Source organism: Lutjanus erythropterus, chromosome 15 (assembly GCF_056507025.1).
Source record: "Lutjanus erythropterus isolate fLutEry1 chromosome 15, fLutEry1.hap2, whole genome shotgun sequence".
Taxonomy (NCBI): domain Eukaryota; kingdom Metazoa; phylum Chordata; class Actinopteri; order Lutjaniformes; family Lutjanidae; genus Lutjanus; species Lutjanus erythropterus.
In genome coordinates this window covers 12,427,304-12,499,392 of record NC_139331.1, presented here as the reverse complement: position 1 = coordinate 12,499,392, position 72,089 = coordinate 12,427,304, and the positions used below count along the sequence as shown (strand labels likewise).

The following is a 72,089-nucleotide window of genomic DNA, read 5'->3' as shown; positions in this document are numbered from 1 at the left end:
TGTTGTAAAATAAGTTACAACAATCTTAACAAGTCTGCAGTAAAACTGTTCATAATAAATCATTAATAACTGGATTGATGTTGCTGGTGGAAGATGAGCACCAGCTGCATCTACAAAGCGTCAGTAACTGTTTTAATAGCCATCAATAAGTCATTAGTTCCATCTCATAAATTCTTCTAGAAGGCTGACTTAGATTAGACTTGATTAGAAAGTGGTACCAACTTTTTAAAGGGATATGTGTTGAGTATCGGTTTGCGGCTTGCTTTAACAATGATATGACTGTTCGGAGCATTATGGTTGGAGATGCACCTCAGTTTGTTATTCAGGAAAGAACAAATAATATGATGGAAACAGATATTTCTTCTATCCAAAGTTGTTCATTATTATTCAGAAAAAAGTCAGCTCCATGATTACTTTGATATAGGTAATATAGAGGCTACAGTTGACATTTGGACTACAAATGTGGATTACACAAGCAGTATGGAGACATTTTGTGTTTTTTTTGTGTGGTCTTTTTTTACATTTTAAAACCGGTCACCATTCACTACCGGAGCTCTTCACCCATCCTCTCATCAGCACAGGGGTGAGTAGATATTCAGTGAAATTTCATTTTTGGGTGAACTATCGCTTTAATCAATCACTGATTTCATGCACCAAAATTATTCCCTGCAACTGAGGGATGTTTTTATATACTTGTGTATATAAAAGTGAGTTTTTATTTCCAGTGCAAAAGAGAATCTTTCAATCCCCCCAGTTAAAGGGGATGTGGGCTTCAGACCATTAATAAAAGTTAGTTTAGTTAAACATGACAGGTGGATCAACGGCTGGAAAATGGATATGCTATAGGGTTGGTTTGAGCAGTTACTAAAGTAAAAAAAAAAACAAATCAGATTTCTCTAATTTCTATACAATGTGACACTCGTTTGAAATTCAGTATATACCTGTCTGTACAGGAAGTATCAAAGCACTTAATGCAGAAATAACAGTGAAATGAGAGAATCCAAACTGTACAGATACAAATATGTTTTGCCAGAATAATTAAAAAATTCTTATTTCCATTTCTTAGTATATTGTATCATCTTAAGTCATAGAAGACACTCCACTGCGTTTGGCTGCTTGCAGACAATGAGGTGGATCACATATTTAATGGACGAGCAAGCCTCTGGCTTGCTTACAGCACATTGTTTGGATGAATCATTGCTCGATCAGAGTCATATTTCTGGATGAAAAAAGATCCTGTCAAGATAAGCGACCGTCATGATCGGCTGCCAGCTGTTTTGACAGGCAGAACTCAGCACCTACACTTTAACAATGGAGGAGCCAATCCAAGACAGACATGCAGGGCCTCCACGTTCAAACATGACTGACTCAGTGATATACAGGACATTATTAAAGGAAAACTCCAAATATAGCTCCTTCCTTTGATGTTCTCTGGCACTTTCTCTTAAAGATTACTGTAGGATTTCTGATTTCTCTACAAAAGCCAATGCTCAATCCCTCTCAAACCTCTACGATTTCTGTGGGTGTTAAGAGTCACTGTGAAAATGCTGAGATGATAAAAAGCAAACATGCACATGTTTTTGCTGCCTGACGAACTTGCGGGCGAGGAGACAATCAATAACTAATGAAGTCTGTAACAGAAAACAGAGCCTCATGAGTCAGAGGTGTTAAGTTCAGCACACATGTTGCTCACACTGTGAAGACGACTGTAAAAATGCCAACTGTTGTTTTACCTGTGAAACTCCTTTTGGAGAGAAAAGCATACAGAAACTTTCATCACCCCACTCTTGAGTCCTAAACTGCTGCCTGGAGCTATCAACATACAACAGACTGACATGTATCATCTCCACTATGATTCTGTAGCTCTATCTGCTGGAGGATCGATGTAGTGCAGGTTGTTTTTAAATTCTCAAATACATACCTCTCGAGCTGTTCTGCACAACATTTAAAACATGTTATTCACTCTCAAAGAATTTACCAAACTGCCATATATGTTCCTTGTGAATCATGTTGATTTGTGTACAGTAGATGAACCGTCATTAGATCAGCAGCTGAGCAGGTTTGCTGGTGACTGAGGGAATGAGTTTACCTGACTGGACAACTGGTGAGATGCAAGCAGAAAGGTTAAAGGTTAGGTTTTAGCCATAAAACTAAATAATTTCTCAAAACATAACAACTGTAACTTTTGTGGTATTTTGTATTTGCTATCAGACGGTGTGAAGGGAAGGTGAATGACAAAAAGTTGTTCTTCAGAGATAAACTGATTTGGATTTAGGAGGAAAGTGGCTGAAACTAAAGTTGAACTACACAGTGAGTGCTCATATGATGTATACTAAAATACACAGCATTTTTATGCCGCATGGCCGCCTGAAAGTCTATGAAGGGTGCACAAGAGAAAAAGTTCAGAATCTACAGGAGGGTGAACTGAGAGCAACAAAGTCTCTGCACCTGGCTGTGTTGGTCTTTTGAGTTTTGCTACTGATTCATTAATACAAGCTACACTTAAACCCCTCAATCTTTGCTGGCTTCCATCGCTGCTCTAGTAAAAGCAGCTATGACATGCTAGTGACTGTCCTTGGCTCAACAAAAGAAAAAATCGGGGATGTTTGTCTCAGTAGTTAAAGCAATAAATTTTCTATCAAGCTCCTCAGAGTTTTCAAAGATGACACTGGATAAGACTTATGCCCATGAAGTTTTGGAGAAAATTTGTTTCATCACTGAAGGAATTTGAGTACAGTGAACTTACAGCTGAGTCACAGTATGCTAAATTGATTTTGTACTTTGGTTTAAAGCCACTATGTGTAGATTTTTTTGTCATGTGATTGGTTGTGTGTGTGACCAATGAGGCTGGAGCTTGTCTGCAGCTAATCAACTGGATCAGCCTGACATTTTTCATGCATGTTTTGACTGTAGACTCAAGGACTTCTTGTAGTTGTTTTTTTGAAAAAAACCCTAAAAACCCAACTGCTGATTAATGACTCGTCTTAACCTCCCGATAGGAACCATAAGTAATCAATAACTGCAGTGTTGGGAAGTAACAAGTCACATCTATTTAATAAATACATAAATGTAATTGTAATCTGCTACATTTACTGAGAAAAAATATGTACTTCAATTACTAATCAGAATGTCAGTGACTGTAAAGGGGTTACATCCACAATCTTTTCGTGTTGCCTGACAGAGATCTGAGTGCGTTCTTCTTGTTTTTAATGATTTTCATCACTTTTGGTGCCACAGTCAAACACCGTCATACTCTGAAAATACTGTGGCAAGAACAAACAACAAACAAACAAACAAAAAGTGCAGATTTTTTTAACAACAGTTAGCCCAGCCTGTTAAAATGTTCTTGACTAACACATTTTTGTAAAGATTTCCAAGTTGTACCTCGTGCTATTAATGGTTAATGAATAATTTAATAATAGATCAGTTATAAACCATTAGCAGCTTCTAGGTTGTCACATGGTCAAAAATACTTCTCATGATTTCCTTGTGCTCTAATAATCTGTAAAATCTGCAGTTATAAATGTTAATAACTAATTTATTGAGTGAAATAACAATTCTGCAGTTACTCTGCAACACAAACTCAAGACAGAATGAGAGAAACATTGCTGTCATTTCTGCAACCAGATGATACTGAACTTTGGTTCCTGTCCACCTGAACTTTGCTGGATGTACAGACTGTCTCTGGATCTGATCACCAGGAAGGTGAGTACAATAATACAATTCATCTTTTGCCTGACTGCCTAAGTCACTGCCTTATATTCTCATTGCTATAGAATAACCAGGTACTGTACTATAAAAACCTACAATAAGCAAACTATGGAAAGTGCAAGAGATCTAAAAAAAAAGAGCATGGCAAAGTTTTTTTTTCATTGATATTTTCAGGTTTTCATTCTACTTATATTTGTATTTTCTTAATTTTAAATGTAAACACAAACGTTGCCTCTTACTTTGAATATGTATGCATCAAAATATGTTCCTGCATAGTTTTAACGTTTTTTTAAACTACTGAGTGTTGTGTTTAGAGCAGGTATTGCTGCATGTTCTTGTACATGTGCAAGTGTGTATGAATGAATGTGTGTGTGAAATCTGTTTAAACAACAGAGAAAAACTGGATGAAGTGAAAGAGTAGTCTCTGGAAACAGGACCTGAGGCCATGTCTTGAATGCAAACACGGCACAGGTGATGGAGAAATTTAACTTGAGATGCTAATACTTAACCGGTCAAAGCAGCGGGTACATAAGCTGCTCTCCGCTGGTCCCTAGTGGATATTAAAAGAACTTCAGCTTGTAAAAGTTCAGGTTTCTGGCTCTGACACTTTGAAGTGGTTAAAGAAAATTCACTTTTATTTGTTTCTGGACAGTCCTTTCTTTCACTGGTTAAATACAACATCACAAGTAGCCACACTGAAGCCCTGGAGTGTCGGCCAGGGCAGCATTGTACAACAACTTAGTCACAATTTGAACAGCTTGGTTCACTGATCCAGGGGGGATTAAGACTGTTTTTCCTAGAAAGTGGCGAGTGAAGTTTAGGAGCACACTACAAAAAATGCCCAGAAAATAATCTCAGAAAATGTAAAAATGAATCTTAAATGAACTGATGTAATCTCCTGCCAGCTGGATGAGAATTTCACTTGTTTTATGGTTTTGTTCTGATATTTTCTGCCCGATGTTTGTTCTGTTGAATGGCACAATTTTTCCTCACCCAGCTAACATTATTCTTTTATTATATGAAATTCCTTGATGTATTTAGCATTGTTTGTAGTGTTTGCAGCCTGGGGTGGAGGTCATCACACCCAGGGCACATCCCCTCTCCAAACTATCCCAGAGAAAAGACCAGATCCAATCCGCCAGTAGAGCAGCAGAGATGACAACTGTTCAAAAACGTACGGTTAATTTTGTGTCTTTGCAGGGTTTGGAACTGACAAGAACGCAGCTGATTGGCATCATCCCCCGGTCTAAAAAGAAAAAAAAAACAAAACGAAAACAAAGAAATTCGGCCAACCAGAACACAATCCCATTTGTAGCTTAAAAAATAAAATAAAAATGAAGAAATAATATATGTATTTACACAGATATCCACACATACAGAGTATACACACATACATTAACAGACTTGTACACATGGATCTGCAGACAGTGCATGGACCCACCAGAAAAATCAGTCTCGGTGGTGAAATCTCAGTCACAGTTGTTCTCACGTCACTACAATCTCCAAAGTCACAGATGCAGGGCTTCATTACAAACATCTTCACTTAAACTACTGTTATGATGTGCTTATGACTGCATATAAGCTTTCCCCAGTTTCAGAGCAGAGGTGCTGCAAACTAAAATGAGCTACTTCACTGGGTATTTATGGCAGTAGAGTTTGATCTTACATTGTTTCTCCCAGTCCTGGTAGTACTACAAGGCTGTGGTCTAAATGTTCAGTGTTGCTCAATAACAGTTTATGTACAAAATGTTTCTACAAGTGGTAAAAATAATCCACAAACATCCAAGTATTTCATCCCCAGTGTAGCTAATGTTTTCTATGTACCTTTTAATCATTAAGTATCATCACACTTGTATTTCAGCAATCTACTGTATATGAGATGAATAATATTCATGTTCGTTCAGATGATTTGAACCCATTTGCACGTTTTGTTCACAAAGCAAGTACAAGGCTTTCCCAACAGTAATTCTGGTCCATTTTAACAACTGTCCCTCAGAACCATTGACACCCAGACATTGGACCAGTGGTTAAACTGACTGTCAGACATTAAAAGTTTAGCACACAAAGTTTGGTGGGGTTTTGCTAGTTTGGTTGAGAACTACAGCTAAAGGTGCAATATGTAAGAATTGTCCATCTGTTAGAGTCATACCCCAAACAAATAGGGGGCAGCATGTCACCAGAGTAACTGCTGCTACCTATAGCTGCTGTTAGCTAGTTAGCACAGTTAGTCATGCAGCTACCGGTTCTAGATGACTTGATTCTGCTTGGAGCTCGGAGCGCCAGTTTGCTTCCACCAGTTTCAAGCAAAACCGCTGTAGTTTGAAACCAATTTATTTTGTGCTCCACTTGGTGGATAAGAACTATGGTGAACACAAACGCAGAGACCGACAGAGGCCACTTTGATGCCAGGGAATGCAGTACCAAGGCGATTTACTGTGGCTCCAACCAGGACTCTGATTCCAGGGACGACAAAGACACGGCGAGTTCAGGGACAGGGAAGGCATCTTTGACCGATAATGCCAAAACTGTTCTGTTGAAAATTTCAGTTAACTTTATAACGTTTGAAACTGAAATTCTTACACATTGTACCTTTAAAATATTGGTGGAGAAGAATACAGACTTGTGGAACACTTCATTGCTTGGTCTTGGCTCCACATTTATCATTTAGGTTTCAATAAGCTTGAAAAAAGTAGCTCAGGGGTCCTTGCAGATCGACAAACCTAGTCACTTTTCAACAGCAAGGACAAAAAAAATCCCAAAAGGTCAAGTTATACACAAAAGAACATATTTCCTCCATACTACAACCAACCTGTCTTTGTTGTAACACGAGGAAAACAACAGATTTTTGCACTGAGAGGTGACACAGATGATAAGTAAGCCCTGTCAAATCTTGAAGTGAAAACCAGTTTGATGACCAAGTCCAGTCAGCAGCCACTACTGAATATCCGTCTTCACCATGGAAGCATTGTTTGAATCACACTGAAGAACAGTGTTTAACAGACTGAAAAAGACAGACGCAACAATACATAAATTATCTGACAGACAGACAGTATAAAACGAGATATGTGTGTGTGTGTGTGTGTGTGTGTGTGTGTGTGAGCAGGAGAGTGTGACGCCAGGCGGTGTTGTGGTGTTTGTGGCGTTCTGTGCGACGGCTTGTTCCCTCAGAGTGAGTCCGCTCCGTTGACGGTTTTTGAACGCACTCTTCATTCAAGCGCTGCGCAACTAAAACCACAAACCATTGCCATGGCAACAGACAAAAAAAAACAAAACAAAACCAAAAAAAAAACCAAGTTTGTGTATAAAAATTAAAAAAAGCGAACGAATCAGCATGAAGACACGACACCTCAAAGGGTAGGGAGGGAGAGCCGGGAGGCCAGTGCTCAGACAGAGGTCGAAGTGGAAGGTTAGTAGAGTTCAAAAGGTCAGAGGTCACCCTGGTCAATTCTTGCCCTGGTTAGTCAAAAAAATCCAACTCTGTTTACTCATGACAACTGCAGAGCAGAGTGTGGAGTTAATTAGAGGGAGATTTATACAATGTTTTACAGGAGTAATCATTCTTTAAAGTTTCATTTCAGTTTGAAAATAAAATGCCCCAAACCCCTTCACACATACATTTTACTATATATAGCTATTAACATTTATCACTGAGATTTCCAACTGAAAATCAATCTATGATAAAAAGGTGACTGAACCTTGACAGGTGCAGTTCACCACAAAATAAAAAAAAATTTCCTCTTACCCGTAGTAGTGCTATTTATTCATCTAGATAGTTTTGGTGTGAGTTGCTGAGATTGGAGATTGTTGTAGAGCTGTCTGCCTTCTGTCTAATATTACTGTACTTTCTTTCTCGTAGAAACAAAGAAGTTCCAGTAGATTCTACTGCAGAAAGAAAGTAGTTCCTACAAGAGAAGGCAGACATCTCTACAGGTGATATCTCCAAAACTCATCGAGTCACACCAAAACAGTCCAGATTGTTAAATATTGCTACAGGTACGAGGAAAAATATGTGTTTTTCATTTTTGGAGTGAACTGCCCCTTTAAAGTCTGGACCCAGCTGTGGATGTTTGAGCCACATCTGGCCAAAATTTAGAGGTTTGGTCAAGTTTGAAACAACACTACTTGAGGCATTCCTGTTAATATAATAAAACTGAAATGGCATTTCCCCAAGGCATATCATACATTCATAATACTATGTGAGTGCAAGTGTGTGTGTCTGTGTGTGTGTCTGTGTGTGTGTGTGTGTGGCTGTGTTTGTATCTGAAATACCTGCCACGAGATATAAATGATCTGCGCCAAAGCAGAATAATGTGTGTAGGTGTGCATGTGTGTTTGCGTGGCTCCTGTCCTCTTGACTGAAGCACATTTCCGTAGGAAACAATTGCACCTCATTGGCTCAACCACGTTAGCCAATCACCAATGACGGAAGCCAGAGCCCCTGGGCCCACCCCATCGCAGAGACCCGAGTTTGGTTGGTTAGGAATGTGTGTGCAAGCGTGTGTGTTTTGCGTGTGTGTGTGTGTGTTTGGGGGCAGTGGAAAAAAGGGCCACAGTCCATTCCACTTGCAGTGTCCTCATGGGTGGAGGGGAGGGGATGCGTTTCCGTGGTGATGAGAGTGAAGTGTCGATAAGCCGAGGAGGGGAGGAGCCTAAACCTCCTCAGCTTCTTTCAAGCCGATTCGTTCCTCCTCCTGTCAGTCACTGTTGGGCTTTTTAAGGGAGAAGGCAAGGATGTTGAAGTGTGCGCTGAGCTGTTGTACCTAGCAATGAAAAAAAACAAACATCAAATTCATGTGTGGATACAATAAAAAAAAGTGTGTCACTGTCAACATTTAGCAGCACAGGACCAAGAAGTAGTTCTGTCTTTAATCTTCAAGCCAAGACAAATAAAATTGTTAAAATATTCTCACTGTAAAAGAAAACAGACACCTCCCCTCCACCCCCCACCAACCATATAAAAGAGTTGTCTGTGCTGTTTTAGATTAAAGGGATAGTTTGGATTATTTGGAGTGGGACTGTATGAGGTACAGTACTTATTTATAGTCTGTGTATTAGCAACAGCAGATGACAGTCGGCATGCCCCTGGTTTGGAGAAGCAGAGAGGTGTGCAGCCTTTTCCAGAGGGAAACAGCTGGTATATAAGCCAAATATCGTTCTCTCCAAACCAATCAAACACCAAAGGAAAAATCCATAATTTTACCTTGCAGAATACAGGAATTGTTGGTCTATGGCTGCTTTGCCCATGTAGTTTGTTTGTGTGACTTTGGTGTTTTAAAAGGGTAGTTTGGATTCACCAACATCACAAATAACACAAAGAAGCCAACTGATCAAGGCAGCGGTAGACCAGTGTTTTGCGAGGTAAAATGATTGATTTTCTTAACGGAGTTTGGCTGGTTTGGAGAGAGAGATATTTGGCTAATATAACTGTGGTTATATGATATTGATTTTTTTGAGTGGCTAAAATACATTTCGTTGCTGCCTCTGTCCACAGCAGTATATCGCTTAGCTTCCATGCTGCTACTCCCAAGTGAGGATTTGTCAACTGGCATCTACTGCAGGTAATACCCAGATTATCAATAAGTACCTTATACAAGCCCACTCCAAATAATCCAAACTGTTCCTTTAACTCACGTTTAGTTTTTGTATTGTAAAGGTTTTGCTTGAATGAAGAGTTTAAATACACCTTCTGATGGAGATGTTAACTAACCGGCTGACACACCATTTTCATTTCTTTCATTCAACAGAGGTACCGTGTGTGTGTGCTCTTATGTTCTTACCACTGATACGCCGTAGTGTATGTGTGATAGGATGACAAAGGCTGTCCACAGATACAGCAGCAGCGTCTCGTTGCCGACCACCCCGCTCACCGCTATCAACACAACCGGCGTCATGGGCAGCAACAGCCAACTGAGCGGCTGGCAGCGTGTGTTACTCATCTGACACACAATCAGCTTACACTGCAAAATAAATACACACATGAATAAATGTGCATTAACACCTGAGAACAGACATTTGGGGAAAATGAAGAGTAAAATCAGCAGACGCTCACCGTGACGTTAGCGAAGGCTGTCCCCACCATGAGGTAGTAGATTCTGGGCTGCAGCTCGATGATGTTGGTTGGAGAGTACACTGCCCAGATTGTGGACAAGACAAAGAGGAGGACGGGAGAGAGGAAGGGCAGGAAGGCTTCATACAAGCTGCTGTGCTTCAGAGTGTTATTACGGTGAGCCCTGCAAAAACACAGACATGAAGACTTCAGAGTGCTGCATGATATAATAATATATAATGAAACACTTAAGTCACAAAAAGTTGACTTACTTCAGCACATTGTAGAGGCTCATGGGTAAGGTGACGGTGAAGGAACAGGCTGGGAATCAAAAGGCGTGAATTATTGTAGCTGCTTCATTTAGTGAGTGAATGCATGCATACAGTGTGATCAAAATCAGTGCTCACCGATGATCATGAATGTGAAAAGGTCTCTGTAGAGGAAGTGCCACAGGATTGGCTGGTACCATGTTTCCACGCCGACCACAGCAGTGACCAAGTAAACGACGGAGATGGTCTGGATAGAGACCAGACCCAAAATCATCATATAAAGAATTTGGATGCTGTTTTTTTAAACTGTATTCGCCTGCTCTTAGAATAAGACGCAAACATTAGCGTGTCCAGCTAACTAGCTTACTACCAACATTAGTAGAGAACAGTTATTTTCAACGCCACGTTATTCTGTGCGATAACAGGTTACATTAAAAAAGCCCTCAGGATGCTAATGCTAACTAGCTGCTAGCAACAAATGCCATTTCAGCAGACCACATTGACAGCTGTCTGTTAGAAATGCGATTCCTGTTTTTGTGTACCTGTCAATTCAAAGATGCATTTTGTTTGATTACCAATGAAGTCTGATGGTAAATCTAACCCTATTCATAATAAACTCCATATGTGCCAAATGAGAACAGAAAGCTTGACTGCTATAGCAACAGAGGTGAGGGCTGAGCAAATGGTGAGGTTCCTACACCTTTTCAATAGTCAAACTAAAGCACTTTTAAAGAATTTTCATACTTATTCAGCACCTTACAGATGTGGTAAATTACATCTTTTTGTACATCTACTCTAAATGCTTATTTCACTTTTTTAATACATTAAATCAAATTTATTGTGCTATAAAAAAAAAAATCACATGAACGTAAGTAGACTCCTGTATAGCCTAGCTGAGCCAAAATTTGAATCACTTTATTTCTTTATCTAAAGAGCAAACTATTTGGTCAGGCAGTGGAAATAATCATTATGAAAGTGATGCAATTACAGTTTCAAGCACATTATCCAGAATCCAATGACTATTTAAACCTTGATAGTAATTAAAATTCAAGTGTTTTCAAGGATTTCCAGCACCTGCAAGAACGCTGAAACAATCAGTGAAGTTAATATGTGTGTGTGTGTGTGTGTGCTTACCACTTGGCTGATGTCGTATCCCCAGGGCAGAAACAAGATGCCAGTGTTATATTTCTCCCAGTGAGACAGGATAAATGAGAACAGCACCACCCAGAGGATGTAGTACAGCGTGGTGACGCCTACGCCGCTTTCCTCACGCCCAAATATAGAGTAGACGGTGGCCACGAAGAAGATGCAGGCCCAGCTGTCCAGGCCATGGTCAAACAGTTCCCCTAGTGGCGTGGAGGAGTTGGTGCGACGAGCCTGTTTACCATCAACACCATCTACACACGACAAAAAAAAAAAAGACACAGATAAAGACATAGATCATTACATACTGTACACGTTTATGTGAACACTGAAATAGGAGCACGTAAACATACAAAGTGTTGAAGATTTTCCACTCGGCCGAAGTTGCTGCCCACTCACATAACTGTACACACAGTGTTTGAAAACAGCCACATTCCTGCTTCCCACCACTGAATTCACTGTCACAGTAACTGATCTGAACAACACTCAGTGCATACACACGTGGAAGTACTCTGCAAACACATCCTCACAAGAAGCATATGGAAAGTTGTTTTATTTTATTGGTTCACAAAATGGTGAGCAACACTTTTAACTGACTTCAGCCTGGTTCACGGAGTTCATGTCTACACATGAACAAACACGCAAACACAGAAGAACAGTAAAATAAATGTGGATTTATTGGACTTTAGAGTCACTGACTGCCCAGGGGAAATTTGAGGGAATCTATATAACTAAGTGACCTCGGCACACTTAGTGGGCAAGTTATAAACACGTACAAAAGATTCCCTCTGGCACTTCTATTCGACTTCCTATGAGCCTCAAAGATTCAGTTAATATTTGTGAAGTGATGCTACAAACACTGCCTGTGGACAGGGGGGAATTATTCAGGTGCACCGGTCCTGGTTTGATTATTTTTAGAACACATGTACAAACACCCATCATGCACCTTGTTGTATAGACACCACTCGGTTAAAGTGACTAAACCTGCTTAAAGGAATGGGGTGGATCCTGATTCTAAACAACAACAACCATCTCCACTTCACATACTATTAAAATGCATTGATTAAGTGTTTCGCCACTTGGGGGCAGCAGAACAAGCTGTCAACACAACTTTGACACATACTGTATCACCTTAGTCAGTTCTTATGATGAATGTGTCAGCAAGTAGGTGAGTATTTACACATCCAACAGACAAGGAGCCACACATCACAGTTTGTCCCGTGCACAACTGATGGGGCTGCATATAGATAGAGACTGGATGTCTTTTAAGTTCTTAACTCTGAAATCACATCCTGTGTTTGTCAGTCTTAATCGTGTTTTTTATATTTTGTTCAAAATAAATACGATACTGTAAATATAGAAAAATAATATTGTGTTATGTTGACTCAAATTGCAACATGATTAATGAGTGCTTATTTTTTCAATGGAATTTTCATTTTTCATCATTATTTTGTGCAGCCATACCTTCATTTCAGTTTCTTTGCTACGAAATCCCCTCACAAACCAGTATATTCAGGGTTCCTAAATATTTGCCGTTTAAAAAGTCTATGTTTTTAAAGACATTAAATTTTTCAGGCCATATTTGACATCTGACTACAAATGCTTATTATGTAAATAAAGAGTTTAAAATCCATCTATTAACAGGTATGAGACATTCTGACTATGTGTGCTATTACGTTCCCAAATAACTGCCAGAAGATTGTAGCTAGGTACACACACACACACCCACACCCACACACACACACACACACACACATATGTATGAAATTCACTGATGTTGCCGCATTTTCTTTCCAACTAATTTGGTTGCAGATGTCTGGTTTGGTACAGTTATAAGACTCAGGCTGTGACGTACAGGCGTAGAGGCAGCTCTGTCTAGAAGTGTGCGTTCAGTCTCACGCCACACTTCTTGCCTTGACACCAAGCTCACTCTGGCCTTTGCACTCTCACACTGCGGTAAACATTTTGGCTGCGCTGGGTGGCTGCTCTGGACACAATAAAAAACACTCTCGAATTTATTTTTGGTGGGGCACTATATTGTAAAGAGGAAAGCATGTGATTTTGACTAGTACACCCTCCCCCGTATACTGAGTCCCAGAGTGACTGTACAGAATACATTCCATAAGGAAGAGTTTCCCTGGAGCCTCTCATAGAGCCAGAGAAAAACAACACACAGGGTTCACAGAGGTCAGGACTCACCGAGTGTATAGGCCAAGAAGTTGAAGATCCCTGCAGCAACCCAGACCCAGCTAGGCACGTGTTCATGTCCTGCAGCTGAGACACAAATAATGTAAATATGCAGCATGCCACATAGACAGCCACAGATCAGCAGAGAGTATTTTCACTTTTACTCAGATTTCCCCAAGGTTTGGTTAGAAAGTATCTAATCTCAAACATAAGGGAACACATGAACAACGACATGGAATAAGAACGGCTAAGGAGCAGAACAATTAACATGTGTGCATAGTTAGTTTAGCTATGTGTGTAAGGCCTGACTGCTGACAGCAAATAGTCTTGTGGGGACATTTTGGCCCGTTTTTGCAGTGATTATAATGTCTGCCTGTGTATGCATTTTATTTGTGTATCTATGAGTGTAAAGTTCTATGAGAAAACAGGCATGATAGAGTACAGTATTTTTACAGAGTAGTGTGTCAGTCTGTTTATGTTCAGTAGTAGCTCAGTGTGTGTGTGTGTGTGTGTGTGTGTGTTTATGTTTGTAGGGTATAATGGGTTAGTGATTACCCTGAGTCACCCTGGACAGTCATGTTTCAGTGAGTGGTGGACTTTGCCTTTCATAAACCAACTCACCAGAATACACGCCTCTGGTGTTTCTCACCATTTTCTGACATAAAACATAAAATGACCAATACACCCTCACGCACTAGACAAACTGAGGTGAAAAGGAGTAGCGCTGAGGACCTACCAGAGGCATTGAAGTCAAAGTCGTAGAAGGCCAACATAAGGAAATTCAACACAAGGAACATAAAACCTGTAAACGTAATGAGGTTTGGAGCCAACCATGTCGGTAGAAACTGAGAAAGAGATGGACAGAGACAAAAAGATAGTAACAGTTAATTAACACGTCACTTGGATCTTAAATAGAGTCTTCTCATCATAATAGTGATTAAAATAACTCAACAGTAATTATTCTTGTCACATTTTTTGGACAGTTACATAACTGTTAGGCAGAGATGATTTCAGGGAGAAGGATGTGAGTTCTGTCAAATTAAAGGGAGAGTTTGGATTTTTTTAAGAGGGATTGTGTTGCCATCAAACCAAATATTGCTGTATCTTGCTCAACCAAACTCCATTTGCAAAAACAGTAATTTTGCCTTGCAGAACTCTGGAGTTGCTGGTCTACCGCTGGCTCGATTGGTTAGTTAGTTTGAACTGTTATGTGACTTTGGTGAATCAGGGCAAACCTTTTAAAACACCAAAGTCACACAATAACACAAACACACGAACTGATTGAGGCAGCAGTAGATCAGTAACTCCTGTGTTCTGCAAGGTAAAATTACTGATTTTGACAAAGGGGTTTGGTCAGTTTGGAGTGAGTGATATTTGGCTCATGTAATGGCAGTTTTCTGACAAAGAATTATGCTTATTAAAAGCATAAAGTGGTGAAAATGTTATGAATATAGGTGGCTAAAATATAGTGTGTTTCGCTGCTGACCCTGGCCACAGCAGTACATTGCTTAGGCTCCTACACTGGTACCTGCTGCTTCTATAAACTTGGGACGTGCTGACTGCCATCTACTGTAGCTGATATGCTGAATATGGCTAAGTACTTCATTGAACTCTACTTCAAATAATTCAAACTATCCCTTTAATATTAGGTTTTTCTCAGGCAGAAATGAACATAAAAGTAAAGGTTTTATGTAGATAAGTAAATTATCGTGGTAATGCCTTATCATTATTGTTTACAAGGAACTCATGTTCACGTCAATGAACAGTATCTGAGAAACAATACAGTATCTCCAAAGACCAGAACAAACTCTCACAACCAGAGACTGATGTGTTCTGACACGCAGGCATTCAGTCCTGTCACTGTATCAGAGCAGACGGTTGGAAACCTCATTAATGATGTACACACTCACACTCTCACACACACACACACACACACACACACACACACACACAGACACAGACACAGAAACAGACACAGAAACAGACACAGACACAGACACAGACACAGACACAGACACACACAGACCAAGTCTCTCTCACCTTTACCACAGAGTTCCAGAAAGGGTGCATGACGTAGACGGACAGGGGATTTGAGTCGACTGCGCTGTACTGCAAAGAGACAATTCAATCAGTCAGGATGTGATATTCAAAAACAAACAGCTGCATTAAAACATATCTGATTCATTTAATTTCACTGCACGGAAATTAAAGCATGTCAAAAAAAGGCCATATGGACTTGTGTGTAACTTGTTTACAGGGTAACATTGGCAGCGTGTCATCATGCAGATCAAAACAAACCCGATGCTGCTCTCTGTTACTTTATCCAGGCATGACAAACATGTCTGTGTGCTACAGTGTAATGTGCCCTCTCTGGTGTTCATACAGTTCAAAGGGATAGTTTAAATTATTTGCAGTGAGGTTGTATGAGGTACTTATTCATAGTGAGTGTATTAGCTACAGTAGATACCAGCTTTAAGGCCCCCAGTTCGGAGAAGCATGAAGGAGTACCCACAATGAAGCTGAGCAATGAACTGCTGTGGACAGGGCCAGCAATAAAAGGTATTCTAGCCACTTAAGAAAGCTCTACAGAAAAAAAAGAGAATATTTTCATCACTTTACCTTGCTGCCGATGGGAAATCACCATTAAATAAGGCAAATATCACTCACTTCAAACTAAACTCCACGGGCGAAATCAGTCATTTTACCTCACAGAGCAAACTTATAACAGATATTCTGTCAGATTTTATTAAGCAGTTGTCCACAGCAGTATATTTCTTAGACTCCATGCTGTTGCCCCTCTCTGCTTCTCCAAACTGGGGTTGTGCTGACCACCATCTACTGTGGGTAATACACTGACTACGGAGAAGTAAAGCATATAACCCCACTTTAAATAGTCCAAATTCTCCCCTTAATGAGTGTGCAAGGCAGCTTTCTATGTGTTTTATTATGCTAAGCCCTCCAATTCAGAGTAAATACTGCCTCTCTGATGTCAGTCTTCTATTGGGGCTGTTTTCTGTGATTTTGAGTTTTAGATTTTGATCTAATTCTCACTCCTGGATCACTTGAAAGAGGGCTGGTTCTATATTTTCAGGTGATTACAAATGGTTTCATTATTGATTTTTAGTAGCATTGTTCTCACAGGAGCAGCAGACTCTCTGCAGCTCAAATTAACCAGTACAACATGTGTTAGCACTAAACATGTTAAAATGACTATGGTGTGATTTTTTGCAGGGATTTGTTCCAAATAAAGATCTTTTTTTTTAAGTCTGTAGAATCTCATTTGTAGGACAGGACATTTCTGCCTCACAACATTCATTAATTTATGTTTTTTTACTCACATTTTGCCTTTAACAAATATTGCACCTCCTGTGATTTGAAAATTGCAGAAAGCCATATTGCAATTTCGATAAAATTTTGATGAATTGTGCTTCCCTCAAATTAAAGCTACCTCACTGCACTTCTCATATGTACACAAGCTTGCACTGCTTCTGCACAATTAAACATCTAATCCATTATAAAGAATCTAATGTCACAGATTATAGGCATACTGATACCAAAACACTTATCAGAATGTCCACTGTGGACAAAGTCATGATGTTGTGAAATGTCAAGACAATGTGTTCCTCAGCAACCGTGACTCATCATCAACACATGTGCAAAAGCAGACACTGCAACCCTGATACACGCTCTCATCTTGTACAAACACGACTCTACATGCATCCTCACAGAGACACCAGTTACGCAGCGAGGAAGGCGACGGAGGCAAAACGATGCAGCGTGAAAACCACGATTGGTGGAACAATCTTTTGCTCTCATGTGTTTTCCACGTGCATCCTTGTGTCTGTGCACCTTCCAAGAACACAAACACTGCGTGAAGAGAGCCACAGTCCTTTCATTCACTCACATTTGTCATCCCCTGCTCTCCTCCAGCCACAATGGATGCTCGAGGCTAATGCATGGAGTGAGCCACTTAAAAGGCAATTATAGGAAAAGGGTCTGTGATGATAAACAGCTCAGGGGAGCAGTTTCACACAGTAATCAACAGGGGAGGTATTAGAGAATGAGCCTGAATGACCTTCACTTGTGTCATTTAAGGATATGACCAGGAAAATGTTATAACTAAAGGAATCTTTTGACTAAGAACTGTTGCAACATACAGGTTTAAATAATGTGAATTAAGGGTATGCTGCTATTGGTAAGTCTAAGCTATAATCACTTGTGTTGCTTGTCTGTAAACTTCATGGATACACCATGTGCTATACTGATACTGCCACCTCTTCAAATGACATCCTCCTTATCAAAACTTAATCGTCTTGTCAGGGATCAAAGATAAGGATTGCCTGAATGCCACATGTGGCTAGTAAGTTACTAAGAACTGTTGCGATATGCAGTTAAAAAAGAATTCAACACATTATGTCTTCAGTATTGTTGCTCCAACCTGCTGATGGTGATTGAGCTCATTCTCGTGCTCCCACTCTCCACCATGACCTGTGAGCATGGCTTCCTTAGTGCCATGAAGCACATCAAAATGGACAGGAAGAGCAACCTTTCAGCAGAAATCCAGTGAAAACTGCTATAGCATTGAGGGGCCAGTAGTTTCCAACTGATAACAATTATAATTAAGATTTGCATTTGTATGGTTTCATTGGTTTTATATTTGTGAAGCATCTGCTATAGCCTGTTTTTTTTTTCATTCATTCACTGTTAACAGAGTCTATGTATATGAAGAAGGATGTGGGATTGTCATACAAAATGCAAGAATGTTGCTTTGCATCACTGTCCCCTTGTTCTGTTTCCTTTACTTACAGGACCCGTAGCATCTCACTCCAAGCTTGTAGATTTGCAAACACTCAACTCTCCTTCACTTTTCAAGCGTGTAGGAAAACCTTAGATGGACACAAAACTCACAAAAGAGCCCTCTCTAAAGCCAGTGTGTGGTTTGTCCATTCTAGACGACTATAGAGACATGGCAGTTCAATGTGGTGGCCTCCATATAAGAGGATCCACTCCCTATATAAGCAAGTCGTTCTAGGCTAACAAAACCACAATTCATATTTTCTGGTAATTATACACTTATGAAAACATACAGTATATTACTGGCAGGCTAATTAGCCCATCCATTGGTTATGCCTGTTGTTAAACAAAGGGACACTTCTTATCTTATTAAAACATTTCAAATCAGACTGTTTAAACCTAAGGGATTTAGGAGCCTCTAGGGCCAGTCCAGATCCATGGGACTTGGCACCAGTCTTACACAATGGACCTTTAAATAAAGATCACCTGACAATTACCTTTAGTCTTTGTTGCTATGTGTCAGTCACCAATAAATAACAACATTTATAGTGCCAAGTAAAAACTGAAGTAGCTTTTGGCCAACTGGGCAAGTTTAACAAAAGCATTAAAGTTGTGTTGTTACATCCTTGAATAAGTGCCACTCCTGTTTTCTACAGTCCTCCATGTCCAGTGACAAGACAACGGACTCCTTGTATTTGTATTGCCATACTGATGCTCATCTTTATGGGAATTAAATAAACACCAAAAGGTTTATGTAACATGGAGAAAGGGTGGTACTAAACGTCAAAAATGAAATTATGTGACCGCTGGAATTCTTATAAAGGCGGTTTCACTCGTCAGAGGCTGTTTATGGTCGGGGATTTACACCAGTGAGCTGGTTCAAGTTGAGAGGTTTCCCCTTACTGATCTATTACAGCAGCTAGCTACCTGGTATTCTTTCTCTTCTGTGGTTGTTATATTAGCAAATATTAACGAACTGGTCAGTCATACATAGAGCAGACAGACAGCGGATGTCTAAAATGAGTAAAAATACAAAATAACGCCTCATTTCAAAGGCAAGCAGTGCCGTAGAGACAGAGTAGCTAGCTAACTATTAGCACGTTTGCGCCAGTGTCAAGTACGACGTGGTAAACGATACGGCTTCCGGCCAATACTTTCAAAATAACGCAGTAGTATCCGCCAATATTTATCACTCTGATATTTGAGAAGCACATTTAATATGCCTGCGTATTATTTGTTGTTATCTATTCACCAGGCTTATAATAGCGTGTATAATACTTATATTCTGGGGGCAGACAGAAATGCAACCTTGTCAGAGTGAGTAAATTCGTCCTGTTTCCAAGAGTGACTTAATAATGACTGATGCCAGACCAGAGTTATTACAGTATTATGTTTTACATTAGTCTTTCATTTTTATTGGGTTTAATTTCATTCCGTTTCCACAATGAATTTGCTCCTTTCTGTTTCGTTTTTAGGTATGACAATACAAATTATACTCTGTGATCATGTGACAATAATGTTGGCATCACAATAAACATATGCACCAATACCTGATCAATTTGTTCACATGTAGTTCTAGGTTTAATTTTAGCAAGCTATAATAATCTTGTCCCAATTGATGAATTGAACCCTATCTAATCCAGAGCTGGTGAAGAGACAATAAACATAAACATCAACTTCATAGTCATAGCAGGATACAAGATCTCATTACAAATTATACTAACCGTATAAAGATCACGCTTTTATTTTGTAGGGGAAATTGACCAGCATATGGTGTCATAACTCTGGCTACCTTCACACACTTTTTTTTTGCCAGGGAAGCACCCTGCAGATCGTGACAGCTAGCTGTGAAACTCAAACACGCACGCACTCACACACGCACGCACACATACATATACATACAGTCGGCTCAGTGGCTATCTGCTAGCATGCTAATACAATCTATTAATCATACCTTGTATTTGTCGAAGCCCGCAAGCTGCTCCTGAGTGACATATTCGTAAAGAGCCATGGTGGTACAGTCTGGCTCCACAGTGAGATAAATGGGTATCTCTTCTTGGAAATGCAAATCCCCTACGTTAGCTGCCGAGTTGAAGTACCATCTACCTTGGCCGCTGTCGTTCACGCCGGGTGAGGTGATGTCGAAACATTTGGGCCACTCCTACAGGGTGCAAACATCTAGTCTACTGGAGCTCACTACTGCCCCCGTCTGGCTTGGAGGGCAGCGATAAAAGACGTGCAAAAACAGCATGGAAATTTGTTAAATGATCCAAAATGACATGATTTTAATTAGTTATGGTGTTACTTGAAAAAAAAATGCGGATAGTGGTTGTTGAGGTGTCGTATCTTGGTTTTATTTTGTTAATTGAGAACAGAGCCCTGCTCTATTAAAGCTATTTCTATGGTGGTGTTAAATGTGACGTGGCTTTCCCCTCTGACAGGAAGAGAGGTAGACCTGCTTGTGTGCAGCTGAAACATCGCTCGAACTGAGAAACCCCAAGCGAAAGCATAATGTAAGTAATAATATCTGTTAAACTGCATTTTAATAGGTTTAAGCATGTAAAATTTTGTAACTTAGTATGGAGCGTCTCCTATATTGGGTATGATATCCATTATCGGTTCTACTAGTTAGCTAGGCTAGCTAACTAGCTAGCTAGGTTAACGTTGTACAGATTTATGGTCGATTATCAAAATTTACCTCTATTAGACAGACTGATTAGCTAACAGGGAACATTTGGGATCTACTATTGTGATGATTAACTGATTCATGTAAATTACTGACGTGTAGAATCTAGTTATTAGTAAGAGGGGTTTGAATGCATTCATCCCACTTTCCAGGCAGACATGAAATTTAGAGTCAGTATGGATTTTTTTAGCCCATGTCGATAACTAAGCACCTGCTTCTCATGACCAACACCGAAAAGATAACCGATAATTTCACATTTTTGCACTTTAAAAATAAGTTCATATAGCTAATCTGTAGTTTATACACACCTGAGGGTAAAAAGGGCTAAGATGCAGTGAGCAAAGATGATGATGATTTAATAATCCATAGCTGATAGTCATGTGTAACACTTGACTTAAAGCTACTACAAGGAATTTTCATATTGTGTTGATTTTGTAGGCCCTCGAGGATAAAAGCAGTGGTGTTTCCACCAACCACAAAGTAAATAAAAAATGAAATGACGTAAATAAAAAACTCCTGCTTCTAACTGGCTAACATGTTATTCACTTCAAACACAAGCTCGTTTCATCTGATTTCAAGGAGTTTTTAAGAAAAACTGTAAAGAAATAGCCAATCATCTCATGAACGGTTTTTACAACCAATTAAAAAGTTTCAGTAATAACTTAAGTGAATGTAAACAAACCACTGGAAGCTCATAAGATACATCCATATATCTAGACAGGGACAGGGATGATGCAAACTTGTAAACATGACTTTATAGTAAATGGCTAAAGCGCAAAAACACTGTTATGATCCTTTAATGGTTTATTACTAATGGCCTAACATGCTTTTATTGTAAGACTTTAACTTGCTTGCACTAATAGGCCTCAATTTCTTTCACCTTTGCAGAATGGTGACAGACGTGCAGCTGGCCATATTTGCCAACATGCTTGGCGTGTCATTATTCCTGCTGGTTGTGTTATATCACTACGTTGCTGTCAATAACCCCAAGAAGCAAGAGTAGAGTCTGCAAATATAATTGGAGAGGTGAGTGCAATTTATGTTGGACTAAAATTTTTCGTCACTTTGTCTTTTTTTTTAGTGGTCATCACTGTTGGTCATGTTCCACTGTGACTTTGAACAAAGTCAAGGTTTAACTCGTTACAGCTAATGTAGTTGTTTTGTTGGTGTACAGCATACAGAGTTAACAGTAATCATGGCACATGGAGAAGCAGTTAAGTTGTTCCAGTCAGTTAACATGTGGAGGAATCCTTTAAATGTTTGCTAGTGACTCTCATAGTCCTGTTTAAAAAATGAAGCACATTCATCTACAAAAATGACTCCTCTTTCTAATGTTTAACATCTGTGAACCCTCTTAAATTCTTTTCTCCCCACAGGTGAGATGGGACTCCCACCACCATGGCAACAACATTCCCCTCCTCCGGGTCTCTGTCCAAGAGATGAATTTCTTTGTAAAATTGCACAGTAGTGTTTTTTGTAATAAAAATATGTGAATGCCATTTACATTAAAGTGTCAATAAATTCTTAAGTTATTCTGCACGCACACTGGACACATTCTCATAATTACTATCTTAAAAAGTAACAAACATGGACATGAACATTTTTTCAGGTTCATTTATTTATACTTCAAGTTTGTTCCAACACAGTATTATACCAGTCACAGTATAATTAATTTGGTAAAACTCAGTCACTGGGTTAAAGATATGCTTCTTACATTTAAAAAGACAGTTTCCCTTACACAAAATATTTATATCATATGAATATATATATATGTAAGATAATAAAGGGTATGTTCCTATATTGGTGTTCCGTGGAGCAAAAAGCTCTAAAGGAATGTGACAGGAAAAGTGTGTTCCATACAGATACAGTGTGTATAAAAGTATCAGGCCAACCTTTGGACTTGATCACCAGACTGAACCCTCAAATGTAAAAGAATCTCTTAGATGCCCCTTGGCAACAATTTCAGCAATTAGTCACTGTTTTAGGTCTGACTTTGTACTCATGTTTAAAAGCCACCAGTGTAACTGACTGTAAGTCTGAGTGGGAAATAGATAAACCATGTAACAGTTACGGACAGTCATATTCTTCCTCAATTTCCACAAACCAGTACCATGAGATGCCATGAGATGTCTTCCCTCACTGGGACATATTGTGGTAGAAAGGAAAATAAAATGCATGGAATAATAGTGCATTCATGATATGTTGGAATAATGGTAAAAATGTTTTTCCGACTGGGAAAATTCACCCAAATGGCCCCTCACATCAGAACAACAACTAGGAAAGTCTGAAAAGAGAAAATTTTGTTACACAAATTGCTGTCTTGCAGTTTGTTGACGTCATATATGCATATATATATATATATGGTGGATGAGAGAAAATGTTTGGTTGATAACTTTTTATTAATTCACATTTTTGCTCACATGGAATTTGTAACATACTGTAACCATTAGTTACTGTGACCTACATTAATTTGAAATGTTATGTATTAGCATTAATCCTGAAACAAGTCCTCTACTCTTAGTACCCTCTACTCTAAGCAGCATCAATGTTTTCTCCAATTTATGACTTAAAAGCACACGAAGAAACCAAAGTCAGAATTACGACTTCCTATCTCAGAAACTGGAGGAGCACATGAACGCACAACAACCCCTTCCACCTGGACAGGCGAGGTAGAGAAAAGGGAGAAGATAAATCTGGGGGTGAGTGAGAGTGGGTAACTAGAAGCTACGTATATATATCCAGTTTCTGGACAAATGTGCCAAAGATAAAGGAGAGGAAAAAAATCACTCCCCTGCTCTTTTTGGACCTGCTCAGAGCAGCTATTGAATTTCTGGTCTGTTGGGTTGAAGTCTCAAGTCTCTTACTTTATACTCCCCCAGGCTACAGTAGCTACAATATTGTTTTAATAACTCTCCGTACTTTACACCAAGAATTATTCAGAATCTGGATTATTTTTTTTGTTTGTTTGGTTAAATTTCCTTGATTGGTATTTTTCAGTAAACTTGTTGTTCTCTCTAACTTTGGATCTTCTAGTTACAAATACTGGGTTTCCAGTAAAAAAAAAAAAAAAAAAAACACTCTAAAAATCAGATAATTTGAATTAGAGGCCTTAAAATGTCTTAAGTTTGACAATTCTTACAAATGAAATACAAAGTTAACATTACTATTATGAAGTTACATTCAGTTACTTCAGTCTCGCTTTCAAATGTGTTTGTGGGGAAAATGTGCTGATCACACCGTAAAAACTGAAACGAAACCAACATGGATCCACTCAGTGCTAACGTTAACTACTCCAACTCCAATGTTCACTGATTCTGTCATTACCAAAACCTCTGTACTTTGTTCTGTGGTGAAATAGTTCTTAAACTGCATTCATACTTCTTGAAAAGTCTTAAATTTAACTTGTAGAAACCCTGAAATATTTATCCCAAAATCAGTTGCCACATGAGGCTCACACACAGGTCGTCTCTTTCAATATGAGAATTCTAAAAACAACTGGCTGCATTGGCGGAAATGTAGGTGAGTTAAAGATAAAGAAAAGTTTAATATTGTGCAATTAATTATTGTTTCATATTTGCCTTTCACTAAATTTCAGTTTCTTTCAAACTGTCAAAAAAAATGAAAAAGTCCATCAGAAGGCAAACAGCTTTTATAGGCACTACACTGTACACACAGCACAAATAACTTCTGGAATAGTTACAATAAATACACACCACTCACACATTTGTCTCTAAACTCACAATGGAAATGAGGAGGTCATAAAGGTGCTGCCGTGCTCGTCAGTCTGTGTGAAAATCAACCCTTTGCTGTAACAGTACAAGTGGCTGACTGTGATATAAATACTTCTCAGTGCATAACAGTGTTGGTCAGAGTGCATTTAACAAGTTTTGGGGATGGGAGAGCAGGAGGACAAGACTAACCAATGACAAAAACATATGTATACAGGTTGGTACAGTAATTTTAGCTGAACTGTTAAATGATATTTCAAGTCTATGGATTCTTAATCAGTTGGAAAGTTTGTATATCTCCCTTATCTCAGCCACTGCTGTGGTTTCATTGAGCAAGGCACTTAACGCCCACCTGCTCCAGTAAAGCCGCTCAGTGGTTACACTGGCCAGCTCCTACATTAGGTATGACTATGTTGAGCAGCACAGGTTGAAAACACCATGCGTCCTCTTGATAATCCAAATAATATTAAAAATTACGTATTGCACATTAGAATCGACGAAATAATCCTCCTGTGACCCTGTCCCCTCCTGTATCCTGGTTTTAAATGCTTTCGAACTTAATATGGTCATTTACACTCACAGTACGCGAATACAGACATACAGTTCACACACGTGGTCCCTCTTATGTGCAGTTCCTAGGCTTCTCCACACAGGGTCACTGTCTCACACATGTTCACAGTCTCAGGCAGAGGCATCACCGGAGTTTCCTCAACCTTCAAAGACAACATCACACCGCCTGGTCAAAGTTTTATTGATTTCATTCAGTTATGTTCAGTTTTTCTCTCTCTGTGCATTAATGCTATCTGACACACAGTGTGTGTATTAGAGCTGCAATGATTAGCCAATTAATCTATTAGTTGATCGTCAAATAATTTGATAGTCAATGGTGTTGAGACATTTAGAAATAAAATGTCCAAATTCTCTGATTTCAGCTTCTCTGCTTTTCTTGTGGCTTTAGTCCTCTATGACAATAAACCGAACATCTTTGTGTTGTGGACAAAACAAGACATTTTAGGACATTTTAGGACTTCACATTTTTCATATATTTTCTGTACCAAACAACTAGTTGATTAATAAAGAAAATTATTGACAGATTAATTAATAATGAAAATAACTGTTATTTGCAGCCCTACTGTGGATCTGTGTGTGCGTGTGTGTGTGTGTATCACCTGCTGCAGAGTTTCGTCCGTCTCTGCTGTTTCTATAATTGTGTTTCCTTGGTAGTGGAGACTCCTGTCTGAGCTCTTCTTCATTAGTGCTTTAGAGGCTGATTGTATGACACCCTCTTTCCCCGATAAACCTGTCCAGTGAAATATAAGTGATGTTAACTTGGTACATGTGCAATGATGTGAACAGATGTACCAAATTTCATGGCAATCCATTCAATAAATACCTATTTAACTCAGAACCAGAAGTGTCCACCTCATTGTGAGGCTTCAGGAAATAAGTGTTGACTAGTGTTGGGGATCTTGAATCTGTACAAAATTTTGAGGCAACCCATCAAATGGATGGATATTTCACTGGATAAGTGATTTTTTTATTTGCTAGTGGTACTAGAATGTCACATGGCATTAATTCTCTGTCCAGTAGTTGTATGTCTACATGCCTGACAGTGACAGGTGTCGATGGAGACCAGGTCTAATCAGCTTCCAGACCTTCATGGTGGCTGAGTCATCCTTTTCCCCGGACGAGAGTGGATTAATGCTGGTGGGGGAAGTTTTACTGTCATGTGTAGGAGGGGTTTCAGTTGACCCCACCCTCCGGACGGGGATGCGGCTCATATGAGGTTGCAGCTCACACCTGGGCAGGCAACAGAGAGGTTAATATTTATGACCCCAGACTGATAAATCATAGCAGTGACAGGGCTAATGTCCCTAATACACAATATTCTATAGTGACAATACAGATGCGTAGCCTTTTTATCCATGACGTTTTACATTATTGTGCACTTTTTTCAATATGGATTTTATTCCTATTGTGAATTCCAACCCTTGTTTTTAACTTAATAATGATAACTGTAAAATTTTAAAAGTGTTATTAAGACATGTAGGCTGTGATGCACCAACAAGGATTAATTTATAAACCCAACTGAATTATGGTCAAACTATTAATTCTGTTGCAACAAACTTTTAAAATAGAAGAAAATGTGATTCAGTGTTAACTTTAAACTTACACTCGAGGTCAACTTGTAAAATGGCTTTTCGAGATGGGATGAGCAAAATAATAAAGTTCCTTGGCCAAAGTTAAAAAACAGACTCAACTCAGTTGAGTTTTATCATGCATCTCTTCTTTGTTTCACTCCAGCTGCTAATTCAGCCAACACATTTTTCCTCAAAGGAAAAACTGGAGCTCCTCTGCTGAGCTGTCACGAGAAGGCTAACTAGGCTAACTTTTTAGCTAATTAATGTCTTGTTAACTTATGAGCTTGCTGGCAAACAATGTTATGTTTTGTTAACATTTTAGTTAGCTAGCAAAATATGTAGCTCTTCTTAAGTCTATATCTGGATTTACTCATTTTAATTTTTTTTTTAGTTTTGCTAAACTCTGATTAGAGCTCGTTTTAGATTAAATTAATCTTTGTAGGTGCAACCCAGTCTTAGACAAGATATCTACTCACTTGCTAAATTTGATGGAGGAAAGGATGTGTTCAGGCCCCAAGTCTTTAGTAGCCTGTGACAGAAACAAGACATTACAGTGATACTTCATAAATCATGTGTATGTTAAGTTGATAATACAAGAAATGAGGAGAACTGGCTCTCTGTGAGTGAGCTAGCAAGGGTCAGCTAACCTCTGTGCGGGTCTCTGCAGGGTGATGAGTGATTGTTAGAGTTCGGCACCCTCTCCCCACACGCCCAGAACGCATGGGGAAAGGCATTCTGGACCAACTCGCTGAACTGGGTCCACTGGCTTGAAAGTCTGGGCAGCTGAGGCCTGTTAACCAGATGAAGGGACATAAATACAAAGAACAAAGGGAGGAAACTGGCCACAGGAAGACATATCTGACCTGTAGTCACAGAGGAGTTGGACAGAACAGTCTGATCCAATCTAACAGGAGAGGGGTTTGACTTTGAGACAGTTTTGACCCATTTATGACCAACTACAGTCTACATGGAAGCTGAAAAATAAAGATTAGACACACAAACAGACAATAGAGAGGAGAGGACCCACACAGTAGTTGCTTCACAAAGGGATAGTTTTTATTCCAGAGGTTAAACAGAGAGGCGGTAAAAGACAGCAGCACATTCAAGAAGGTGATATTCATAAAGATGTTGCACAGACAAACACTTAACCATAGTCTGGTATAGAAGGTTAGCACCACATTGAAGGAAACCGCACAATTCTCATAAGGAGTATAAAGCAGAAAGACCTAGTGAGAATGTGACTATGCATACAGTGTGTTTCTGCCTAAAGTCTTTTATTTTTTGTCATTCTGGATGAAGAATATATATGTATATATATATAAGCTTTAGGGCTGAAACAACTGGGAAACAGGACATCAAAGTTCACAGTGAGAAAGCAGAATAAAACTACAGTACACGCTCTCCATTTTTCAGGGCACTGATCTAAAGTAAAAGCTTGTAATACATCTTTCCCACTGTGTTGAAGGCAGTGGGCAGAGGCTACATGAAAATCATCGCCTTTGTGATATTTAATGAACATCAAGTATGACTTTTATGTCCCACAAATTGTGCAATGAGGAAATGAGCATCAAATTTGCTGATGTTTGACAGACACTGGCATTACTTTTTGTTTGATATCGGCTCTAACTCGCTAGCCTTTTCTTTTGCAAAAAGGTAAACAAGTCGTAGATATGCCCATTTAACTTAAAGGGACGGTTTGGATTATTTGAAGTGGGACTACATGACGTACATCTAAGAAGAAATTCAAGTGAGCCAAATATCACTCCATCCGCTCACCACTCGAGGCAGTGGCAGTGGCATATTTGGCTTACATAATGGCAGAAAAGGCTGTCTTACAGCAAGGTAAAGTGGTGTTAATATTTAAAATATAGCATACACTTAAACTGATTTTATTTTCAGGCAGCTAAAATTCATTCTGCTGCTTCTACAAACTGGAGGAGACCATTTACTGTAGGTAATACACTGACTACCAATACATATTTCAAACAACACCACCTGAAATAATCCAACCCATCTCTTTAATGTCCAAACATTATCTGCAGTTATATATATATATATATATATGTGTGTTGTTTAACCATAGTGCTCTACACTTGTATACTCAAAAAGTCACTAATTTCTAAATAAATTATTACTATTTTTCCCTCTTCATTCTATCTTACAGCAAGCGCAAGTCTGTCCAAACCAAATCAGGCAGGATGAATGACCTACCAGATTACAATACAACCCAACAGTTATGGTAAAAAACAGAATAAGCAGAACCTCCAAAAACCTACTGCTAACAACAAGACACCAGTGGAAGGCACACCATAACTACAATGCTGCACTACACTGGAACAGAATGACGGCTGCAGCAAATCAAGGCCAGATGTTCTCAAAGCTATTTTGATCCAATTGATTAATCATCTGGTTTCTCTGCTGCTCATAAAACCTCTCCAGGTCTCACACGCTCTACCTCTGCATCTTCAGTGCACCTAAAATGCTGGTCCTGACAAATGGACCATCATCAAGTACTTGGATGATGGCGCACGAAACTGAAAACAGACAAAATATTGGAATTCCACAACTGATCTATTACATATACACCAAGACAACAAGATAATTTCTCATCTCTGCAAACCACAGAATATATTAACTTTGACCAACGACAGCCTACTACATACCTGCCAGGGTTCATTTACACTAGAAACACACAAATGTGCTTGAATAAATAATGATCAATGTCTTCTTCACCAGACTGATGAAAGATGTAGTAAAATTAAAAAATTCTACATGTTATTTACACCAAAATCAATATTGAAATCTTGTTAAAAAATTATGAACACTTAATGCCAACTTTGACTTAGTCAAACTGCTTCGAAAACTGACCCAAACTAAGTGTTTTTTATGTGATATTGCTTGTTAGCAAACAGCTCCATAACCCCCCTGTCCTTTTTTATCCAAAGAAATTCTTTAGGTTTGACAACCACGAGGATTTAATCCAGCGATGGTCCACATGAGGTTTCTGGCAGTAGGCTATACTGTGAACATCATAATGTCAAGACCAAGACTGGACTGACACTGGAATGATACAGGTTTCATAACATACAAAAACTAAACCACAGTCCTTATAAATGGGATTCTCGGTCACTAGAAATTAAACATTTTGTTGACACAATGCTCAGTCCTACTCTAAACTGACTCCAGATATTACTCAAATTGGACGGTGTGATCAGCCTGCGACTTGCACTGTTTTTCACATAAACATTACAGAGTGAAATACAAATATATTGAAAAAAGAAACAGAAGGATAGAAGGTGCTTTAAAAGATTTAACAGAAACAGAAGCCAGTCTAATTCTGCAAACCCACTTTCTCAGAAATAAATAAAACCAATTAAAAATTAAAAAATTAAAGTGCAACATGGCAAAAGTAAAAGTTTGTCATCCATACTGATCATGAAGTGATCAGTGATTCATAGTGATCATGAAGAGCTCCCATTAAAATTTAAAGGGATAGTTAGGATTTTTTGAAGCAAAGTTGTATGAGGCACTTACCGACATTGAGTGTAATACCTACAGTAGATGGCGGTCGGCACACCCCCAGTTTGAAGAAGCAGCAGGAGCACTGGTGTATGAAGCTAAGCAAGATATGCCGTGGACCGGGTCAGCAGCAAAACATATTTTATCCACTTAAAATAAAATTAAAAAAAGAATAACACTTAACTTCTATGCTAAATTTAGAATGTTTTCCCTGCTTTATCTTGCTGTCAAACAGCCTTTTTTGATGGGAAACTGCTGTTGTATAAACCAAATATCACTCTATCCAAAGTCACCTTGTAAACATGGGAGTTGCTTGTCTACCACTGCCTCGATCTGTTAAGTTTTTGTTATTGTGTGGCCTTGATGTTTTAAAAAGTTTGTTCAGATTTATTTAGTCACAAAATAATACAAACAAACTAAAGCAACTCTCGTGCTTTAAGAGGTCAACATACTTTTTTTGCCAATGGATCCTGATGGCTTTGTAAAGTGTGACAATTGCCTTATAACAGTGGCTTATGGTCAAAAAAGGCTGTCTGATAGCAAGGTAAACCTGTGAAAATATTCCTATCATAGCATACACTTAAATTATTATGGATTCTTTTTCTTTTTTTTAGGTCACTGCAATACATTCCTTAACTTCCTACACCAGTACTCCTGCTGCTTTTACAAAGTTGGGGTGTGCTGACTGCCATCTACTGTAGCTAATACATTGTCTACAGATATGTACTTCATGCAACCACACTTCAAAAAAATCCAAACTATCCCTAACAGTAACTATAAAAAAAGAAGAATCTTTAAAAATGAGCACAGTAACATGGTTATTCTTCTTAGCTTATTACTTGTAGACGATTGAAAAAGTGACATATTCAAGGTAATGTAATCCATTAGTATAATATTTCATAAATTAATGATACACTGCAATTATCTACTGTATATTCTGCAAGTCGTCAGGGACAATGGAGATTATGTAGCCAAGCAACTGTCTCTGGTTGCTAAACATAGTCACACACTAAACTGTCTCCTTTGTTCAGTAAAGAACACCCACTAGAACTACATAAGCAATTGTTGATTCAAGGTTGGTACTTAAACGAAAAAACATTTATCAACACATTTCAGTCTTAACTGAGATCTCAAGAACACTTGCACTCTCAACTGTGTTATTCATCCTAAGGTGCTAATATTGTAGATACATGTGATTACACAGATATGTGAAGAGAAAACAATAATATTTAAGGAAAATTTAGAAGAGCTAGCACCAATGATGTTTCAAACACACACTCTCTCACACATACATTCACACACCAGATCAAATAGTGATTAGCACTTGTTTTGACCTACTTGGAGAGCCAGGCAGGCGCAGGTTTCTGTAAAGACAGTCACTTGATATAACTTAAAACACTGCTTGTCTGGTGTTCCACTCAATTTTAAGAGCTTACATTCACTCAGTTACACCCACACACACCTACAGTATGCCCAAGATCTCACAGGATAGTTTAGATTCAGTCCTGGGTGGGTGCAGTTGGAGTGTTGGTGGTGGTGGCCGGCGGTAGGCTCTGAAGGAGCAGGGGGCTCAGTTTGGAGAGCAACCCGGGGCGAGGCAGAGCCTGCAGGGAGGGAAGCAAGGTGGAGAGGCTGGGGGACTGGAGGGAGTACAGACCTGTCATACTGACGGAGGCCGGGAGGGGACAGGAGCCTGCCGCGCACACTGAGGAAGACGAGGAGGAGGAGGAGGAAGGGGGTGAGAGTGGGGGGCGGGAGGGTGTGTGGCTGTTGCTGGGAGACCGGAGGATGGAGCGGTGGTGGGGGGGACGTCTCTTCTCCTGAGGCTTAGGGTCTACAGAGAGGGAGACACATGCAGACACACACACACCAGCTCAAAGACATGCAGGGATTGTGTGCGCAGACACAAAGTGGCTACCTGTTGAATCTGCCCTTCAGAAGAGCTGCCATGTACTGAGACAAACATGTTCAGATGCTCTTAGTAGGAAAACTAACAAGAGGTCAGTCAGCTGTATAATGGAAAATATGTAAATTGGGTCAAGTTGAAAATTATGTTAGTTTGTTTAAGAAATGTAATTGTCCTTTCCTAACCCCTAACCCCTTTTGTAACCTTGGTCAATTTTCTCCTCCTAGGTCCGTCTATATTTAAAAGAAAACAAATTGTAAAAACACTAGCTAACTACTTGCTCACTAATCTACATTAACTGTTATCTAGTTAGATAGCTTGTGCTCGGCTCTAGCAAGCTGGGATTTTAATGAGTAATGACTAATCGCGGTTAAGAATTTCATCGAATAAAAAAAATGTATCAATCAATAATTACTCAATTGTCTACAACTTGCAGTATTTGTACCTACTTTGACATTCTTTTTCTGGTGGAGGCATTTGTTGAATTAGAAAATGTAAACTTAAAATGAGGGGAAAAAAAATGAGGAAAAAAGACAAGAAAAATATTTAAATGAGTGGAAAATGAGAAAAGAAATCCATGGTGTTTTATCTTATTAATAATTAATCAATTGTTAGCATTTTCAACTACTGAAAAACTTACAACCTGAGTAGCAAAACTCTTGCTAGTTAGCAAGCTAGTTACATCTGATAGCTAATGTTAGCAAAACACTATCTATGTATAAAAATTTCATATCATGATTATAGTGACCAATACTGTCACATATATCAGCATTATTGTAGTATTGTTAAAATGTACTGATAATGTCCACAAAGTACTGATACAAACATTAACATAATTTCACCAGCTTTTATATTGAAAAATCTCTCAATGATTTGAAACGACATCATGGACAGTATTTACCACGAGTTTTTCAATGATCATTAAAATTTGAAATCGTAATACTAATTGTAGGTAATGATATCGTGGTTAATCATTACGCTGCTAACAGTTTCATTCATATCGCTTTTACAGGTCATCCAGCAACATCTTTTAATGATCTTCAAAATTTGGTTTTCTCTCTAATATAGACAAGCCAAGCACATAGCATATCTAATTATGGGAAATAGGAAAGGTGAAAGCTGACCAGGGTTCTACTGGCTACCAAGTCTCCTTAATTGTTACTGGAGTACAGAGCAAAAAAGGGGCGGGACTCGGGAAGAGTCAGAAGTCAGTTTGATCTTGGTGTTTGGAACAGGGCTCATTCGGTTTCATCCTCAGTCAGGGTAAAACTAATCTTGATCAAAAGCATGCACAGACAGCAGGGGCAGGTATGGTCATGTTATGGTCATGCAGGAATCATGCTGATGTTCCAGGCCGCAGACATTCAAGACATGGATCCATGTGTTCATGTCTCTAACATCAAGCTAACCCAAACCCTGGGACCAACTGTACACCTCCATGTAAACCTGAAGCTTAATGTCACACAGACGCATGAACCACAAATCAGCCTTTCTTAACACCTCCAACAGCAGAGAGAGAGGATGGCGGCTAGAGAGACAGAAACTAGTTAACAGAATATATGATATTGAGAGAGAAAATGAGAATACAAAAGAGGTACACCCAAGGAGAGCTGACAGAAGATGTGCAGCAGCAACACAAGCAGATGGTTGAGAAATCAACTTACCTCTGACTGGCCCGAGTGTCTTGTTGCCTCCACGTCCACTGCCGTACGTGCCATTGTGCTGAGTCCGGGGAGGGGGGCAACCAAAAGTAAAGCTCGGGGAGCTGTGCATTTTCGGGGAGGGTGTCTGGCTGCTGCTGCTATGGCTGTTACAGCGAACGCGGCTGAGGGTGTTCTCAGATGCTGACCCGGACAGACAGCTGCTTGGAAAATCAAGAAAACACAGAATCCCATGATCCAAACGTTAAATGTAACAAAGAAACTACAGGGACTGAAGGGTGTCGTGTTTTAACAGAGAGATGTGTGTAAACTCACTTGTTGAAGCTCTTTGGCGGTGATGCCTTGCTGCCATTGTGGTGTATTCTTACTGGAGGATGAGCATGGATATGTGTGTTCAGGCCTTTGGTGTTGCGGACGTGCTTGAGGATCCAAGCTCGAAGGTTTGTCAGGCAGCTGTGCTCAGACAGCACCAGCCGCGACCAGGGGTTACACTCCGCCATATCCAGGGCTGAGACGGCCACGGCACGGCCCACCTGGTGCACAACATAAATCACTTTACATCAAAACTGATTATCTTTTATGGTAATTTGCTTTAACAGTTTTCAAATATGTCAAAACATTGAAGCCTCTGGACCTTTCGGCATGAAACAGCAAAATGCATATATATATGATCTCAAAGTTGAATGTCTCATTAAGCATCCACAAAAATCTGGGTCAAAATAAACGTTAATCACTATTAGAAACCTAGTACAAAAAGCAGCTCATTTAGCTGTTTGGACTGTTTCTCAAGACTGTGTAGGGGTGGCAGATTCTGTTTTCATTGACATTTCTCTCAGGAGTACGAGCATGAAATTTCTCCAGAAATTGCTTTCTTTTGTTTGTTTGTGTTATTGTGTGACTGCGGTGTTTTAACACATTAGGTCAGCAACCCCCATGTTCTGCAACGTAAAACTGCTATTTTTGTCAAAGCAGTCTGGAGCAATATAACAGCTCCAGTTCCTCGTTGAGTTGGCTCAGAGAAGAGAGTTTTGTTGCACTTGTTTGTGTGGGACAACTGACAGATTTTTTAAGACTGATTTGCAGAATCAATTGCAGAATTTTCATAATAAAAGCATGCCCAACTCAAACCAAATATCATGAAAATGTACAAACCCTAAACAGCAATATTTTGAATTTGGATTAAAACGAATTTCTAATACTTTTATATGCTAACTAATATGTACGTGACCCTAAATCATACAGTTATAAAGCTTTTGTGGATTTGTACAAAAAACATGTGCAAAAACGCTAGTGTGGAATTTTGAGATCAGAAGTTGTTCATTCACGCAGCCCAAAAACCTGCAATCCCTAAACAAAGAATCATATTTCTGTGAGTGAGAAAGAAACCCTTGTTTTCCTACCTGTTCAAATATTTCTGGAGTGTATTTTGGAGGGAATGATGGAGGTGGAGGTGGGGTTGCTCGTCCACTGTCATGGCAGGCAGGTGGGATGGTATTCATGGTTTTTCCTGTGTTATAGTTGCACTCCAAGGTGTAGCTGATGAGACATGTTAAAAACATACATTTAAAGCTTGAAAAAACATTGCACAATATATGAGGTGGCATCTGAGGCATCATTTATAAATGCTGCATATGCACAAAAGAAGGCATACACCACTCTTTAGGAAAACTTTGGGATTTATAAAAAAAACCTGAAATGCGAGAAACTAAAACTGAAATTAATATCACTGCATTTAATAAATCCAAATCTCATGCAACATATAAAAGGTGTTTATCTGCAAAAATGCATAAAAGCTACTCTTAAAACAAACAAAAAAACTGATTAATAGCTACTCTCTGGAGTTCACACACAAAAACATAATTTATGGTAACTAACAGACTACAAACAGAGATATATTATTTAAAAAAATTAAAACAAACAAACAAGTTCTGTATTAGACTACTTAAACTTTGGGGTGAGCTCCAGTGTCAGCACAAACATTGCCTGCTATGCACTGTTTGACATCCACTTTTACGTCTGACCACTGTTTTATTTCGGTCTGACCCTCTGAGGCAGCAGCATTCATTGTGTCTGCCACATGCTGCCACTCAAATGGGATTTTTGAGATTTGAAATGCCCACAGTGTGTCCACCATAACAACATCTTTTTTCTTGTCTCAACCTCCCCAACAAAAACATCATCCTTCTCTCAGTATTTGCCATTATTGTCTTCAACAGTCACTATGAATGAATATTAATTGAGGGTGTGTCACTGGCCATTTAGGCAATTATGAACGTCACATGATGCTCGCAAAAGGTTCACCACATTTTGAGATGATTGTGATTTATTAAGAGAAACCGGTGTAGGAGAGTTTTATCGCTGAGGTGCCCAGGTCACTGACAAAGTAATGAATAAGAAAAAAATTCAGTAAAAGTCAAAATCATTTAAGCACAACCAAATGTTGCTACTGCAGATATCTGCACCACAGTGGGATAATCACAGCTCTTTTTGCTCTCCAAAATTTTAAAAATAAGGGTTCAACAAAATTTTGAGATGACTTCACTAAACCATCAACTGTTGTATTTTTTTGAATTGATTGAATTCATTCATTGATTCATCTGACCTGTGAAGCAGCCCTATGGCTTTGTGAATGGCCACCCGTCCGCTGCCTTCTTTAGACTGGCCGTCTCTCTTGTCTCGAGCGTACATGTTTTTCTCGGAAAAGTTGCAGCCCAGGAAATCAAAGTGGGCAGAGTTCACAGCAATCAGCCTCGGATACAGCATGTTCTCTACCTGCAGACAGAGAACACAGGAGCATAAACAAAAAGTGTTAGCAGCCCATCTGCTGTGGCTGCCATATGGGGATAAACAAATATGTCAAGGACACAATACAAAACAACTTTATTATTCTTACTGAAATGAAAGAAACTTGTTACTACAAAAACAATGACAACTGAAAGTCATTTGACAATTTTCCGTAAATACTGCCAAGGGAAGGTGAGTAAATTGAGTAACTTTCACCTGCTGGCTCTCATCAGGAAGGTTATTTCCGTACATGAAGCAACCCCGTTTAGAGGCGTGGCCATGCAAGTCCACATAATACGCCACACCTCCCTCCTGGGGTGGAATCAATTCCTCTTCCTCCACGACCTGTGGTTCTGTTACCTCTACAGTAACAGGAGCTACAGCTACCGTCTCTGAGGAGCTCGATGAGCTGTTCTGGTCCACCTTGCTCATCTCTGTGTTGACCCACACGTTTTCCTCCGTCACCATGGGAACTTCTGGCAGTGCCGGGTTAGCATCCTTCTCTGCATTTCGTTGGTTCAAGCTGACTTCAAGGGCAGTGAAGGGGGGGGGTTGAGGCTGGTTGGGGGGTTTGATGTTAAGGGGAATGGTCTGTGTGTGCTGTGAGCTGTTGCTACAGTGAGTGCTGGACTGTGGGTTGTGCAGGCGGTTGTGTGTGTGGTGGTAGAGCAGCAGTGTTTTGGCTGCATAGATGGAAGGGTGCAGCTCAGGGCTGGGGTTCAGGTATTGTCTGTTCAAGTTCACACCCCTGGAATCAGTCCTACAAAAAGAGACAGGCCTCTTACTGTTACTCCCTTTTAACATAACAGGCAAAACACACATTTCTGCACTGTGACTGGGCTTAGAAATCAATGTCACATTTTGCTGCATTTAGTATAATTTAAGGGCTATGTTCTCACAACTACTACATGATGACTTTTTAGATGAGAAGATGGTAGAGATGCACAATTACATTTATTATTTCTGATCATCAAAAAGGAAGCAGCATACCCTGACACAAGATGCTCTATAATAAAATGGCATAATCCAAGCTCTGCCAGTGGTATGAAACAGTATACAATTCTGTCTCCTTAGTGGGAACAGCCAGGAGTACTGGAAGTGTTGCAAACATTGCATGGATGGATTAAATCAGTACACATACAGTACACTAGATACAGTACAAATTTTAAGTTTGTGCCTTCTTTTGCTGCTTGTTTTAAATATGCTTAGAGGATTAAGATTAAGATTCATTATTGTCTGACCTCTTGTTACTATGCATAACAGTATTAGTGTTAGCTGACCTGCAGCTACTGTAAAATAATTACTAAATGTAACATCTTCCGGAATAACGGAGGCTGGTTCGACCTTATCAAACTGACACACCTGGATGGTGAGTGAGTTTTTACTTTCCTCAGTAACTAGTTACTTTTATAATGTAATAACTTTTCAGTTACTTGCCCAACATTGCTTATGACCCGCACAAGTACGTGGTCATGGCTGAATCTAAAGACCCTGTGTTCTGCCTGCATTTCCTTATTTTTCTCATTGTTTTGCTCTGCTAGGGACGCTTCATAAACCCAAACCTTTGCTATTTGACATCCTGATGTGTTTACCAACAGCTCGGACAAATCATACTGACTCTACCTTTATTATTGTCATAGAGCACATGTGTACTGCAAGATTTTGCAAGCGTGTGTTGCTGAGACAGAGACAGGTCTTTTCTTCTGATTTGTCCTTCTGAAAAACACCATTTCAGTGTCAGAATGTTTGGAAGAAGCATGGCTTGTGAAAAATGGGTCCGATTAGGGCTGCAGCTAATGATTTCTATACACACATAGATTATATTATAGACCAAACAACTAAGTGATTAATCGAGAAATTAATCAACAGGTTAATCAGCAATGAAAAATAATCAGTAGTTGCAGCCCTAGTCTATAAAATATCAGAAAATGGTTAAAAATTGCTGATCAGCCCAAGATAAAGTCCCCAAAAGTCTTGTTTTGTCCACAACCTGTCAAAGACGACTTAAGACACCTGAGAATATCCAAACATTCAAATATTCTATAAAAATTACTAAAAACTATTAATCAGTTATCAAAATAGTTGACAAGTAGTTTAATAGTGGAAAACTAATCAATTAATCATTGCAGCTCTACAGCCAATATTTACTTAAGTGACTATGGGGTGAAAGAATCAATAATCTCTGTTCATGTTCACTTTTCCCATTGGAGTGAAAAGACTCACAGCCTGCAGCTAATCTCCTGAAGAGGCAGGACAGTGGTGAAACCCACCTGACCCAGATACAGGAAATGAGTGCGCTGTCTAAAAGGTCTCTGGCCTGACACACTAACGAAGCAGTGTCACTGTTACTGATACCCCCAGTACATCATTGTCTGAGATCCAGGTTAAACCTGTGACTCAGGTTTTGCCTGTATCTGCTGAAAGGGTCAACAAGTGACACCCAACCCAGCTCTATTAACCTCTGCCTGACCAGCAATGTGTTTACATGCAATAAGTAATTAGACTGATTTGTGTAGTATTCTAATTTCTTCAATCTCATGTATACGAGGACATCAGTCTCCATAAATGGAGTGGGGTCTTAGAGAGATGTGGTTTCACCAGCTAGATTTCTCCCTGAAAAGGCTGATTTCTTGGTTGTGTGGCAGATAACCTGGTTTCAAATCAGCTTCTTACACATTAGCAGGGTTCAAAATTTACACTCGCCAATTGCCAAATGTGAATAAAAATTTATGTTGGCGAATAAAATAAATGAGTTAAGCCACCATTGGCAGGCCTACTTCATGACAAGCTCTCATCACGTTTTAATGCCTGTCTTTGTCATCTGTGATGTGATTTTCACACAGTAAGAAAAAGTATAAGTGTTCTCTGTTCATAATTCAAGTATAAATTTCTCATAGTGCATCACAGAGCACGTCTTCTACTGCTCTCAGCCACAGAATCAGTGACAGCAGATGGCAGCAGAGGAGGTTGTACCACCATCTGGTTTAACAGTGGTTTAGCCCACTTCACAGACAGTAATCACCAGAGCAGAGAGTGTCAGAGCACCTGCTGCCCGGCCTCAGGCTGCCCTATCTGTGTCTAACACCGTTCTCCACCTCCATCAGATTTTGGTTACTAGTTGGTCATTTTGAGACTGTAAAATGTACAGCCTGTCATGCTGGACAAGAAAATAAAAACAGAAGTGCAGAGATTAGACAACATGGGAGGTCTCTTGGGGTCTTCTTGACTGATGTCTCGGGTCAACCTTTCGTGAGCAAGCCCTAATGTTTTGTTTTTGCACACAGCTAATGGCATGCAACTATTTTACATGCAATTGTATCGCAATGTTTTAACCTACACTCACTGTCGCTAAGTTTCAGATTACTTTAATCACAACCCAGTTACTGAAGATAATCTAACAACTGTTGTGAGTGCTTTCATATCAAAACTATTTTCTTTCTACCAACCTACACCCACCAACTGTATCACCCTGCAGAAGGAAGTATGCATCTACTCATAGATGAGAGTCAATGCTCGTGACAGCACGAGATGTAAACATTAACTCTAGTTCAATTATAAAGTAGGACAGAAGGCAGAAAACACGGCAACTTACATCCAAAAAAATCTAGATGGATACACAGCACTACAGGCAAAATGGATAATATGTATTTTTGATTTTGGGGTGAACTGTCTGCTTAACTGCCCCCTTGCAGTTCTTACCTGTAGTGCCCGCGAATAACCCCGTCTGGGTTGAGCATGGGAATGAGCTTGAAGACAAACATATTTCTAAGCGCATGAGCACGAGGGTCATCTCTTCTTAGGATAAAGTTGAGGAAACCATTAAACACGAAGGATGAGGGAGTCTCCCCGGGGTGCACTCGACTGCTGAGAAAAAACACCTGCAAACACACGCAGACACACAGAGGGGCTGAGGGTCAGTGTTTCTCTTTTGACATTACTCAGTGATTCCACATCAGCCTCAGCCTTAAGTGTTGTCATTAAAAGCCACCAGAGAAGAGAATAATTATCTTGTGTTTCTGCATGACTGAGTGATACCCTTTTGCCGGGGAAGCGGTGTGCTCTTGGAGTGTTGGTGTCGGGAAACAGCTTAGGCAGACGTGGTTCTCTGTCCTCCTGCATCCCGCTGCAGTTGGTCACAGTGAGCAGGTCCACCCTGTTGCCATCTAGAGACTCGCACAGCAACTCCCTGTGGTAATACACACTATCTGGTGCGCTGACAGTCGAGGATGGAAATTGGTGGGAGAAAAAGTCAGAAATTGTACAAATTAGAGAAGCAGATAAGATAATTAAACTAAAAAAAGGTTTCAAAAATTGCATATTTTGTGTTGTGTTTTACCTGCTTGGACTGAGCTGACCAGCATTGGGGTAGCTCTTGTCAAACTGCTGCAGCATCTCCTGGCACTCGCTGTAAGAAAACGGGTAGCAGAAGGAGAAGTAGGTGGTGGCCCCTCGTACCTCCAACAGCCGGTGAGTGAATGAGAGAATGAACTGGTTATCTACAATCTGGACACAGCGACAGAGGAAAGGAAGAAGACACATATTATTAGAAAGATAATAATAGCTGTCAGGAAAGCAGACTGAAAGCTCTCTGCCTCACTGGCACAGTACATGTGTATACCTCAGATGTGGGTCTGTCCCGAATCCTTTCCCAACGATTCTTCCCAGGTAAAGTGCGTACGAGAGGAGCCATGCCCTGGCTGTAGAGCTTCCTCTGGTTGTTCATGTTCATCACATTGATTTTCAGTATCTTCCCTGGTGTTGCACCCCGCACACTGAAGTAAAACCATGATCTGAAAGACAAAAACATGATTTGGGATGCTCTAAGTAATGTTATTCAGTACTGAAAAGACATTGTCTGGATGGCAGCATATGTTGCTCCAAAACTTGCATGTACCTTTTAGCACCAATGGGGCCTTCAAAAATGTAAAAAAGGTACCCATGATGCCATAGGCACTAACACACCCTCATACCATCACAGATGCTGGCTTTTGAACTTGTACTGTACGGTTAACAATCTGCATGGTCCTTTTCCTCTTTAGTCCAGAGGTCAAGACATCCATGATTTCCAAAAACAATTTGTTACGAGGACTCCTCAGACCACAGAACACTTGTTCAGTTTGCACCGGTCCATCTCAGATGAGCTCAGCTCCAGAGAAGTTGGCAGCGTTTGTGGATGTTATTGATATGTGGCATTTGTTTTGCATGGTAGAATTTTAACTTGCATTTATAGATGCAGTGACTAAATGTGTTTACTGAAAACGGTTTTCCAAAGTGTTCCTGAGCCTAGGTAGTATCCTTTATACAATCGTGTGAATTTTTAATGAAGTACTGCCTGAGGGACCATGGGCGTTCAATGTTGTAGTTTTTTTTGGCCTTTCCCCTTGTGCAGAGTTTTTGCTGGGTTATCAGAATTTTTGAATGATATTACAGATTTTAGATGGTGAAATCCCTAAATTCCTGCAGTTATGTGTTGAGAAACATTGTCCTTAAATTGTTTGACTATTTCCCTTCGCAGTTTTTCAGAGTGACGAGCCTCACCCCGTTCTCACCTATGAACAACTTATGTTTTCAAGGATGCACCCTTAATACCCAATCAAGATACTATCACCTGTTTGCAGTTCACCTGTTTACCGGTCAAATGTTCAAAACAGGTGTTTTTTTCATTTTAAACATTAAATATCTTCTCAACTGAATAGAGGCCAAAAGGGATTTGAAATCATTACATTCGGTTTATGTTTTATAGTGTCCAAACTTTGGAATCAGGGTTCTACAAAGAAGCATTGCTCATGACTTTCTCTGTCCTCTCATGTGATAAAAATGAAATAACTGCTACAAACCTGTTTCCATTCTCATGTTCTGTGCCGCCACAGTCTGGTTGCGTCCACACATTGAATTCATAATCAGGGCCAAGGCTGGATCCTGAGGGGCCATTCCCACTGGGAGCTGTATCGCTTTGGGGGCTGGAGCTGCCCTTCTCCACCTTCTCCACACGTGCCAGGTTCCCTGAGTCAAATTTGGAGCTGAACACAATATTACCAAAGCGAGCCTCCATGTTTCTGAACTCTGGCCTTTTCTCCCCTCAGGTTCTTCTTGAAGTGCCAGTCAGACGTCTGACATATACAGCCTGTTGGGAAGCCAGACAAACACAATTACATTTACACAGAGAAATATTATAAGGGAAGGAAAAAGTGTGCTTCTGGTGGAATATCAAATGAAATAAACAAAACTGAGAGTGATATGTGGATCCAACTAGCTCCAAGAGCCCTTCAGTCTTACATAGTGTAGCCTTGCATTGCAATGACAGTGGCATAGCTACAGTATTTTGGGCTACTCAAGAAGACATTTCTCAGTTAACCAAATACTCTTCATCAAATTTCTAAAAGGCCTGGGCAATAAAACAATAGCTACACGTATCGGCACTTAAGACTTCATTAATTGCAATGAGAAAGTTCTTCCCTAGTTTTGCTTAAATGCATTAAATGCTGATGCCACATCATGAGTACACCCTGGCTTATAAACAGCCTATCATATCTCTTGATAATGGAACATGATAGTGTGAAGTGACAGTCATTTAAGTGGTTAAATTAAAATTCTGCTAACTAAGAGTGCCACATGTGGGCAAAATAGTAATCTTTATAAATGGATATCTGCATATGAATGCTAAATTGTCATCAGACAATAGCTAATGGGTCAGAAATTGGGAAAATATCAACACCTTCTCATCCCAGTTCTCTGAATATTGACATTGCTTTGTAATGCCTCTAAGCATCTCATACTGACACATCAAGTATCCTTAAGTATCTGTATGAGAAGCTGGCCGAAAGACCTTTAACACACATTTAGGCACCAAAACTATTTCATCAAGATCATGTTTTGGGTTAACATAAGTATGTTCAATTGGTTACGTTACATGACATAAGTGAACGAAGTGCCAAGTCATAGTCATAGTCATGAGATGTATATAACGTTATGTCACATAAAACTTTTAGTAATGTTTTGGTTTCACATTGGACACAAACTCTTGCCTTTTGGGAAAAAGTCCTGTGTTTGTTAAACCCATCCATATACCCCATCTGCTCCACAAAAACCTTGTCCCTCTTTATGCTACATCGACAGCCCAGTGCGTCTCATACAGCCAGTAACAAGTACCTTTTGCGTCAGTATGAGTCACCAACAAAGCATCTATATTTGATGACTTGGGAATGAGAATGGGCTGCAAGTACAACAGATATTTTTTTGTAATGCCAAGTTGCTCTACTGTCCCTGAATTGTCCCAGACACCATATCTTTGCATCCCAGGTGTACTTTTATTGTCTCTGGGACAAGGGGACACCCTCAGTTTCTTGCTTAATATTACCCACCCCTAATTTCTGAAGTGATTCTGGGTCTGTGGCTGAAGATGCAACCTATACAGTTCTAAGCAAGCTGATTCACTTGTAAACAGAATAACCTATCTCATCTCAGCAAAGATCTCAGTGTCCTATTATAGTATCAAGAAAATGCCAGTATATTGCCCAGCCGCATTTGTTAGTTATGTCTTTTGTGTGTTCTGTCCACATCGCAAAGACATCCAGTTTACTATGATAGAGGACTAATCAAACCATAAAATATTCACATTTGAGAGGCTAAAATCTGAAAGTTTGGATTTTTTTTCTTAAAGGAACTCTTCACCCCAAAATCAAAGGTAGTCCTGTTTATCTATCTTGATTTTGTTGGTGTGAGTTGCAGAGATTTAGGGGTAGTGGCTTTAGAGTTGTCTGCCTTTGACTTCAATATAATTGGACTAAATGGCAGAAGTCCTGTGGTGCTTAAGGTGCCAAAAATAATACATTTGAGAAATTCAAAACCAGTGAAAAAAAACATAGTTTTCATATCTCTTACTAGCAGATGAGAAATATATATTTTAATAATTATAATTATGACTTACTTATAATAATGAATGTATCTGTAATTCGCATTGCAGATGGTTGCAATTTAAATGCAGATGTATTTAACTGGAATCTTAATGCAAAAATCAAGGAAAACAAATAAATTCAGACTGAATGAGGTGACTTGCTTAGATGCAACAGCGACAACCTGAGGCCGTTAACGAAAGTACAACCATGACCAAACTATACACACTATCTTCTAGTTACATCCCAATGTTAACCAGATTCTTGTACCTACTGTACCAGTGTTGCAAATAAATCGTTGCACGGTTGCTTGCTCATCATGTCTAACAACATGACTGCAGCTGTGTCCTGTGAGATGAAACAATGGCTGCTGTCTGATGTCAGTAAGGGAGCAATAACAACAACAGCTGACCGAGAGATGTAGCATAGAGGGGGGAGTGAACTAACGGCTGCAAACGTTACAGACCCTTTCGTTTAACACAATTTAAACCAGCAAATGCAAGCTAATCTTTACAATTAACGTTACGCTAGCCTTAGTGGTCAATGCCATAGCGTTAATGTGACACACAGCTAATAACGCTAGCATCCGTCTCTAAGCTACCGAGGCTAACTTAGCAGTTAACGTTAGCAGCCGTTGTTCGAAACGACACTCTTTTGAGCCCGTACACGGTTTTTCGTCGCTACATTCTCAATACATTTAGCTGCACCAATGATTTTCCACGAGACAATGCATTTTCAGTCTTACTAGGCTATTTTCCATCGATGTCCATCTTGTTTTCATCGTCCTTCTAAGCCCTCAATTCATTCCTCTGCGTGCTGCGTTCAGGACCCTCTGTAGAAATGACGGTTGCCTGGAAATTTCGTTGTCACAGGTCGCAACAAGTAGCAGAATATTTGTTTACAGGCTCTGTTCTGGCAAGAGTTATAATATTGAAACAAGCTTTAAAAGTATTTCACCGATATTAGCAGCAAATCGTGATACACACACATATATGTATAGACATGGTTACATTCATACACACAAAATTTCTACACTAATGCACTAATGGCATTATGACACTATTTCAGGGGTCTTACAATCAAGGAGCCATTTTTGGCCAAAAAGGACTTTAAAAATCTGCTTGGAACCACAGCTAATACATTTTCTCTTTTCCCTGCAGACTGTTATTTGATTTGACATCTATAGCTAGTTTATGGAGACTCAAGGAGAATAGTCACCCAAAAAAATTTAAGAGGAAAAGGCAAGGAGCCATGGACATATGACAAACATTTTTGTTAACGAAATATTAAAACTTTTTTTCATAATCTGAACAGACAGATAGAGTGACTCTTTGTGCAGGATGTTAAGGGAATTTAGTCTTCCTATCTTATCTTAGTATCATTTTGCATCTTAACTACAAAATAAATTGTGTGCTTTTGGCTCATGGCCCGACAGTAAGTTTGAGTTTTGTCTCTTGAAGGGAAAAAGTCTGTCCACTCCTGATTTAGATATTCCAAACAGTCCATGTTTCCTCACAAACAGCAGTGAGTACAAGTTAATCCTGCTTCTTTGAAGTCCTAGAGCAGCTCTAATCCTCCATCTTGCGATCCAGAACAGGGTAAATATGACTATTGTAAGATAAAACTGTGCAAGTCACTTTGAATTAAGACAGTTTAAAAAGGTGTTTTAGTTTGGGATGAGTTATGGGCCTTTTAATGTTTATTCATTTTATCTGATAAATGATATTATTATTAATGCTTGTTTATTAACTGGCCCCTGGCCTCCTGTCATTTTGCAGAAGTGGCCCAGAATGTTTAGACTGTTTCAAAAAATGAGCCAAAGTGATTCAGAAAAGCTGGAAATAATTAGCTTTTATTTTATAGTGAAGCACGAGTCATTAGTCAGCTATAATATAAAAATAAAAGATTTACACATGAAAAATGTGTATCTTCCCATGTTCATTTTCCCTTTTTTGCAATTTATTTTCTGCTTTGACACTTTTGGGGTTTACTTTTTTTGTTTGAGAATGCACTGAACTTCTAGACGGGAACCCTTGATTTGTGGAACTCTCGCGAGAATGGTGCGTTTGTATCTCCGTTGTCCACCCTGTACAACCTAATTTTGTTTTTAAACGTGACAGCGCTATGGTCAAATAAGTATGGTGGCTTTAACGACAGAAAGCACTCGGATGGGGTTGTGGAAAGATCATGGTTTGGGTTAAAAATGATCACTCTCACGAGATCTTTCGTGGTTCTGGGGTTCTCGTATTGGGTTTACTTCCGTGGTCGACTCTGGTTTGCATTAGCGGGAAATCCCGAAGGCGAGTTTTTGTGTTCCCCTTATGAATTGAAGTGAATTACATGGAACTGGACTGATCTAGTTTTGTGTTCTTTGATACAAATGTATCCTTTATCATTTGGGGAAATAAAGTAAAATGTAATGGCTACATTTCTTGTTACAAATGTTAACCAAATGTTTCAGGGATCACTGCAAAACATGTTTTTGTGTAGAAGTGCTTTTCAAAGAATATCAGCTGATATATTTCATTTAATTATGGAAGATGCAGATTAAATGATCATGTGGAGATGTATATATCTATCTCTATCTAAATTTTTTGGCTTTTCTTGCCTTTATTTGATAGGATAGCTGAAGAGTAGACAGGAAAGGGGGGTGAAGAGAGAGAGGATGACATGCAGCAAAGGGCCAAAGCCAGGATTCACACCAGTGGCCACTGCAGAGGACTGACAGCCTCCATACATCAGGGCGGACGCTCTACCAACAGCTTCCCTGATGTATACTTATATTTGCTGTAACTTTACTCACTATAATTAAACCTTTAGACTGTATTGCACTGTTGGCTTGAATTTATGTATATTGCTTGACTTTTGAATTTTACTTGAATGGTTATACATTTTAGCTTTGCTCAAAATACACAAACTGACAAAATGATCAAACATTCTGTTGTCCTTTATTCAACAAAAGTCATCAATTGGTCATTCTTCAGTCTCATCTTCTATTCATTAAATTAACTTTTCCATTTAAAATTCTTAATTTATATAACAATATGATCATTTTAATTTCAATGAATAATTTAATATTTGTATTACATTTTTTTTATACTTTTATGCTACTCTATACTTACTGTGTGTAACTATTGTCATTTTAACAAATGTTACCAGTCATAGGATGACATAATATAAATGCATAATAGGCTGTAAATAATCAATATATTACTTTATAATTGGCATATTAATCTCTATAGGAATTAAACTGTATGTCTTGTAAAGTAATCAAATATTTATTGACAGACAAATCAATATAAAAGTTTTGTAAAGTCTCAGTTTTTGTTTCATTCAATGTTTTTCAATCATGTAAAATTTTCACACTGGCATAAGTTACCATGGTAACTGACTCAGAATTTAATTTTCCCAAGAACGTCAAGTTCTGTCCTTTGGGGGACGTACAAAATGTGTGTTTCCTGTCGTGACAGTGGAGGTGCCCTGAGACTACAGCCTGCAGACTTTTACCATATTATATACATCATTGGAACTGCTTTGTAATATTGGCTGTCTGTCAGTAATCTGTCTTGTTGGTTCTTTTTTTTTTTTAAACAGACACAGGTGCAGCAGCAGCAGCGTGGTTTGTTTAGCATCACTTAAAACACTGACATCACAAAGGACATGATGTCATTTCAAAGCATTGAAGCTTTTTCAAAATTAAACTTGGTGAAATGACTTCAGTGTGTGTAACAGTACTTTTTGAACAACGTGATAATAACAACTCAGATCATTTTGGTCACTTTAATTATGATGTGCAATTTTCATACCATTTTATCTGTTTAGTTTTCACTGTGGAGTGCAGTATGGAGGGTTTATTATGTAGGGAACAGTGAAAGAGGTACGAGAGAGTGATTTCACTCCTTTTTTATTTACCATGGATTGTCTTGCTACCAGGCAACCACAGCCTAATCACTGTTTAGCAGAAATACACAACGCACAGGTTTACTTCAGCTGTATAGCTAGCCCCTGTCTCACAAAGATGTCTAAAAAGACTGTTGTTCAGGCGTCTGTGTAGAGTCATGTCATACAATGATAAGGCAAAATATAACTGTACCTACTGTATTCAAGTTGAAATGAAACTGATCGCTCATCCAAGGAGCTAAAGACATCTCTTGGGTGTCTTGCAGGTCTCCTGTATGAACGTTGTATATCTTTGTGAGACAGACCCATGGATTTATGTTGGTATCTACTATGCTTTAGCACATGTGTTTATTCATTTTCCTCTAGTTTTACATCAATTTCGTAGCGACAATTGTAGGAAGCAGTAGTAATGTGAAATAAAACAGATGTAACCAATATTATATTGCATCACATGGACATATTATAAGACTTAATTAAAAACACAGTTGACAAGGTGCTGAAGCAAATGAGAGCAGGCCATTGTTAATGTGAGGTAACACTGAACTGGAGAGCTGAACTGAATTTTTCTTCTCCTGTTACCCTTCAGAACGTAACATGCATTCAACATGCTGGGCATCTTGGGTGGTGTATCCTGGGCCATACTGGTCGCCAGAATCTGTCAGGTGTACCCAAATGCTACAGAGTCCACCCTGGTGGCCAAATCCTTCAAGGTCTACGCCATGTGGTGCGTCGTCCCATTTCTGGTCCCCTTGTGAAATGAAGGAAATGAAAAAACATTGAATTTGGTTCACTAAAATTCACTTTACTCTGAGATCCACTCTAGTCAGAGTCCCTTTACTCGATCATGATTGGGTCTAGTTATTAATGCCTGGCTTGTCATGGTTGTTGAGTTTTTTGGATTTGTTTTGGTGTTCTTGGTGTTTCGGTTTTCCTTGTTTCCCTTTTTCCCCCCTCCCCTTTCCTTCCAGGGCAGTGTGTGTGGCAGCGGCGGCGGTCATTGGCTGGCTCAGCATAATGAGACGCACCTGGCTCTCATCAGTGCACTTCCCCGGGTATATGAGCTTGGCCTAGTCTCCACTCCTGTGCCGGACTATTCAGTCGTTGTCGGTAATGTAGCGCAGCAAGCTTTCTAGTGGATCTTTGGTGTTTTTTCCTTCGTGACTCTAATCAACAGTGTTTTTGTGCAGCCTTCAGTTCCTCTTCCGACCGTGGGTGCAGCACTCGTGCTCCTGAACCTACGCCAGCACGGTTCCCCTCCTGTCGACCCCGCTGCGCCAGCCAGCCGACCGCGTCCAGCACCTGCCCTCGCCTTCCGTTGTTTTTTGCTCTTTTGTGAAACAATAAACTCTTTGAAAACTGCTTTTATCTCGCTCTCTGCGTCTGGGGTCCTGGCCAAACTCTGAACCTAACAGAATAGTCCGGCCATATCATGGACCCCGCGGAGACAGATAAGTTACGGCAGGCGCTATCCTCTCAAGGAGCACGTGTTGGCCAGATGGGGGAAGCCATCCACGAGATCCAAGGCGTTCTCCAGACCCTGGTGACCAGCGTATCCCAGCTCGGCAGCCGCATGGATCAGGCCGTCAGTCAGATCCCCAGTTTGGCTCCTCCTGGGAATCTTCCTCCTTCCTCGGCTCCCTCCTTGGCGACTCCGGCTCCTCCACCCGTCCTCTCCCGGGAACCATACATCCCCACCCCGGTCAGGTATTCGGGAGATTTAGGGGCATGTAGTCAGTTCTTGCTTCAGTGTACTTTAGTGTTTGAACAGCAATCCCAGACTTACGCCACAGATAGATCGAAAATTGCCTTCATTATGAGTTTGTTAACAGATCGGGCTGCCTCCTGGGCTTTGGCTATCTCCACTAATTCGGCGGTAACTCAGTCTTATTCCTCTTTTGTTAATGAGATGCGCAAGGTTTTTGATCACCCGGTCCAAGGGAAAGAAGCCAGCAGCCGGCTCCTTTCCCTCCGCCAGGGTTCAGCGCCAGTCTCCCAGTACGCTATCGACTTCCGCATTTTGGCAGCCGAAAGCGGCTGGGATGAGCGCGCATTGCAAAGTGTTTTTCTCTTGGGATTAGCTGATAATATTAAGGACGAATTGGCAGCACGAGACGAGACCCAGTCTCTTGACGAATTAATCTCATTAGCCATTAGACTCGATAACCGGCTACGTGAGAGATGCAGGGAGAGAATAGGGAGACAGGGCGCCCCTCCTCCTGTGGTTTCCAACTACCCTCCGGTGTCCACTCCGCAACGCGGGATTCCCCGGGACCTCACCCCCGTGCCTGCCCCCGCTCCTCGTGCGGGTGTTTCCTCCGTCCCTAACGAAGAGGAGTCCATGCAGTTGGGGCGAGCCAGACTGTCTCCCGCAGAACGGGAGCGCCGATTACTGCACCGGCTATGCATCTACTGTGGTCAGCCTGGCCACTTCCTCGCCACCTGTCCTCAAACTGCCAAAAGGGGAGGCTCATCAGCCACGGAGGGGGCGCTGGTGAGCCGTACTATCTCTTCCTCCTCTCCCTCCACCCGAGTTCAACTTCAAGGTATGCTCAAACTCCCACATAACACGATACCACTGCAGGCACTGGTCGATAGTGGAGCTGATGACAATTTTATTGACTCTGAACTGTGTAGTCAAGCGAACCTTCCTATTGAGCCTCTCCCTGAGCCTAGGAACGTTCTCACCCTGAGTGGACAATTACTGGCTAGTGTCACCCACCGTACTGCCCCTGTGACCCTGCTACTCTCTGGTAATCATCAGGAAGTTATTTCGCTGTTAATCATTCCCTCTCCCACTTCACCTCTGGTTCTGGGGCTCCCCTGGTTAAAGTTGCACAACCCCCATATTGACTGGTCCGCCTCGGCCATTACCAATTGGAGTACGTTCTGTCATTCCCATTGTCTTCACTCTGCCATTCCCTCCAGTGCCTCCTCGCCACCTGTGCCTACCGAACCTATTGACTTGTCCTCCATTCCCCCCATGTACCATGATCTTCAGGAGGTGTTTAGCAAGGACAAAGCGCTTTCTCTTCCCCCACACCGTCCCTATGACTGTGCCATTGAACTGCTCCCTGGAGCCCCATTTCCATCTCAAAAACTGTACAATTTGTCCAAGCCTGAAAGAGAGTCCATGGAGCAGTACATCACAGACTCGTTAGCTGCGGGGCTAATCCGCCCTTCCTCTTCCCCAGTGGGAGCGGGTTTTTTCTTTGTTGAAAAGAAAGACAAAACCCTGCGCCCTTGTATAGACTTCAGGGGGATAAATGACATTACAGTGAAAAATAAGTACCCACTCCCTCTGATTGATTCCGCTTTTGGCCCCTTGCACCAAGCAACCATTTTCTCCAAGCTAGATCTCCGTAACGCCTACCACCTCATCAGGATTAAGGAAGGAGATGAGTGGAAAACGGCGTTCAACACCCCCCTGGGACATTTCGAGTACCTGGTTATGCCCTTTGGTCTGACCAATGCACCAGCTGTTTTCCAGGCTTTGATCAATGACGTTTTAAGGGACATGCTTAATAGGTTCGTGTTTGTTTATTTAGACGACATCTTGATTTTTTCCAGAGACCTTGATGAACATGTCCAGCATGTAAAGCTGGTTTTAAGGAGACTATTAGAGAATAGACTCTTTGTGAAAGCAGAGAAATGCGAATTCCATGTCACATCTGTCAGTTTTTTGGGGTTCGTGGTGGAAAGGGGACAGCTGAAGGCGGATCCGGCCAAAGTTCAAGCGGTGGCCGAGTGGCCTGTCCCCGCCACCAGAAAACACCTCCAGAGGTTTTTGGGGTTTGCAAATTTTTACAGGAGGTTCATTCGCAATTACAGCCAAGTAGCGGCCCCACTCACTCAATTGACCTCCTCCAAGCTCCCCTTTGTGTGGTCGCAGGCAGCCGATGCTGCCTTCGACCGATTAAAGTGCCTGTTTACCTCTGCACCTGTGCTTTCCCATCCAGATCCTGCATTACCGTTCGTGGTCGAAGTCGACGCCTCTGACTCTGGGGTAGGGGCCGTCCTCTCTCAACGCTCCCCAGTTGACCACAAAATGCACCCCTGTGCCTTCTTCTCTCGTCGGCTCACCCCAGCCGAGAAAAATTACGACGTGGGCAACAGGGAGCTCCTCGCTGTGGTCTTGGCTCTCCAGGAGTGGAGGCATTGGTTGGAAGGCTCCACGCACCCTTTTACGGTATGGACTGACCACAAGAACCTCTCCTATCTACGGTCTGCACGTCGACTAAACTCCCGGCAGGCTCGGTGGGCCCTGTTCTTGGGTCGGTTCCGGTTCTCCCTCACCTACCGCCCTGGTTCCAGGAATGTTAAGCCCGACGCCTTATCCAGACAGTTTACTCCACCGGTGGAAGACACACCTGTGGAGACCATCCTCCCTTCCTCCTGCGTGGTGGGGGCGGCCAGGTGGGAGATTGAGCAAGTCGTGCAGGAGGCTCAACAAGATCAACCCATTCCCGAGAGCTGCCCTCCCAACCGGATGTTTGTTCCACCCGCCGCCAGAACTCCTGTGCTCCAGTGGGGACATGCTTCCAAAGTCGCCTGTCATCCTGGGTTTCATCGCACCCTCTCCTTGCTCCGACGCAGTTTCTGGTGGCCCTCCATAACGTCTGACACCAAGGAGTATGTTTCCGCCTGCTCCGTCTGTGCCCGCAACAAATCCTCCCACCAGACTCCTGCTGGCCTCCTACGTCCACTGCCCATCCCCCATCGCCCTTGGTCTCATGTTGCAGTGGACTTCGTCACTGGACTCCCACCGTCAGAGGGTAACACAGTAATCCTTACCATTATTGATCGTTTTTCCAAAGCTGTGCATTTTGTTCCTCTGCCCAAACTCCCCTCAGCCCTAGAGACGGCCAACCTCCTCGTCCAACATGTGTTCAGACTTCATGGTATACCTCAGGACATAGTTTCGGACCGGGGTCCCCAGTTCTCCTCCCAGGTCTGGAGGGCCTTCTGCCAGGCTCTGGGAGCTTCAGCCAGCCTCTCGTCTGGATACCACCCCCAAACCAACGGCCAGACGGAGCGGGCCAACCAGGACCTCGAGTCAGCTCTCCGGTGCGTCACCGCTAGACATCCCGCCTCCTGGTCCACCCATCTTCCCTGGGTGGAATACGCCCACAACTCTCTGGTCAGCTCAGCCACAGGTATGTCCCCCTTTATGGCCTCTGTGGGTTTCCAACCTCCCCTCTTCCCCATCCAGGAGACCGAAGTGGCAGTTCCGTCCGTTCAGGAGCACCTCCGGCGGGCACGGCGGGTCTGGCGGGAGGCAAGGGCGGCTCTCACGCGGACTGCGGCTCGCAATCAACGATTGGCGGACAGACGTCGCGCTCCTGCCCCCCACTATCAGCCGGGTCAAAAGGTGTGGCTTTCCTCACGCGACCTCCCTCTGCAGACGGAGAGCAGGAAGCTAGCCCCCAGGTACATCGGCCCTTTTGAAATAGAAAAGGTAATCAATCCCTGTGTGATGAGACTCAAATTGCCCGCAGCCCTTAATGTTCACCCGGCCTTTCACGTTTCCCTGTTGAAGCCTGTGTCCACCAGTGCTCTGTGCCCTCCGGCCGAACCCCCTCCACCCCCCCGGCTCATTGATGACCACCCTGCCTACACTGTCCGGCGGTTGCTGGACGTCCGCAGACGGGGCCGGGGATACCAGTTTTTGGTGGACTGGGAGGGGTATGGTCCAGAAGAACGGTCATGGGTGTCCCGTTCTTTTATTCTGGATCCGGACCTTATTAATGACTTTTACAGGGACTTTCCTGGCAAGCCTGGCAGGCCGCCGGGTGGCGTCCGTTGAGGGGGGGGTAATGTCATGGTTGTTGAGTTTTTTGGATTTGTTTTGGTGTTCTTGGTGTTTCGGTTTTCCTTGTTTCCCTTTTTCCCCCCTCCCCTTTCCTTCCAGGGCAGTGTGTGTGGCAGCGGCGGCGGTCATTGGCTGGCTCAGCATAATGAGACGCACCTGGCTCTCATCAGTGCACTTCCCCGGGTATATGAGCTTGGCCTAGTCTCCACTCCTGTGCCGGACTATTCAGTCGTTGTCGGTAATGTAGCGCAGCAAGCTTTCTAGTGGATCTTTGGTGTTTTTTCCTTCGTGACTCTAATCAACAGTGTTTTTGTGCAGCCTTCAGTTCCTCTTCCGACCGTGGGTGCAGCACTCGTGCTCCTGAACCTACGCCAGCACGGTTCCCCTCCTGTCGACCCCGCTGCGCCAGCCAGCCGACCGCGTCCAGCACCTGCCCTCGCCTTCCGTTGTTTTTTGCTCTTTTATGAAACAATAAACTCTTTGAAAACTGCTTTTATCTCGCTCTCTGCGTCTGGGGTCCTGGCCAAACTCTGAACCTAACATGGCTTCCTTTTTTATAATGTCATTTATTATGTGTACTGTACGTTCATATCAGTCCTGGAAATGTAGCTGTGTGTGAATGCTTTGTAGAAGTTGTAAATGAGGATTAGTTGAACAGAAGTGTTTTTCATACAGGGAGTGGGCAAGTCGAGGACTTCGGCTTTATGCTCCCAACTTGGGACCCTGGGGTAAGGCCCCGGCAGGGTTTTTATGAGGATTTTAGGCTGCAAATATAGAATCATAGCAGTCAATTCATGATCAAATTTGTTCAAAAGCGCACGTAAGCAGCAAATGTTGTGTTCTTCTCTGTAATGTTGTGCTTTCCTCTGCCTGAAAAGTGTGTTTTGGTCATTTTGTCAGGATTAACCTGGTGGAGTCAAAAAAATCAGACACATTTCCCTGGCCCACGTGAACCCACAGGCATAGACTGGACCCACGCAGAGCAACGACAATCAAGGATATGTGATTTCATGGTTATATTTTAATTATGGCATCATGGGAGTTCTCTTGAACACTTTCCCTAAGGAGAATATTGTTCATTAATATGTCACCCCTTTTCTATTAACTCATTTCTGATTTTTTTTTTATCTTATGCTCTATACTTTCAGTTTGTAGTTAAAAGTACTAAAAACTGTCTTGATATTGTGGTGGTTAGATGTTTCACAGGGAGAATGAGCACAATGTGGATGACAGGACTCATCTTTCACATGCAGGGGTCTAAAACCATGAGCCGGGCTAACATCCTTCAGAGACACAAATATGTTCACTTTTTCCCTTTTTAAATTCAGTTCAAATGGATGTTGTTACATAAAATCACACATTTATTTTGTGGTTTTGCGGTGTACAGCCTGGCAGAGAACTACGAGATCTTTGAGGAGGGGATGTCCATATCTGTAACACGTGAGGAGGAACAGTCTGTGCTGGAGGAAGCCTAATGGTGAACGGAAAAGCGTCTCCTGTCTGAAACCGAAGCTCAAAGTGAGCAACAAAATCTCTGGCAGAGGACCCCCTCTTCACACATCACCCACCACCCCAGAACAACCGGCCATGAAGAGAAAAGGCTGGTTTGACTCTGAGGAGGCGGCGAAGAGATTCAAAGCTGAGAATAAGGTATGCCAAACCACTCCATGCTTTGTAATTGAGAAAATTTATTTTTTTTTAAATAGTTTCTGGTGTGCATGCTATTTCTGAAATGTTAGTGCTGTCATTTTAAAGGATTGTTCCACATTTTGGTTTATTTGCTTGCCAAAAGTTAGATAAGAAGCTCTTGTAACTGTATGGCAAATATGAAGTTACAGTTAGCAGCCAGTTAGCTTAATTTAGCTTATTACATCTTATTATATCTCATTTGCTTCACGTGTACAAAAACCGAAGTATAAATATAACAAGTTGTGTTTTTATGGGAGGTTGTGTGCTGGACTGTTTCCTGGCTTGGTGCAGTCGCTTCATGAAGTCTCCACCGAATGCCTGGCAACCTCACCATGACGACACAACTCCACTCCAGACTTGTGTTTTTGTTCAGAATAAACATTTTTGCATGGATTTGGACAGAGCCTGGCTGCCTGTTTCCCTTTTTTTTCTAGTCTTTGAGCTAAGCTAAGCTAACCAGCTGCTGGTAGTAGCTTCATATTTATCACACACATGTGCAATGTGGTATTAATCTTCTTAACTCTGAGCAAGAAAGCAAATAAATGTATTTCCTCTTTTACATGTGTCACACTCATGGCCTGCGGGCCAAATCTAGCCCAGCACCTCATTTTATGTGGCCCATGAGAAGCTGCAGAGAATAAAACTTGTGCAACAATTCTGTGGTGCTTTACACAAGTACAGTTTTATAAACTACATGTCCCAGATTGCGTCCACATTTTGTTAAAAAATGTAAATCAAAGTGAATTGCACATAGCACAAACAAAGCTTTTGCTAAATTTGTTACAATGAAATAACATTTTTCTTGCTCTACAAGAATTTGTCTGTGACCACGAACAGCAAACCTGTTTGACCCTCCAAAGCTCCACAGGTCACAAAGAGGAATGTTCACCCCATACAGAGATTTCACCGAAGAAGTGTAAAGTCAACAATGAACAAACTCCCGTGAATTCACAAAGCAAGAGGAGACCCAACTCTCCTGAGGCTGAGAGGGTGGTGAAAAAGCTCAAACTTGACCTGGTATGATAACTGTCTTCAAAGGTGTTCTATTAAGTTGACATGAACTTGAACTGATGTGAAGATCTTCCTCTTCTGTGACTAACCCCACTGTCTGTTCCTTCCCTCTCAGGATCCGCCCACTGAGCTCTCAGACTTGCCCCTTGAGCCCACCAATTCTGTCACAGCTGTGAAACATAACGTCAAGTTTCCAATCCTCAGATTGGAAATAAGACTAGAAACTTCCATCTTACCTCTATTATTTATTATTATCATAAATTGGATCGTGTGGACCATCAGTCACCAAATGACCTCTCACTGTTACATCTATCCACAGCTGGCGTTAAGACTCAGACCAGTGGTGGGGTAGGTGGTAACAACAGAACTCTTTCTTTTTGACATTAACTCACATGATCTGTGATTATTATTTGGAACTTAAACATTTTTTACAAGTTTGTAAGGTAGCCGACAACTTAAATTTTTTTGCAGTAATGAAGACTGAAGATTGAAGGATGCCAGAACAGGAGACACAACTGATCCTCACACACAGGATTCAGGGTGACATTCATGGAAGGCCTGTTGTGAGGTAGATCAACAGAGCTGGATGCATGTCACATCTTTTCACCACAAGAGGGCAGTGAAGCCTTTCTGCTGGCCTCTTCCTTGTCCATACCGAGGGAGCCGGCACACAGAGAACCCTGTTCAAAGACCACTTGGTGACAGCAAAACCTGATGCAGATTAGAGTGAAGGGAACATCTTAACCTTTAGTAATCTTTTCATAAATGTTCCAGACTTTGTGAAAAGAAAATTCTGAATGCTTGCATTTTTCACCTTAATGTGTCGATTTGCAGACCAGATAACAGTAGTCAGATGCTGATTAATAATTTCTGTGATGCATTTGTGAGGATGATTTATCGTGTTGTGCTTTAAAAAATCTTTCTTCTCCCCGTGCACATTGTTTGATCATTTTTCTGGAAGTGCTGTAGCCAGAAGATAATGTTTTGTCAGTTGACCTCTGCGAGCTTTTTGCAGAGTGATGCTTTTAAGTCATCTGCTGTCTTTGATTAATCGTAATTAATGACAGGGAGAAACAAACATCGCTCATTATTGAACGGGAATTGTTTCTAGGCCCTTTTAAATGAAGAGGATAATAGCAAATATACTTAAGACTTGAGTAGCACAAAAATCACACTCAATCTAACGCTATTAAATACACACACTGTAGTGCAGACGGCAAGATGGAACTTGAGCATTAAAGCGTCTAGAGCCTGGCTTTACATCACACACTCCTCGGCAGCATATGTAAATAACATCCTCAGATGAAAATACAACAGAATGCTACATTGCCTTATAAAAGTGTCATATTTTGACTCAATTTCCTCCCTCCTCATTGGCTTTGTAATGTTTTATCTTCACCAAATGTAACATTTCTGACATTCAGTAATCCCATGATGCAAATTCGTGAACAGGACTCACCAGTTAATCACATTAAATGGGCAACAGCCTTCTTTAATACACCTGAGCCATCAGAGTTTTCTCATCAACTGATGATGTGAAATGGTTCCTGGGTGCTGGAGGCAGAACAGGAATTAGACAGATGGATTGACCAGTTCTTGACCTCTGAATTACTCATCCAGTGACTTGTGCAATTGTTAAAGCCATGACATGTAACATTTCCTCGTGAAAATGTCTAAAACTCCTACATGTGTTAATTCTGTTGAGTTGTGTGCTTACATTCCACCAATGTTCAAATGCAGAAAAATGGGTAATTAGTTCAAGGTAACGATGAGTTTCCTGCTGGCTCTTGTTCGCCAGTTACTAGCTGCTGTAACTTCCAGGAAAACATGGGATACGTCAGAAAATGGGGAAGGAAGCTGGCAAACGTGACTGAACATAACGTGAATAAAACTTTTATATTACCTCGTCCATGAATTTGATTTCTGCCTGAGTCATGTCAGATAGATTTTCATCAGCTATGGTGGTTGTTTGAAAGTGAATAATAATAATAATAAAAAAAAACATGATCCCTCAGCCCTTCAGAATTTACATATTGTGTGTTTAAGTAATTAACAGACAATACTAAAATGAAATGCCTCTTGTTTGACAAATTATTTATGTGATGATAGTTAATTATGAGATATCTTGCATGATGGTACATTAGCTGCTTTAAACAATAAAAAGTGTCTGTACTGGTATTACATGGTAGCAGAATGCAACAAGATTTTGTGGCATTGCCCACCCCTATTAAAAGGTAGTCTTTGTGTGAAAAATAAGACAAAATTACCTTTGATGAAATTTGGATAATTAATTATATGACTTAAAATCATTTAAAACTGCTACTGAAAGTGGTTGAGATTTGGTTTAGCAGCATACCACCCGTTTACTTCTATTCTCTTTATTGTCTTCTGCTGAAATACTGTATGTATCATTAGTTGGGGGATTTGTGCCAGACGAGACACCCAGATACTCAGCCATAGGGAGCATGCTCATAACATGGCCTAGTTAAAGGTTTTCTGTTGTTTGCATCCCAATCCGGTCAAAATTTACCAAGATGTAGCTTGTAAGACTGTGTATGTTGTTGCTTAGGAACAGTTTTTCCTGTGCCCCCAGTAGGTGGTCTCTTTATGAATATCATTACGTATCCCCGTTCAGGGGAGTCAAGACATCTTTATCCCTTGCAGACCATGTTTATCGCTACTTTCACTCCTAAATTTGGGAGGGACGTTTATGCTCACTGTGATGCAAAGTAATTTCTGGCATGAAAGAGAAGTGGTATAGGGAGACAATCTGTAATTTTAAACTTTTAAATAGTTATCCAGTGGGCTGAATGCTATCAAAAGCAGACATATTTCCTTACACAGCAGTAACGGCGTACTTACATTTGTCTCTAATTAATCATGGACAACATTAGGACTTCATCCAGAGGTGTATCCACAGGAGGTCCGGTCTAGGGGTATGGGGCTCCCCTATAGTTGTGGCCCCTCTTTCTCCTGCCGTGTGCACTCTGTGTGGGGCAGAGGCTCAGGGCATGGCCCCCTGTCTTCCTGCTGGGTCTCCATCTGCTGTGGAGGTGGTTAGGTCCCTGGATTGATGGCAAGACAATGAGTTTATGACATGTGTCGCCGTGAGTGACAGAGGGTCTCGTCCCAACTGGGCCTCCTGACGACCACGGATCTCATATTTGTAGTCGGCACTATGCCAAGGCTAATGGGAGGAGTGATCCTCCTGCTGTGGAGTGGGACTTGTAGTTTACAGCTGGCTGGTAATTCAGGACAAGGAGCAAATCTCACCGGCTTAAGACTGCTGTGGCATGTTAGCAAGCCTTACATTATGTGGCTGAATCTGAACGAACAATAATCCATGGTAAAAGCATGTGCAGACATCCATAGCAGGGGCGGATCTCAAGGGGTGGCAGCTGCCACCCTAAGAGATTACTTGACGCCCTGGTCAGAAATTTACATGAGCAAAATTGCAATGTCCAAGTGCAAGTGAATGTAGAGTTGGTACTTTCCTAGGTTTCCAAATGAGCTCTATGAGACGTCCCTGCAGCAACATCTTTTCTACCTTAGGGCAGTCATCTTAAAAATAATGCATTAAAAACATAAATGAATGCATATCATTTAATGATATGTTCTTGCCACTTTAGGCCAAATGGTGGGCTTATGTTCAATGAAAAAAGACATGTAGGGGAGATTGGGGACAGTTGCAACACTTTTCGCATTGCTGTCAGTTACCCAGACACTATTTGGACAAGACCAACTAAATCTTTAAATGTAAAAACTCACATCTGTCTGCTAATTATCCATACCAAGAACAGTAAATTAAAGATTATTACATATGGCAATGTTTGTAATATGCATTTGCAAGGAAGTGCAAATGAACCCAACCCTGGAGACAGTTGTAATATGATCAGGGGACAGTTGCACCATATTAAATATACATCAAAATTCACTTTTTCTCTCAATAAGCACAATATTCTGAGAATATGCACAGTTTTATAGAATCATTTATTTATTTAGTGGGTTCTCTCTGGGTTCTCCGGCTTCCTCCCACAGTCCAAAGACATGCATGCTAGGTTAACTGGTAACACTAAATTGCCCGTAGGTGTGAATGTGAGAGTGAGTGGTTGTCTGTCTCTGTGTGTCAGCCCTGTGATGAACTGGTGACTTGTCCAGGGTGAACCCCGCCTCTCGCCCCGTGTCAGCTGGGATAGGATCCAATCCCCTTCGACCCTTTACAGAAAATGAATGAACTTATAAAACAGTTATTGTTCATTTATGTGCAGAACATAAGCCTAACTTGAGCAGATGTTACAGATACCATTCAATCTCTCTATATTTCAGTGTGAGACCATAAAAATGGAACAATTTGCAATACAACAAACTTATCTTAATGCACATTTTTATTTGGGTGTACTGTCCTTTTATGTACCCCACACTGTTGTGTGGTCTGTTTTGATATGGGAATGGTTGCAACTGTCCCCACCCTGAACGCCATGACAGACCATCATGCACTAGCTGGACACATTGACCTTAGATACCTTACCATAGAAGTCAACAACACAAGAATTGCAAATATAAGACTGTTTGTGATTAAATTGGCATATAAATATTTCTGCCACCCCATAAAGTCACCATGCCATATTTTTCTAGATCGATTCTTGGTCCAGAGAAACTCGCCCTCAGTGCTGACTTCTGATTTGTACGTTTGTATTCGCTCTGCTGCCAGTGAGCCCACCACTCCTCCTCTTCGGAGAGACTTTATGAAGCCTTCTAAACTGGTCTGTGAAGTTCCCCAGTTGACCCAGCAGTACTCCTTTCACACACCTGTCAACATGCTGTTTCTTTCCACTTTGGTGGGTCCAAGTTAAAAAGAAATCGCTTCCTTCATCTCCCACTCCTCTCCTCCTTGCCCAAAACAGGATGATAAAAGCTAGATTTTCACATCTGAGAAGCTGCAACAATGCTACTGTACCTTCAAAGGGGAAGATGCCACATTGTGAGATGACAGGGTGTTGATATGAAAGTGTTGTCTTCTTCCCGGGTGAGATCAGAGGAGGCCCGGTAGATGTGTACTGTTATGTTGCTGTGAGTGATCTGACCAGCGTGGTGGAGGAGAGGTGTCATGGCGGACAGACTTACAGGAATGTGTGCCTGTGTCAGTTTTTGCTTGAAGGAATTTGGTACACTGCACTCGACAAAGGCCTCCAACTGTCAGGATTTCTTTCTCTTTTTTTTGTCTGTATTTAACTTCACTGATTGTCAGACATGGCTGTAACATTTTTTAAGAAGATATGGAATAATCATCATTACGTCACCATTACATTTGAATTTTAGTACGTTTACACACAGGCATTTATTTTCTACAAACAATTTTTATGGCACCATGACTAGTGTTGGGTAGTTTTACTTTTAAAAATAACCTGTTACATTATAAGATAACTGCAAGTGAAAAGTAACTTATGTTGTAGTGTGATCTATTGAGAAAAGTAACTAATTAGAGTAGATTGCGTTACCAAAGATAAAAAAAAATCAAAAGTCACCTGATGATGCAACAGTGAACTCAGCAGAGATGACAGAGACGATGACACATTGTAAAATGTCAGTTACTGTTTTAATTTTGAATAAAACTTTATGCCTAAGTGACATTTCTCATTATCAAGCAGTTTAGTGACTTAATTTTGGATATTTTATTTAGGTTGTAAACTGGCACCCACAGCTTTTTCCTGGTAATACCAACTAACTACAAAGAGAAGAGAAATTTGAAGTTAACTATCATATTGCCTGTTTTTTCAGTTGTTCATGAAATACATTAGGCTAATGTATTGAGTACAATGTAATGCGCCTTTGGATAATTAATAATTATTAATAATTGTGAGTAATTTAATTTAATTAAGAAAGTTAGTTTTAAGAAAGAAAAGAAAAGAAAGTTGTGTGAAAGGAATAGTTTGGGTTTTTGCAGTGTAGTTGTACGAGGTGACAAAATTAGACAAACTAAGTAATTTTACTTCGCAGAACACAAGAGTTGCTGGTCTATTGCTTGTGTTAAAATTCTGTTGTTGTGGTCCAATATTTGAGCTGGACAGATGTCCTTCAAAAATATGATACCTCACACCGCAGGCTTTGAATAAGGGTTGCCAGATTCACAGGGTTACAAATACTAGGAAATTTCAGTGTAATTCAGTTTTTTTGGTGTCACCAGCACAAATATACTTTTAATGCTAGCACAGCTTTACAAGTGATATTCAATTAATAACCGTAAGAGACTTCATAAAAGCAAAAAAGCAATAACAACAACAAAAAAAGGCAAAATGACAGAACTGACAACAGCTGATCAAGATGAATAAATGCTTTATCTCCTGCTAACACTGTATGGAAACTCGCCTGCAGTCTCCCTGGACGTCTGTGACTCTTGCAAATAAGAAGCACCTTCTGTATTGAGGTACTGGGAACCAAGGTGGTCCCTTAACAGTGATTTTGCCTTAATGCATTCAGGAAGGTGTAAGAAAGTCTGACCTGGATATCAATCTGTCAATACTGACCAAATGTGATGGAGCGAAGCCTTAAAAAAAGAGAAGAAGAGGAAACTGTTTGGTTGTAACAGCACGGCAGTTTTAATGAACATGGGACAAAACTATTAGCTGAGTGATTCTGACAGTTTAAATGTGAGCAACAGTCATTTTTTCATTTTGTCAAACATTTTCATATTTTTCAGGATGGGAAGAAGAATGTTTATGTTTTAAGATCACAAAATAAACACAAGGGTAGTGACAATAGCCTAAAATGGAGGTTACAGTAAGTCTTATTGTGACAATCAGTACATTTATGGAACCAGTAACTAAAATCTGAAATCTGAGATATTTAATACTTTACCAAAACTTCTATCGGCTTTAGATGTCAGCTCTATGACACAGTCTGTCAAAGTGTTTATACTAGATTACTGATTAATTTGTAGGTTAAACACCCTCCATATTCTCTGTCAAACACAACAGATTCTCCTGAAGTTCTGATGTACATGTTCCCTGCTTGATAAGACTCTGTTATGTTAATGCTCAAACCAGTGACCTAGTTTTGATTGACAGGTGTAAATCACTTGTCACTTGTTTGTTTTCTCTCTGAAGAAAATTGTATAATGTGTACCGTTATTGTAAACACGCAGCAATTAGTCAACAGTGTGGCGAGAAATCCTGGCACAAAACATCACACACAAATGAGGTCTTGTTTCAGTTACACCATAACCCCATCATGTAGAGTGTTAAAGGGATAGTTTGGATTATTTGAAGTGGGGTTGAATGAGGCACGGAAGGAGTTAGCAACAAAAGATATTTTAGCCCATTAAAAAAGGTCCACCTAAAAAAAATTATATCAGTTTAATATATAGTAGTGTAAATATATTTAGAATATTTACTTTCCTGACAGGCACCCTTTCTGATGGGGAATACAAGCCAAATATCACACTTTCCAAAACAACCAAACTCCATATACTGTAGGTGAAATCTTTTTTACCTTGTAGAACATGGGAGTTGCTGGTTTACTGCTATCTTGATCGGGATAGTTTGCTTGTGTTACTGAGTGACTATGGTGAACCCAAATTATATTTTTTAAATACCAAAATCCCACAATAGCACAAAAAACCCTCACAGATTGTAGCAGTAGTAGACAGCAACTCTGACATTCTGCGAGTTGAAATGATCGATTTTGCATATGGAGTTTGGTTAGATTTGAGAGTGATATTTGGCTTTTCTAACGGTGGTTTGTGGTCAGAAAGAGCTGTCTGACAGCAAAGTGGTGAAAACATTTTTATTATAGCCTACACTTAAACTGATGCTGACTTTTTTTTAGGTAGATCTTTTTAAGGCGCTAAAATTCCTTTTGCTGCTGACCCTGTCCATGACAGTACATTGCTTAGCTCCTGTGTACTGCTCTCTACTCTCATACAGCCCTACATCAAATAACTGGAACTAACCCTTTAATAAGCAGCTCAAAAAATAAAATACCCACCAACTTTCAACGATGTGGTCACCTGTGACTGGTCAAGATAACCTTCCTCATTCATAAGCTTGTTTTCACATAATGTCTGCATGTCAAGGCATCAAATACTATAAAGTCCTCAGTGGACTGGAGCTCAGATGAAATGACTGACAGGCTGACATCACAGTTAAATGGTCTCTGTAGTGCTGGCAGGTAAATGTAATATATTTCTCTCTGCAACCAGCTGACTTTGCCACCACATTAAAAACACAGTTAGCCAACTTAGCAGCAGCCACAAATGAGTCAGTATCCTGAGTCAAAGTCAGGCTGACAAGTGTATAAACAGCAAAGCACTGAACCCGCTGAAATGCTCCCAATTTAACATCAACCTAAAGGATGTAACTGAGGCCTACGGACACCATAAGTACGACACGGAGGAGCACCTGTTCCTGGATGGCACCCTGCCACTGCTCTCTGTCTGCCTGCTGTGGAGGCTAGCTACCCACTGATGAGGAATTAGAAAGTCATTAAGGAACACAAATAGCAGGATGGCACAGTCGCAACCAACTCCAGACTAAATTTGTGTCTTCATTTATAGACTCATGGGAAAAAACTAACTTTTCTTTGCTCATTATTGATTATATTTACATTTCAAATTCAGATGCTCTCTTTAGGTGAAGCATTTCTTTCATTAAATATCACCTTTGAGACCATAATAATGTCTTATCAAATGAAGATATTAAAAGTTACAATTAAGTTTAGTAGTTGATTTGTTTTTTGAAAAGTGAACTTGAATTCTCGTTAGTTACCATAGATGCCAATGATAAAAAATCCCGGCAGTATAATTCTCCTGTGTCCATTGATGTGAAATAAAACCAATACATCTCGCTGGTTACTCCACTACATGTCTCCATGATCTCACATGAAAGGCACCTAGAGCCCGAGGACAAGGCAGAAGCAATGGAGAGACAGTCATATCCCAGCAGGAGGGTCCTTAATACTCCTTAGCCTAATTGAGACACACACTGAAGGGGGAATCAGTGAACAGTGCAGGGCTGCAATCAAATAATGCTGTCAAATAAGAACAAGACTTAGGGCCCTGTCTTATGCTGATCTAAAGCGCAAGCAGAAAGCGTAAGGCGCAATGGATTTAATTTATTCAAGGTGTGTCCAAATCCACCTTTGCTGTCTTGCGCCAGGGGCACAAGCGGTATTTTGCTCTGCCCTGCCCCTTGTGCCACCAGCGCAAAGCGGGATGCACCTATCAGGTGTGCCCAAGTGCCCTCATTAATTCACAGGTGAGTTTAGGCCGAACATGCAATAAACCAATCAGAAAGTCAGCTCTCATCACCTTTCAGAGGCAGCATGATGGCGGATTTACCAGGAGGAAACAAAGAGAAAAGATTTTCAAAGTGAGGAGACAGATCTCCTGGTTGAGGTGAAAGCGTGAAAGCGTGCAATATATGTAGTCAGCAGGACGTCTCCAAAGCAGCTTCATGTATAAATAGTTTATTTCACATTAATGTGTGCAAAAACCAATACAATAAGTGAATGGCAAATGTCATGCAGATATGTAACTGGTTATGTTTTAACCTGAAGCACCTTGAAATTGTGTTGTGTGAAATTGAAATTAGTTATCATCATCATCATCATCATTATTATGCAGTTCTGCTAGCTGAGGAGCGGGGAGAGAACCAATCCAGTCTAGCTGTGAAGCTGCCCGGCTCCTCTAGCCACCCAGCTCTGACAGAACCACACATACCTTTTTCTCTTCAGGTCGAGGCGTACTTGTGCGGTCAAATATAGTGTCTTGTAAATTTTGTGTGCCTTTATTTAGCCTTCATGTTTAGACCTCCTGCCCACAGCCAGTGGATTTGCTATCTTGCGTTCATGGCAAAAATGGCACCTGTGCTGGTGCAAGATAGCAAAACCACTTGCACCAGTGGCGCGACGGCTTTGCGCCGGGTGTAAGATAGGGCCCATAGAGTTTGCAGCCATGTTAGCTGCTTTGTGAGGCTGTACTTACGCAAAGCAATGCTCTGAGCTAATTGGTTACAATGACAATGCTAGCATGCTCATTTTTACCAGGTGTAATCTGTACCCTGTTCACCATCTTAGTTTAGTGTGTTCACCTGCCTGAGCACTAAGCACTATGTTTGTGCAGCTGTCTTTCTTAAGACATTGCGTTGATTTCCATTCACTGCGGACCGCCTAACCCAAACCTCAATCTGGGAACCCATCGTAGTGGTGTTTGACACTGGGCACAGCGGTGCAGACACGCCCCCAGCATTTCAGAGAAGAGAAAACTGCTCATTTTTTCAGGTTTTTGTGTGCCCATAAGGACTACTGGTCCCAACAAGGTAGGTGCTTGTACCAGAAAAGGTACCACGAGGTATTAAAAACACACACAACCCTTCCAATATATACTGTTATCATCTTTACTATATCCTAAACCTTACCTTATCTAAACCTTAAATATCTATATGAATCTGCCGACAAACATGTGGGCCTTTCCTGCCTTTGCTGCAAAGATGCATGTGAGATTGAGGTCTTGGCCCTTCAGGTTCACCTTGGTAACACTCACTCTCTTACCCTGAGATGCAGGTCACATGCTATCATTAGCTTGCACTTCTGTAAAGATCACACACTGAGACCACAGTGTGACACTGAGTCACTTGAGCCAGTCCAAGAAAACCCAGCTCAAGATACAGTTCAGCATATTTCACAGACTTTCTTTTTATCTTGTTGTTTGAGGTTGCTATGATCTTGATAACAGTAAAAACGGTATTCAGGGAGTCTAGTTCCAGAGTTTTGGTATTGTGCATGCTGACTCATTGCGTGACTTACTGGGACAGTTGATAGAGCTGAGTCATTAAAGAATTTCTTTCACTTTCAGTGGTTGAAGAAGTACTCAGATCTTTTACTTATATAAACGTAGTAATACCACAGGTTAAAAATACTCTTTTTACAAGTAAACACCTGCATTCAAATCTTGGTTGGAAGTATTAACATGAGGATGTACTTAAGGTATCATCCTTCATGTTGCAGCTGGTAAAGATGGAGCTAATTTCCAGCTACTTTAGCCTACATACTGCTGGGTAGGTTCACTAATAATAATGCATCATGTTTTATTAGTTGATTCATATTTTGTAATAATCTGAGTCTGCGAAGTAAGTAGTGACTACATGTAATGTAGCATGCAGTGATACTCATGATACTCAAGTACACGTACACCAAAATTGGTTTTAAGTATACTGCTTTTCTTGCTATGAGAAGTCATGACATTGCTGCCCCTATTGCCATTCTGCAAGCATGGCTAAAAAATAAATGCTTTCAGTTCTTTAATATGAACAATTTAAGCTAGATATTGATATGACATGCCTCACTTGGGTCATGAGGAAAATGTATTCTTGTTTCCCTGGTGCCATCTGTCTGGTGCTCACTGGTCACATTATGCCTGTACAAGTGCTTGTGGTACCTAATTAAAGGCTTCAAATGAAGTTGCAAATTAAGTTTTTCAGTTGTCTCCACAGCTGGCAGGGCTGGGAGCAGTGACTCTGGAGGTTCAACTGAAGGGCAATGAGGCCAGTGACGGGTTAGGAAGAAGTCTCTAAAAGTTTTGCCTCGAGCTAGATAGATCTGTCCATGGTGTCGTGGTAGAAGGGACAAAAAAAGTTGGACATTGTTGCTGGGAATGAAGGAAGAAAAAGGACAAAAAGGAACTGGGTATGGTGCTACATGATTTTTGAAAATGGGAACTCGTGAAGTGTTAAAATGCGGTACAGTTACAGGAACAACATCTTCTGTCAAGTTTCCCATGGGCCCTGCACTTGAAGAGAAACCCTTTATGATACTTTAAATTGTGCTATTTACATGTTTTTTGGACAGTCAACATCCACAAACACAGACAACTGTCTGCGTAAAATGAAAATCACAGCATCAAATCTTGAACTGATAATTTAATGACACTTCTAGGAGGTGATCCACCGACATTGAATTAGTGACTGACTCCGTGGGCTCGTAGACTGTTTGAGATTTTACATCCAAATGAGTTTTATTTGACTGTAGGCCTCACAGCTGTGAATCATAAAATGTCTACATATCCCAGTAAAATCACCACAGGGGCTTTGACAGTGTCCTTGCAGTTGTTCAATTATTCACCGTCTATATGGAGCAGTTCCACTGGATTGGTTTCAGTTTTGTCTCTCTGCTCTTCAGCTTAAAGAGACATTTGTTTATATTAACAAATTTAACCTGAGTTGGACTATATTATTAAAATAGCACATGTAATTTCTATTTTCATATGGGTTTTCCATTCAGCTCTACTCTCCCAGTCAAGCATCTTCACTTAAAGCTGCACTAATCAATATTTTTATATTAGCAATGGATTAAATATCTATGTATAATGTAAAAGGGGTTGAATATAGTGACAAACTCACAGCAAATTATCACCAACTCTGCAGTCCTACTCAACTCTAAGGAGCATTTAACCCTCTTTCAGTTTGCTGTTTTTTTTAACAGTTCAAAACTTTAATGTTTTGGCTCAGTCTCTCATTATCCTTGTTTAAAGATGCAGCAGGCAGCTGAATTCAGCAAATACCTCTGATAAACCCACTGTACGCTATTTGCCAGCACCAAAATGACAGACGTACAAAGTAAATAACAAGCTAAGCGGAACATTTAGCAGCTAACAGAGATGGACCCAACTCATTGTTTTGCAAGTTGCAAGTCAAGTCCCAAATCCTAAACCATGTCAGCTTGATTTTGGTTGTCTGAAGTCAATTTGTGACTGAAGTCTGACAAATCAGGTGGCCAGAAACATGATTCCAACTTAATGCTAATGTTGCTCTGTGCCTGCTTGATGTGCAAATTGGCAACTGTTTCCTAACATGTTTGTCATTTGAACTTTGCAAAGTCATAAGATGTCTATTTTGTGTTTATAGCTTGATCTCCTGTCTGCAAGTTTCCCAAAAGATAGGTTAAATCCAAATTATTGAATTGTACAGAGGACAAATACAGCAGGAATTTCAAAGATTAGCTTGAAGCTGATAATTACTAGCTCCTGCGCATACAGCTTTAAAGCTGAGTCCTTAGACTTCACTGTTTGGGCAAGACAGGTCCAAGTAGATGAGTGGTGGCATCTGTGATTCATATGGACCACATGTCCAGTAACTTCAGCAGCCTGTATCTGATCACTACATGATGAATGTCTGTTTCACTGAAGCCCTCAAATGCATCAAGTGCATCAAAGCCCGATTCGGGCCGCACTGCTTGAGAGGTCAAGGCATATGGGAAATCTGACAGATATCATGAACACGGCCATAACTCCTATCTTTTACACTTAAATTCTGGAGCCATAACGCATTGTACTTTGCGAGTTACCCCAAGGCTCACTAGCCGTCTGAGTCATTGACACACCAGTGACTCCGACTGCACAGTCAATTACCCATCTACCTTTCATGGGCCAGGAGTAGGAGACAGGGAATGAGTTCATCCATGCATTCAACCTACGCCAGCCATGCCTCCACCAGAGGTGAAACCCATATGCAGACGGAGAGAGACAAGAGGATATTGGGTTAGTTTTTTTTTCTCTATGTGGAGAATAAAGGTTAATAACAGTCCTTTCCTGTGTCATATTTGACATGACCAGTCATCGCAGTAATTACAATCATTACACTCCAAAGGATGTCTAGTTATCCCTCTTAAACACAGGCCGCACAAAGGAAATCAATTATTCAATCAGAGCTCTCCCATTCATCCCTGCCTGAGTTCACTTAATTTTGGGCCTGGGTGAATCTGCCGCAAATAAACCCCACGACCGGAGAAGAAAAGACGAACAGGCCCCTAATTTGTACCCTTTCAGACGGTCAATCACTTTTCAAAGGAATGCAAGCTTATTCTGACAATCAGGCCGACGTGAATGGGAATGGGTTTCATCTGCTACTTTACATAAGTTATCTGGTGATAAAGAGGGCAGAAGAAGAGAGGGAGGGAGGGGCGGGGGCTTTCTGTCGACAAGTGTAGCCTAGTGGCCCCCACCACTGTTACTCTCAGCCCCCTCTCTCCTTTTTCTCTCATCCCCCTTTCACCTCATCTCTCACCCATCCTCCGCTCCTCATCTTGCCCGTGCCCACTAGGATTGGCAGCATGTAATTTAAGAGCATGGGCACAAAGACCAAATGCCAAGCCCATAATGGAAGCTGGATGTGTTCTGATTTAAATGGGCTTCTGTGCACAGGGCCCAGGGCCTGTAATTAAGATCACTGGGACAAAGGAGAGGAGACAGTCTCACAATGCAGTCGGGACCTGGTTGGAGAAGAAGGGAGAGAAAATATCAGCTCCTTGCACCCAAAAATGGAAAGATTTTTTTTTTCTTTTAAACGGACACTTCAGTAGTTTCAAGAGGAGACGGAAGTTAAAGGGATAGTTTGGACTGTCTGAAGTGGGGCTGTATGAAGTACTTATTGATAGTGAGTGTATTAGTTACAGTAGATGGTGGCCAACATGCCCCTAGATGGGAGAAGTAGACAGGAGTACCAGCACAGAAGTTAAGCAATGTGCCACTGTGGACAGGGTCAGCAACAAAAGGTAGCTGCTTAAGAGAAGCAAACAAATCAATATCAGTTTAAGTGTACACTGCATTTAGAATATTTCATGACTTTACTTTGTCCTCAGAGAGCTTTTTCTGATGGGAAAATCACCATTGTATAAGCCAAACATCGCTTTTGCCAAATCAGCCAAACTCTATAGGTGAGGTCAATAATTTTACCTCATAGAACACAGGAATTGCTGGTCTACCACTGCCTCAATCTGTTCATTAGTTTGTGTTATTGTGTGACTTTGGTGTTAAAGGATAGTTGAAATTCACTGAAGTCACACAATAACACAAACAAAGTAGCAGATCGAGGCAGCAGTAGACCAGTAAGTCCTGTGATTTGCAAGGTAAAATCACTGATTTTGCCTATGGAGTTTGGTTCTTTTCGAGCATGTGGCTTATATAACAGCAGTTTTGCAGCAGAAAGCGGCTGTCTGATGGCAAAGTTAAGCCAGGGAAACATTCTAAATATACTGTCCATGTTTTTGTGCTCCCTCTAAATGTGTAAGCGGCTAATATACCTTTGTTGCCGACCCTGTTCACAGCAGTTCATTGCTTAGCTTCCCTGCTGGTGCTCCTCTCTTCTTCTCCTGACTGGCGGCGCGTTGACCGGCATCTGCTGTAGTTAATACACTGACTGTCGATGAGTTCATCAAATAATCCAA

The 72,089-nt window shown here is 40.8% G+C and overlaps 4 protein-coding genes across 6 annotated transcripts; 2 read left to right on the top strand and 2 right to left on the bottom strand.

Moving 5' to 3' along the window:
- Positions 1-4,324: 4,324 nt before the first annotated feature.
- Positions 4,325-20,657, bottom strand: selenoi (selenoprotein I). The gene is made up of 10 exons (XM_084737271.1): positions 20,105-20,657; positions 15,397-15,465; positions 14,093-14,201; positions 13,369-13,443; positions 11,161-11,423; positions 10,165-10,273; positions 10,030-10,078; positions 9,761-9,941; positions 9,489-9,668; positions 4,325-8,471 (listed from the first exon to the last, which is right to left on the bottom strand). The coding sequence occupies exons 1-10, from the start codon at positions 20,159-20,161 to the stop codon at positions 8,361-8,363; spliced, it is 1,203 nt and encodes a 400-aa protein (XP_084593397.1). The 5' UTR covers positions 20,162-20,657; the 3' UTR covers positions 4,325-8,360.
- ost4 (oligosaccharyltransferase complex subunit 4 (non-catalytic)) lies at positions 20,658-22,339 on the top strand. Its single transcript, XM_084737272.1, has 3 exons — positions 20,658-20,663; positions 21,725-21,862; positions 22,213-22,339. The coding sequence occupies exon 2, from the start codon at positions 21,726-21,728 to the stop codon at positions 21,837-21,839; it is 114 nt and encodes a 37-aa protein (XP_084593398.1). The 5' UTR covers positions 20,658-20,663; position 21,725; the 3' UTR covers positions 21,840-21,862; positions 22,213-22,339.
- Positions 22,340-24,467: 2,128 nt separating this feature from the next.
- Positions 24,468-45,299, bottom strand: agbl5 (AGBL carboxypeptidase 5). The gene is made up of 17 exons (XM_084737666.1): positions 45,213-45,299; positions 42,413-42,699; positions 41,194-41,365; positions 40,912-41,078; positions 40,611-40,788; positions 40,275-40,453; positions 36,792-37,335; positions 36,394-36,563; positions 35,192-35,327; positions 34,107-34,324; positions 33,795-33,991; positions 31,882-32,058; positions 27,353-27,495; positions 27,182-27,234; positions 26,171-26,364; positions 25,734-25,864; positions 24,468-25,277 (listed from the first exon to the last, which is right to left on the bottom strand). The coding sequence occupies exons 2-17, from the start codon at positions 42,625-42,627 to the stop codon at positions 25,200-25,202; spliced, it is 2,952 nt and encodes a 983-aa protein (XP_084593792.1). The 5' UTR covers positions 42,628-42,699; positions 45,213-45,299; the 3' UTR covers positions 24,468-25,199.
- A 7,244-nt stretch (positions 45,300-52,543) lies between these two features.
- Positions 52,544-54,634, top strand: LOC146314115 (uncharacterized). 3 transcript variants are annotated; one of them, XM_084737585.1, is made up of 5 exons: positions 52,544-53,139; positions 53,258-53,431; positions 53,577-53,794; positions 53,904-54,414; positions 54,495-54,634. In XM_084737585.1, the coding sequence occupies exons 1-4, from the start codon at positions 52,999-53,001 to the stop codon at positions 54,376-54,378; spliced, it is 1,008 nt and encodes a 335-aa protein (XP_084593711.1). In that variant the 5' UTR covers positions 52,544-52,998; the 3' UTR covers positions 54,379-54,414; positions 54,495-54,634. The 3 variants fall into 3 exon arrangements, with proteins under 3 accessions (XP_084593711.1, XP_084593710.1, XP_084593712.1); XM_084737584.1 differs by having other exon boundaries at positions 53,904-54,609; XM_084737586.1 differs by having other exon boundaries at positions 53,577-54,604.
- Positions 54,635-72,089: the final 17,455 nt, after the last annotated feature.

Bases quoted from the DNA above. Each gene is read 5' to 3' on its own strand.
- ost4 (XM_084737272.1), top strand. From the start codon at position 21,726: ATGGTGACAGACGTGCAGCTGGCCATATTTGCCAACATGCTTGGCGTG.
- agbl5 (XM_084737666.1), bottom strand. From the start codon at position 42,627: ATGGAGGCTCGCTTTGGTAATATTGTGTTCAGCTCCAAATTTGACTCA. The intron at 40,789-40,911 runs GTAAAACACAAC...CTCGACTGTCAG, and splicing joins GGTCAGCTCAGTCCAAGCAG to CGCACCAGATAGTGTGTATT. The intron at 32,059-33,794 runs GTAAGTTGATTT...CCCTCTCTGTAG, and splicing joins GACACTCGGGCCAGTCAGAG to ACCCTAAGCCTCAGGAGAAG.
- LOC146314115 (XM_084737585.1), top strand. From the start codon at position 52,999: ATGTTTCCGCCTGCTCCGTCTGTGCCCGCAACAAATCCTCCCACCAGA. The intron at 53,140-53,257 runs GTAACACAGTAA...ACATGTGTTCAG, and splicing joins TGGACTCCCACCGTCAGAGG to ACTTCATGGTATACCTCAGG. The intron at 53,432-53,576 runs GTGCGTCACCGC...TTCCCCATCCAG, and splicing joins GACCTCGAGTCAGCTCTCCG to GAGACCGAAGTGGCAGTTCC.